Source organism: Gadus macrocephalus, chromosome 2 (genome assembly GCF_031168955.1).
Source record: "Gadus macrocephalus chromosome 2, ASM3116895v1".
NCBI lineage: Eukaryota > Metazoa > Chordata > Actinopteri > Gadiformes > Gadidae > Gadus > Gadus macrocephalus.
The window spans coordinates 12,437,387-12,509,475 of NC_082383.1; the positions used below are offsets into that span (position 1 = coordinate 12,437,387).

Sequence of the window (72,089 nt, forward strand, 5' to 3'; positions counted from 1 at the left end):
AATCTAAACTGAGTTTCATTTTTTAAACTTTTACTGAGGAAAAAAATAGCTTTTTAATGATATTCAAATTGTGGACCACTTGTATTTTATTAGACTGATATCAGCTCTTGCCACATTTTTTAGACAGTCTTGTAATTGTCCTGTTGTGTGCTTTATAGAGTGATGCGTCTTCTCGGGAGCACTACAATCCCAACAATTCCTCTGAGAGTTCTGATGCGGAATCAGAATCCGATGCTGAATCTAAAACTCTGCGGGATGTAGATGAAGATGCTCTTCGGGTTGCTGTGGCTGAAGAAGCGAGCACGTATATCTGTGGCTCCATGACAGTTTCAATGCAGGATGCAAAGGAAATAAATGCAGACTCGGATGAACATGATGGAAGTCATGGAAAACGGCAATTGAAAAGCCAAATCAATTATTGCTTCTTTGCAAGAAACCCCAAACAAAATTTGCTCGGCACTTAAAAAGGCATGCACACCAGAATCCAGATGTCGCCAAGGCGTTATCACTAGCTCCAAGTTCATGTGAGAGAAAGAAAATTTGGTAAATAGCGGAATCTTGGTAATTTCTCACATAATACAGAAGTCAAAGCCACTGGATCCGGGGCTCTAAAAGTTAAAAGAGAATCTAAAACAAGCAATGTCTCTGAGGCATATGATTTCTGCACCCACTGCAAAGGGATGTTTTCCCGTAGAGAACTATGGAAACACATGAAGCGATGCCTGCTCAATTCGGCACTGACAGAGGAAACAAGTGCAGGAAGGAAAAAAGTTTGTCTAAATATGGAGCATCTGAAAGTGCATCTCAAGAGCTCTTGGCATTGATCGAAAAAATGCACAAAAATGAAGTGTATGACACAATCATAAATGACTTCTTTGTTCTTCGGTTTGGGAAAAAAATGTACAACAAACATGGACTTGACAAGTCTAAGTCTAACGACTACATCCGCCAGAAACTAAGAGAATTGGGCAGATTGCTTGTTGCTTTGAGAAATACGTCAACTATAGACTCTGAAAGAAGCGGTCAAACCATCCAAATTCATGACTCTTATTAAGGCCGTGAAGAAGGTCGCTGGCTTTGATGAAGTAACTGGAATCTACAAATCACCCAGTTTGGCCCTTAAAATTGGGCACTCCCTCCGGCGGGTTAGTGAACTGATTATGTGCCAATTTCTTATGGATGAGGATGACGAGGGGGTCGAGTCAATCAGAAGGTTCCACAAATTGTAGACACCCAGTGGTCAGAATTTGTTTCACACTCAGCCTTGACAAATTTGAGCGATGCTAATTACAACAAGAGCACAACCATCCCTCTAGCAGAGGATGTTCAGAGACTTCATCTCCATCTTCAGCAGGAGGCAGATTTGGCTACAGAGAACCTGAACAGTACATCATCCACAGGTACTTATGCAGCCCTGGCTAAAATAACACTATGCAAAGTCATTCTATTCAACAGGAGGTGGTCTGGTGAAGTCTCAAAAATGACTTTTTGGATCGGGATAACTCAAAAATGAACGATGACATAACCACAGGACTGAACGAAATCGAGAAGAGACTTTGTCAGCAGCTCAATAGAGTCGAATTGAAGGGGAAAAGGGAACGCAAAGTCGTGGTCCTCCTCACACCCGACATGACTCTCATTAACTCTCCTTGTCAGCAAAAGGAAAGAGTGTGGAGTCGATGATGGCAATGGACACCTCTTTGCAATTCCCCACTGTCAAGGTGTCTTTAGAGGACAAGACTGCCTCCGTAAAAATGCTCATGCTTGTGGAGCTGTTAACCCGTGCAGTTTGACCTCAACTAATCTGCGCAAGCATATTGCCACAATTAGTCAAGTCATGAATCTAAAAGACAATGAACTGGACCAGCTTGCAAACTTCTTAGGCCATGACACACGGGTGCATCGGGAATACTACCGCTTGCCCCAGTCGACGATTCAGCTTGCAAAAATATCTAAGCTGCTGATTGCCATGCAGGGCGGGAGTGTGAAAGACATCCAAGGGAAGTCACTCGGCCAGATGGGCGGTATGTATTAGTCCTTATTTCATTTTGGTGGTGGGGCGTATGGGATTTCGTGCACAGATGGAAATTGGACAATGGTCAGACTGCTCCCACCAGATTTCACTTAACATGTTTAATTATATATTATTTAGTGTGAGACAGAATGTCCAAAGTCCTCATACCCAGTCTGTTGAAGATGTCTCAAACTTCTGCTGAGACACGTGTAAATGTATGTCAAACTTTGACCTGTTGGTGGCATCAGAATTTGACCCTAAAGCGTGTGTATGTAAAATTACCACTAAAAATGCTTGTATATACCAAACTTACCAAACTTCTTCAGTAGTACAAATAGAGTCCCTACACATAAAACAAGACATTAAAATGTTTGTAACTATACCAGGTGTTTATTTAACAAGATGGATACAACACTTGCCTTCTGGCTTCAAATTTCTGCTGCTAGCGCTGTCTCTACCCAAAGTCACTTCCTTGATCAGTAAAATTCCACTACAGAAAGCAAGTGCTCTCATGTAAACACATGCAATGTATTGCTAAAACCAGCCAATTAGCAATGTATTTCCATGGACTATCCACAAACCTTTTCCATCAACTGAATTTGAGGTGTTTTGTAGAGGCTTTTACTGGCTTTCCCAAATAAAGGAAGTGACGCTGGGCTGGGAAAACACTGGTCAGGTTATCAGTGTAGTTAATAGTATATTTATACAATATCAATAAACATGAAACTGCTGTGGTCCCTACACAGCTTTGCTGCTAGACCCCCAATAACCAATTATAAATATCTGTTACGATGTGCAATTCGATTTTCAGATGACTTAGAAGATTTTGCCCCTACTCCCAATCATCCTGGTCCTCCTCCTGGAACTGGCATCCAAGGTATTGTCATAGTGAATTCCCACGCCTACAATTGTGCTGCTAGGACCCTAAGAAAAAATTCTTAAGTCTATCGTTGTAATCTACAATATGATTTTCAGGTGACGTGGAAGATTTCGCCCCTACTCCCAATCATCCAGGTCCTCCTCCTGAAACTGTCATCCAAGGTATAGTCAGTGAATTCCCATCCCTGTCACTGCCCTCTGCTGTTTTGCTGCCAGGCCCCAAATAAAAACATCTTAATGTCTGTCCTTATAATCTAAACTATTTATAGGTGACATGGAAGATTTGCCTCTGTTGCTGAATAGTAGTGAATATCCATGCTAACACCTGTCCTGTGCTGCTTTGCTGCTAGGCCTCTGGGTACCCGTTCTGAATGTTGGCATTACAATCTATGAATCTACAATATGATTTTCAGGTGACATGGTTGATTTCGCTCCGGTGTCTGTTCAATCTGGTAATTCTGAAGAAACTGGAATCCAAGGTATTTAGTCCACTGCAGTCATATTGTAGACCATGTACTGTACACTTATTCTGATGAGGGGTAATTAAAATATGTTTTTAACTTGTTTTAGAAATTGTTGACCAGAGGGGTATACTATAGGGGTGTGACGAGATCTCGCAAGATTAAACTCGACGATATTACCCGTCGCGTTAAAAATCTGTCTCGCGAGATTTGTGAGCTATCCAAACTTCTATTCATCTACGCAAATGATGTTTAGAAATGTTCAGCGTAGTGTCCGAATTCTCGTTTGTTCGTTCCCTATATAGTGCACTATATCATGAACACTATATAGGGAATAGTGAGTGAGTGTATAGGGAACGATTTCGAACACAGCTAAAGACAGCCAGAATGACGTCGGAAAATACCCGTATTACCGTCGAAGATGCCCCCACCACTTTCAAATCATTTGTTTGGCAGCATTTTGGGTACTTTGATTTGGTTTTGCACATAATATTGTTTGCACTTGAAAAAAAGAGAATTATTTAATTTAATTTATTTTACTTTAACTTTTATAAATTGTAGTTTTAGTTTCAATTTCATGCATGTAAAGAGTTATAATAAAACATTTAAAAATGCATGTGCAACTTGGTTAAATAAAAGTCTGTTGGTCCAGTCATATATTTTGTCATTGTAGTTTTCTTAAAATCTCGTCTCGTTCTCGTGAACCCAATATCGTGTCTCGTGTCTCGAGTGTATCGTCACACCCCTAGTGTACTACAAAGCAAAATCAACAGAGCCTGTTCTTGATCTGGTTCAATATAACACAAACCCTCGCTTAGAGCTTACTGGTATCACGAAGGCGGTTATCAACCTCCTATGTTGAACTAGGGTTTCAGCTTCAGGCTTTGTGCGTGTCCCTATCAAAAGGGGCGTTTGAAAGGGGGCATTTGACCTGTCATTTGACTCTGCTTCCAATCAAAATGGACTGATCCGCTAACTTTACACAAACGGACTGATTGCGAACAGTTGACAAAAAAAGTGTGTCGCTGACTTATTTCAAGAGGAAGATTTTGTCAGTCTGAATTATCACAAAACAGCAGAAAAAAGAGCCAAAAAAGAAACGCTAAAGGAGAGTTGAATGCTTTCAGAAAATTAGGCTACTGAATTGATTTATTTATTTTACCGATCATTCCCGCATTGCATAACATTATGCAATTTAACGGTAAACTCGCATTTAAACACTACACCATTTAGCTTTATTGATGTATAGGCTACTTTGCTATATTTATAGAAATACGCCTAATAGTCCCACACTTAAGAATTTCATTTAAGTCTGACACTGTCCCCAAATGAATAGCCTATGCGGAAAATCACTTTAGTTTTGAGCCACATCAAAATGAAGACAATTTTGATTTAGGCTAAAAGTCTTTTATTTGTGTTTGGTTAGGATCCTAAGACATCATAGAATGTATTTTGGATGACAACTATTGACAGCAGCCAATCTCTTATTTCCCCAACAATGGGTGTTTTGCCCCCTGGGTACTATGGAGATAACCTAAAGATGTAAAACTCAATATTTGAACTTCAACAGACAGGACCTGGAGCTACCATTGTATACAAAGTTAAGATTTGTTGCTCTTTTCAATACAGGTAAACACATTCCATCCGAGAGGAGGCGCTGTGTGAAGAGACCGTGGTCGGAAACTAAAGCAAAGGCACATGAAGCCATACATTCTGAACGGACTTCTGGTCATGAGCGCTCAATGTGCATTGTGCAAAGAAAAAGAACACCCCGCATTAGAAGGACGCACAATTAAAAATATTCGTGATTTTGTAAGAAATAATGGCCTAAAAAAAATAAAAAGTAGTACACACATGGAATTGTCAACACTGCTTTAGTATCCTCCCAATCCTGTCTGCAGTCTGTGTGTCAGCTAGTGTCCTTGAAATAAAGGCCTAAAGAATTTCAATGTCAATCAAGCTAAATTCAAAGTTAAGTGCTCCTTTTTTGGTCGCTGGTGGTTGTGAGTGGTTTGCGTTTGAGATAATGTGTCCGATTTTATCAATCTTGCCTTTGAGAGTTGTCAACACTGCTTTAGTGTCCTCACAATCCTGTCTGCAGTCTAGTGTCCTTGCAGGCCTGTTCTAAAACTTGGTCTGTGTGTCAACTAGTGTCCTTGCAGGCCTGTTCTAAAACTTGGTCTGTGTGTCGACTAGTGTCCTTGCAGGCCTGTTCTAAAACTTGGTCTGTGTGTAAACTAGTGTCCTTGCAGGCCTGTTCTAAACTTTATAACAAATTCCATTAATTAAAACAGAAACTCGTCACATTCTGTTGTTATTCTTTTTATCGGGAAATCAATGTTAAACGCCAATAGGCTAAAGAGACACAACAGAAACACATACACCGCAATCATATAATACATATATTGTCTGTGTTCGATGTCATGCGTGTGTGGTTATTTATACAACAAATGAACAAAACAATAATGATCCGTGATCAAGTCCAAAGTGAACCAGAGTCTCGCAAGGCCGCAGTGTCGGCCTGTTTCCGCGATTGTCTTTACAATGTATCCAACAAAACAGTCTCTGATCGTAATCCAAAGAAGTAAACAGTCCGTCTCCAAATCAAAAACAGCAATTCATTGCGCAGTAAAAACCAGGAACAAAATTACCGCTTCGCTCACCAGATCCCGAGCTGAGTAAATCCTTCCGAATTCTGGTACTCCTATATATGTCTCACTTTGTGGATCGGTCCAGAGAAAGCAGTTGGTGGAATGTATTAAATAAACATACATATAAACAAAAGATCGCTATAACAACTGGCATTTGCTGTCTAAGTCGTATTGATATTCTAACTTAGCTTGCCGCCACTTCTCCATTCAAACTCCCCCGTGAGAATCAACAAACCTCCCCGTGTTGTGCGTTCACCCTCCTCTACAACCCAGGCGCGTACCTATTTAAAGGGATAGGCCTACACATAAGGAGGCTAAGTGATCGCTAAAAATACTGTCCCATACATATTTTAGTCAGTGGGATAATATACAGTAAACATAGCATATGGCCAGACAATGTATTATTTCCAGCTCTCATATGTCAACTGCCTATGAGCCTATATGGCTCTTTTCCAGCATCTATGTTTGATAACAGACACTCATTATTATGTGAACATCACATAGTCCCCACCCCCAGTCTATGCCTAGCGGGAGCTGAAATATGGCTTGAGATTCACAACATTCACTGTGTCTTCCCTCCTAGATTGGTCTTCCCATCTGACTTTGTAGTTAATGGGCCCTAACTTTTTCATCACTACAGCTGGACCAGACCATTTTGGCGCAAGCTTGGATGAAAATTTTGCTGCTGCATTGGAAAGATGATGAGCTTTGACCCAGACCAGGTCTCCATCGGAGAATTGCGCATTTCTCCTGTGGATATTATAATACCTGGCTTGTCTGGCTTTGGCCGCATTCACTCTCCTACTGACCTCTTCTGCTAGCTTCTGCTGTCTTTCCATCACAGAGTAGGCTGGCTGTTCTGGAGATGGCATCGGGGATTTGGTGATGAGCCTTTCCAGTGGTCCTTTCAGGCTCCTCCCAATCGCCAGTTGAGCTGGTGTTGTCCCGGTGGTGTCATGCACGGCCGTGTTTATTGCAAACCTAAACTCGGGCAACCAGCGATCCCACTCTCGGTGATTATTGCCAACATACGAGGCCATCATTGTCTTAAGGGTCCTATTGACCCGCTCTGTTAAATTGGTCTGTGGGTGGTAGCTGGTGGTCAATTTCTGAGTGACACCCCAATTCTTACAGAGATCTGCCAGCAGATTACTGGTGAACTGGGGTCCTCTGTCTGACAGTAAGTATTTGGGTACGCCCCAACGCAGAAACACATCATCTTTGATGATCCGGCACAGCTTGGTAGATGTACTGTCTCTCAAAGGGAACAATTCCACCCACTTGGTATAGTAATCCACTGTTACTAAAAGGAAAGTGTTCCGTTGCTTGGTGATCGGCAAGGGTCCCATGTAATCAATCCCCAGCATGTAGTTTGGCTCTTCTACGACGTGGTTTGAAGAAGTCCTGCTGGCTTTTGGTTGGATTGGATTGACAAGTTTGGCAATTCTTAATGTAGGACCACACATCTTTTCGGATGGAGGGCCACCAAGCAACGTCCATGATTTTCAGCAATGTCTTCATCCGGCCCAAATGCCCTCCTAATGGATTGTCATGGTAATATCCAAGGAAGTCATTCATCATAGATTTAGGCACAGCTAATTGGTATTTGGCTCCACCCTCGGTACTGGGAAGTCGTCGATATAATACACCCTGGTGTTCTTCAAAACCGATCCGATCAGTTCTGTCATCGGAGTCAGTCACTGGCCTGAGGCTTGTGAGGTCATCATCCTTGGCTTGGGCTTGGGAAATCTCCCCCATAGAGCTTGGGATGTCAGCCCAGATCTTCGCCTTGGTGACGGACACACATGGTGCCATTAAGCCTGGTGGAGGTGTTATCGCCCGGGATAAGGCATCTGGGACCATGTTCAAACATCCCTTCCTATAGAAGACGCTGAAATTGAACTGTTGTAACCGCAAGATCCATCTGGTGAGCCGAGAACTTGTTTTCAGGCAATTGAAGGCCCAGGAGAGGGCAGCATGGTCAGTATAGACCTCAAACTTTACTCCCTCCAAGTAATGCCTCCACTTCTCCACAGCCCAGACAACAGCGAGACATTCCTTCTCAGAGGTGGAGTAGTTGCATTCTGCCCCTCTGATACCTCTAGAGGCGTATGCAATCACTTTTTCTCCCTCTGGTCTTCTCTGTGTCAGGACAGCTCCCAATCCTAGGTCACTGGCATCTGTATGCACCTGGAAGGTTATACGGTGGTCTGGCTGAGCAAGTACAGGAGGCCTTCTCAAAGCATTCTTCAGTTGCTCCACGGTTGTTTCGTATTCAGGTGTCCATTTCCATTCCACCCCTTTCCGTTTCAACTTATTTAATGGTGCTGCAAGGTTTGAAATGAACTTATGGTACCATCCTGCAAGGCCAAGGAATCTCTGCAAAGACTTAAGATTAGTTGGTGTGGGGTAATCCGTCACAGCCGATGTCTTTGCTGGATCAATCTCCACTCCTTTTGAAGAGATCACATGGCCCAAGAAGGTAATCTGGTCTTGAAAGAAATGACACTTGGCCATGTTCAAGGAAAGGTTGGCAGCATGGAGCCTTGCAAAGACGGCCTCAAGGTCCCTCAGGTGCTGTTCATGGCTTGGAGAGAATATAATGTCATCAATGTAGACAAAACAATTAGAACCTCTTAAATTGCCTAACACACGCTCCATCAGACGCTGGAAAGTGGCACCAGCATTCCGCAAACCGAAAGGCATGGAGCGAAACTGGAATAGCCCCAAAGGGGTGACGACAGCAGTTTTCGCCTTGTCTTCTTCTGCCATTGCCACTTGCCAGTATCCTGATTGAAGATCAAGTGAGCTAAAGCAGGTGGCGCCATGCAAGGATTCAATGATCTCGTGAATCAGAGGCATTGGGTAGGCATCTTGCAGAGTCTTGGCATTCAGACGCCGATAGTCAACACAGAACCTATACTCTCCTGTTGGTTTAGCCACTAGAACTACTGGTGATGCCCAAGCTGATGAGGATGGTTCAATGATTTGGTCTTTTAACATTTTTTTAATGTGCTCTTGAATGATATCCTTCTTAAAAGGTGAAACCCTGTAAGCCGGACTCCGCACCGGCATTTGGTCTGTGGTTGGAATCCGGTGCTCTTCCAGGGTAGTTCTTCCCAGCTGGCTTGAACACACTGTTGCCCACTTCCTGGCTAGAGGAAGCATCTCAGCCGGTAGATTCCTCTCGTCCCGCTCATGGGAAGATCCTTGAGGCTCAGGCATTACAGGCTTTTGGATTGACACAGCCATGTATAATCCAGTGTTGGCCTTTTTCCAGGTGAGGGTTTCTTTATTGTGGGGTAGGAAGGGAAAGTATTGGTACCTGTTGTAAACCACGTCCCGCACTCCGTACTCATTTTCTCCCAGATGAAGGTGTGTGTGGGTTTTGGTAAGGAAGTCTAGCCCCAAAATCAAGGCAAAAGCTAGGTTTTTGTCATCCATGATATAGGTCTCCAGTGACCAGCAAGTATCATGCCAGACATACGTTAATTTAGCTTTCCCCAGTGGAGCATGCACCTTTCCATCTGCAAGCACAAAGGACTGATTAGAACAGGGTTCAAGCGTCTCTCTTTCCCGCACAATCTGTTTCCAGAGCTGTTGAGTCATTAAAGAGTAAGTGCAGCCAGTGTCAAAAATTGCTTCACCCTTTAAGCCGCGCACCTCAATGGGAACTACCAGTATTGTAAGATCCTCCCCTTTAGTCATCTTAAGCCTAACTTTATTGTCCACTGCTGACACCTGCAGGCTGACCTTGGGTGTAGGACCTTTTCTCTGTGTCCTTTCTGAGGATGGCTGCTCCTGCACCTTCTTCCAGTAGCCTTTGGTCGACGCCCAGTCTTTTTCCACCATAGATCCAACTCTAACTAATTGGTCTACCGTGGTGACTGTACCTCTCAGACTAGTGGCTAGCTTGGGATTGCAGTTGTTAAGTATTCTTCTGACCACTTCACTCTCATCAATGTTTGGCTTCCACTTTAGACATAATGCTCGATAGTCATAGGCAAAATCTCTCAAACATTGTTCTGGGTCTTGGACCATGGTTCTGAGTTTCTCTTCTATTTCCGTTTGGTAATCCCCAGAGAGAAATGCACCAAGAAAGGCTTCCCTGAATTCAGCCCAGTTGGACACTTTCTTTCTTTCCGCCATCCACCAACTATGTGCAGGCCCTTCTAAGATAGTGCCTAGTGTGCCTGTCAGTTCAGCATCGGTCATGGGTCTTAAGGTCAAAAAGTTCTCGCACTTCTCAATAAAGAATAAATCACCGGTGTCCCTTGAATCTTTAAATCTGGGGAAATCAATTTTAACAGGAAGTCTTTGTGCTAAACTGGAGACAGATGATTGATCAAAAGCGGAACGAGTTAGTTGCCGAATGGAGCAGGTTTTTATCTTGCTGAGTTGTGCTTCCCACTGCACATCTCGTCGTTGGAGACAATTCACAATTGCTTTATCAAGTGCAACCATTGACTTTTGTACATTGCTTTCCATCTCAAGCAACCTGGTGTCTACATAGTGCCTGAAACCTTCTTCTCTTGTTAGAGCGCCCTCTACTGATCCTCTAAAATCGGCCTCCAAGGATTTAATCTTTTCCCCAGTTTCAGTTAAGTTCGCTTGCACTCCTTCCAGCAGTGTATCATGCATCTTCTCTGCAACCACTTCTTCCTCATCAATTTCCTCTTCGTCCTCATCCACATAGAGTTCACTTATCAAAGAGGCCACCTCTGCTACAGGATCTCTAAATGTAATAAAATCTCCTTGGGCAGGGGTAGGAGGGTTATACCCATCAAGTATCTCTGCTTCCTCCTGACTCATGTTTACTAAAGTAATTTACTATAGCCTACACACCAACCTAAATAAATGTTAGCTATGTTTTCAATAATTTCCCCAATACAAAAAACTCAAATGAAAAAGATTTCACAAAACAAATATACACGTGCTTGTTCACAACATGGCATTTCATCAATATATAAGATTAAACAAATAACAAAACTTTGAGAGTAACTCTCCATTATTTGGAACAAACCTCACTCTGGGTTTAAACACGCACTCACCTGGCATAACCCAGGAAACAACGAGTGCTTCAAACAAACAAAAAAAACACCAGCAGCCTGGATTTAGAAAACAGATAAATAACCACAATTACTGCAGTTTCTTAGCCTAAATATTTTGCGTTAACACCCGATACCCCCGTACTGGCCACCATACATAACAAATTCCATTAATTAAAACAGAAACTCGTCACATTCTGTTGTTATTCTTTTTATCGGGAAATCAATGTTAAACGCCAATAGGCTAAAGAGACACAACAGAAACACATACACCGCAATCATATAATACATATATTGTCTGTGTTCGATGTCATGCGTGTTGTGGCATCCCGCCACGGAAACCTCGGCCTGGACGGGCCCGGGGTACCGTAAAGGACTGGGTATACCACCCCCACCCACCAGCCGGCGACGGAGAGCAGCCCTTTCGGCTCCCCAATCAGGGTGATTGGGGGACACCTGGCCGAAAGCTGAGGAGCCATTTTAAAAGGAGGCACAGCACAGCACAGCACGGGTCGGGAGCAGGAAGGAAGGGCTCGTGGCAGCGAGAGAGCCTAGAGGCCCACGGAGGCCCTAGAGACCGCGTCTCCTTCATCGTTTGATTGTTTTCAGTTGATTGTTAAATAAATGCCTGCCATGGCTAAAAACCCTATGCCAAGCGAGTTTTGTCCGTGGAACCCGGTCCAACCGAGCACCGGGTTACCACACTTGGTGGAGAATGCAGGCATTGGAAGAACCCACTACGGACCCCTGGTGAAGTACCCCACCCAGTCGGTATGCCGAACCCGGTCGGGACAGACGCCGCCTGGCATTTGCTGTCTAAGTCGTATTGATATTCTAACTTAGCTTGCCGCCACTTCTCCATTCAAACTCCCCCGTGAGAATCAACAAACCTCCCCGTGTTGTGCGTTCACCCTCCTCTACAACCCAGGCGCGTACCTATTTAAAGGGATAGGCCTACACATAAGGAGGCTAAGTGATCGCTAAAAATACTGTCCCATACATATTTTAGTCAGTGGGATAATATACAGTAAACATAGCATATGGCCAGATAATGTATTATTTCCAGCTCTCATATGTCAACTGCCTATGAGCCTATATGGCTCTTTTCCAGCATCTATGTTTGATAACACACTCATTATTATGTGAACATCACAACTTGGTCTGTGTGTCAACTAGTGTCCTTGCAGGCCTGTTCTAAAACCTGGTCTGTGTGTCGACTAGTGTCCTTGCAGGCCTGTTCTAAAACCTATGTCCTCACAAGCCTGTATGGGGAATGAGTCCCTGTATACCACCAAAATGTCTGTGTAAATCTGTGTTTCGCTATCTTTTGAAATATGAGGAAATGTTCCTTTTTAAAGTCAGATATATTTTTGTAAAAAAGAAAGACATTTTTTGATATATTTTTTATAGCTCTAGCACCTCTGGAAAGGGGTGTCCCCGTAAGCCTGTACTGAGCATCATTTGCAGACATTTTTCAAAAGTGTCCTCGAAATCCTCCGTACCTGTGTGTGTGTGTGTGTGTGTGTGTGTGTGTGTGTGTGTGTGTGTGTGTGTGTGTGTGTGTGCTGGTCTTTATCACGTCATGGGGACATCAATCTGTAAACACAGTCACGTCATGGGGACCTCTTGCAGTGTGGGGACAAAAAAGCAGGTCCCCATAAGGATAACCCATTACAATGAATACAGGAACTTTTTCTAAAGGTGCCTGTGTGGTTTTTAGCCATGGCCCATAACACACGTTTACCGGTAGGTGTGTGAGTGTTTGGGAGGGTGCCAAGTTGCGCCCCTAAAGGTTTGCGGCTGTAAGTGCACTCACTGCGCCAAACACGGATTCCAAATATGGTTGGGTACCGCCCACTTCCAGGTAGGTACTCGCTAGCAGTAACTGTGCCTGACTGTTCGCTGGTCTGGTAAATTGCTTGGAGCTCATTAAGGATTGATACGGCGATTTAAGGAGATAATGACAGAAGAGCTTTTTCTAAGGAGCAAAGGGGAAACACACGGTAGGTACTTTGGCATGACAAACCAGTATTACCAGTATTCATCCCTCAAATGAACTCTAATTAGTTAGCCGGACAGCTAGTTAAATAGCATCCAGCTGCAGCCCTGGAGCCGGAGCCGGGGCCTGTGGTGGGGAAACGGGACCTGTTGTGTGGGACTGGGAGGTCGTTTTTTCCGGCGGTTTTTGCGTCACAGTCGGCCCCTTGGTTGCCCCAGTCGAGTTTTTCAACATTCATTTTTGGTGTTTTATGCTAAAAATGGATAAACTCTTAATTCCTCGAGCTGCTACACCACGTGCCCCGGCCCGGATACCTCCGGGTCTACAGCTGGATGCTACTCCGCTAGTTGGCTGGATTACAAACGTTACCTATCAGAACTATTTCACTGTTTTTTCCAACCAGCGAGGGACATTCACATTGTCATGCAATGCATTGTGAAGGAGTTACACATAATACAAACTAAAAACGTTTGAATGTTTAACAGTGTTAAAAGAGTTATCTCTTTGCGTATCTCATTATGCAGTTTAAAGACTGCGTTGGGTTCTCGGGCGTCCCTGGTACTTCCACTTCCACATAAACCCTGAAGCCAGACTGAACTGTACATGGAGGAGAAAGTGATTGTTGCATTTTGCGACTCCCGGATCTCCTGCGGGGGGACTCCGGTGAGTTCAGCTCCGGGGGGCGACGGGAGTCTGCATACGGCAACAATCACTTTCTCCTCCATGTCGCAGTTTCACCTGGACTTCAGGGCGTCAAATCCAAAGTTCCTTTTCCCCAATTCCTTCCCAACCATGGCAGAGAAGCACCACTACGAGTCTTTACTTGTTGTGGAAGTACCAGAGACGTAGGAGTACCCGACCCCGTGATATTATATAGATATCTCCTCCATGCTGGGTTCATTCTGGCATGCAGGGAGTGAAAGATTTCAACTTGAGTGAAGTGCCACGTAGTGTACTGCGAGTAGGGGTATAGAGGATCTCCACTACTAAACAAATTTAAATTAACTTATTTATTTAAATGTTCCTGTAGTTGAAAATGGCTCCACGCATCAGTCCCCTTAAAGATGCCAGGAATCATGTGATTGCAAAGACGGACAAAAAATGCATGTTGGATGTGCAGTAGGCTACATCAATGCATTGAAAGGAAAGATATTAAATGTGGGGATTTCTCAGTTAATAATTGCTATCATATACAATATTTATTGGATTACCATCTAATGCAAATCTTAAAGGTAGATTAAATATTTACTAAACTAAAACTGACCTAGATGGCAGCAGTTTTGACATGCAATCGGTTATGTCAAATCAGCTGCAATCTATTGTCAGTTTTTGTGTTATCAATCCTTTTTAGACAATATTTGCATTTGTAAAACATTACGGTTAACTTATTTTTAAACCAAAATGGACATGCATGCTTTCTTTTTATGGTGCAAATGTTTTTTTTACAGGTCGTGGTGTATTTGCAAAGGGTTCCATTTCTCAAGGAGATTTCGTTCTCGAATACAGGGGAGAATTCCTGTTGTTGAAGCCCAGAGAAGGAGGCTGATATACCACGAATCATGTACTGCATTTCTTTTCATGTTTAGGTGGAGAGGGAAAACATGGTGGTAAGTATTTAAGTTGCGCCTAAACTATACTCTATACTCTATTTTAGGTGAGGCTCTGATTTTGTGGAATACATTGTCTGTTAAATATGACTGACAATGTATTCCAGAAAGTTAAACTGATTGAGCCATGTGATCCTGCATTGTAACTATAACAATTATTTTTCCATGAACTTGTCATGACATTTATGTTCCCCTTTCCTCATGTTTCATCTTTTTAGTATCGATGCCGCCAGAGATGACTGTTCACTTGGGCGCCTCGTTAACGACGAACACAGGCGTCCAAACTGTAAAATGAAAAATATTGATGTCAATGGAAGCCCACATCTTTGTTTGTTTGCCCTTATGGACATAAAACAAGGAGAAGAAATTTCATACGATTATGGAGGTGAAGACTGCCCATGGAGAACAGAAGTATGTGGCGCAATTACAGTTTGTTAAACAGTGACTTCAAATTACTACTTACTAATTTAAGTTCTACTTCTGCTTTCTTGTAAATGATTTTCATTGTTAAATGTATGTCTTACAGACGACCACAGTTGGACCAAATGCACTGCTGGTAGAAGATTTGCATACTGTTGTCCTGGCAAATACCGAAGTGGGTGATGCTACTCATCCAAACATCGCTCAACAGGTACATTCTTGTTTACTTCAAATGTTATTAATCTCTCGATAGCCTTTCTTTTTCAGTTTTTATGTTTAAAGCTAGCCAAAATAGGAAACTTAAAGGTCCCATGACATGAAAATCTCACTATGAGGTTTTCTAACATAAATATGAGTTCCCTTAGCCTGCCTATGGTCCCCCAGTTGCGTTTGGTGTAAAACAAGCACTAGCTGTTCTGCTCGCCTTTGAAAAAACGGAGGCTCAAGCGCGCTGAGGCTCAAGCCGCTTATGTGGTCATAAAGCATCTAAGCTCCTCCCCTTACTCTGCCTGGCCCGCCCAGAGACGTTGGCCCGCCAATGAGACACGACCGTGCGAGCGCCACATGTGCGTGTGTGAATACACACACTGTAACGCAAATGTTTCTTGTCGGTTCTTTGACGTCTCTTGTATTTCCACAACGAGACAGTGGGGGCTATCTGAGCCATGGTTGAGAAGGAATTGGGGGAAAGGATCTTTGGCTTTGACTCGCTGAAGTACATGAACTGCGATATGCCGCCGGTTGCCGCGAGGCACGGTTGCCGCGAGGCACCATCGCCCGGCAGAGGGCAGCAGGCAGCAGGCAGAAAGTGGAAGAACCAGAGACCAGTTTTTGTTTTTTTACAGATGACCACAGTTGGAGACGATGCCCTGCCAGATGGAGGCTCGAAACCTGTCCTTTCAAATACCGAAGGGGATGATGATGCTACTCGTCCAAAAATCACTAAACAGGTACATTCATGTTTATCCCTTCAAATGTAATTATAGTCTCTCTCATAGCCTTGCTTTTTCAGTTTTTGTGTTTTTAAAGCTAGCCAAAATAGGAAAAGAAGTATATTTTGGTTGTGTTCTGGTTTAAATGAATACAGCCAAAAAGTTTGATGTAATGCAACTATAAGATGTATGGTCGTGGGATATTTAAAATATATTTTAACCTTCAGAGGGACTTTCTTTCTAGGTCAATTATCACTCTATTCTGGACACTCACGACGTCCCCACAACACACCTTTTAGTCAGTGTTTGGCTAGAAGCTTTGGGTGAAACATTGGAGACAACTGGTCTCCACGAGGAACATTAACATTGTGTTTGAAATGTCCCCACAAAGCATGTTATTAAAGAGTGATCTCAGAAAGAGCTGGGCTGGGCAGGAACAGATATTTTGACTATGAATGTATAGTTTATTTTATCTACGGCCTGGTGTATATCGGCATGCATGTTATCCAAGAGATTTGTCGGAATCTGTCGTTAATCTTAATCATGTTTTACAGTGGACATCAAATCGACACGTTATGTTTTCAGAATGTAAAATAGTCTTTGTGAAATGTTTTTTGTTTTTGTTATTTTTACAGATGACCACAGTTGGAGACGATGCCCTGCTAGATGGGGGCTCGAAACCTGTCCTTTCAAATACCGAAGGGGATGATGATGCTACTCGTCCAAAAATCACTCAACAGGTACATTCATGTTTATCACTTCAAATGTGTTTGTAGTCTCTCTCATAGCCTTGCTTTTTCAGTTTTTGTGTTTTTAAAGCTAGCCAAAATGGGAAAGGAAGTATATTTGGTTGTGTTCTGGTTTAAATAAATACAGCCAAAAAGTTTAATGTTATGCAACTATAAGATGTATGGTAGTGGGATATTTAAAATATATTTTAACCTTCAGAGGGACTTTCTTTCTAGGTTAATTATCACTCTATTCTGGACACTCACGACGTCCCCACAACACACCTTTTAGTCAGTGTTTGGCTAGAAGCTTTGGGTGAAACATTGGAGACAACTGGTCCCCACAAGGAACATTAACATTGTGTTTGAAATGTCCCCACAAAGCATGTTATGAAAGTGATCTCAGAAAGAGTTCGGCTGGGCAGGAACAGATATTTTGACTATGAATGTATCGTTTATTTTCTCTACGGCCTGGTGTATATCGGCATGCATGTCATACAAGAGATTTTTCGGAATCTGTCGTTAATCTTAATCATGTTTTACAGTGGACATCAAATTGACATGTTTTGTTTTCAGAATGTAAAATAGTCATTGTGAATATATATTTTTTTTTTTTACAGATGACCACAGTTGGAGACGATGCCCTGCTAGATGGGGGCTCGAAACCTGTCCTTTCAAATACCGAAGGGGATGATGATGCTACTCGTCCAAAAATCACTAAACAGGTACATTCATGTTTATCACTTCAAATGTAATTATAGTCTCTCTCATAGCCTTGCTTTTTCAGTTTTTGTGTTTTTAAAGCTAGCCAAAATAGGAAAGGAAGTATATTTTGGTTGTGTTCTGGTTTAAATGAATACAGCCAAAAAGTTTGATGCAATGCAACTATAAGATGTATGGTCGTGGGATATTTAAAATATATTTTAACCTTCAGAGGGACTTTCTTTCTAGGTTAATTATCACTCTATTCTGGACACTCACGACGTCCCCACAACACACCTTTTAGTCAGTGTTTGGCTAGAAGCTTTGGGTGAAACGTTGGAGACAACTGGTCCCCACGAGGAACATTAACATTGTGTTTGAAATGTCCCCACAAAGCATGTTATTAAAGTGTGATCTCAGAAAGAGCTGGGCTGGGCAGGAACAGATATTTGTGTTTTGATATCAATGATTGATAACTGGTATGAATGATAACTTGTATTAATTCCACAGAAAAGGTTCTTGAAAGTGAAGACGTAAGCACACAGGGGGCACACTGTTCATCTACTGTTGATGGTATGTAATGTCAATTGTAAGTGTCATTTGGGGACATATGGAATAACTATTTAGGAATTTAAAGCTAAAATTATGCAAAGAATCTAACATAATCCATGGCATGCTTCAATCAAACTTAAGTCCTTAAAAAAACACTTTACTGTATTGCCTGCTCAGGTAAAGTTGACCTCAAGAGTTGGTTGGCACTTGGTTATTTCTAACCATCAACAACTTTAATGATTGAATACACTTGTTTTCACTAAATACAACAAACATCCCTGCAAAAAATGACATAAATTGGGTTTTGTCTTCAAGCTATAGTACATGTAAAGTATGTGTCTTACTGGTAATGTTGAATTTTGATTATTTTCCATAAAACCATCAGCAGAAGAGACTCTTCCTCACATCGAGAGCCCTGAAATTCCACCAACCAAGAAGCGAAGACAACGGCCGTTGGTTGAAATGCCGGAAGAAGTCGGCGCTATGAGGCCTTCCTCCCAAAGTGAACTCTTTACACATGTCTTTTGTACGTCAGTAAAGATTGTCTGTTCCTCTTTGGAAATGGATTTTATTCAGTGTACCAATTTCAAGTTGTATCAGTTATAACAGCCCTATCAGAATATACAAAGGTTGGGGGATGAATTGTCATTAGTTTATTTTCAATGCATATGCCTATAATGGGGAGATTTATGCAAAATCTGTTTGGAAATTGAAAGCTAAGATGATGCATATTAGCTTTCAATTGGCTCACGTGGCATACTTAATCAAACATGCATCCTTAAAGAGCCCATGCCATTAAAATCTAATTTTTCCTATTGTTTGTTAAATAACAGAGGTCTGAATAAGTTTGTGAGCTGTGGTAAGTTTGAAATCTATGCAGTTTGTCTGCTGAATGCAATAGGCAATGAAAGGAAAAAGGCAGAAGAAATGAGCCGATCTGGATAAGGTGACACTGTGACGTAGCGTTGTCAAACTATTATTCATGGCCCTGCCCACTTGGTTGGTTCGTAACCACCCACAAGAATTCTGAAGGAGTCGTGATTGAGCTAGTGCTAAATGCTAATACGTTTATGGTAGTTGCTTAGTTCGTAGTAACAGGCTAGTTACAGAATTTTGAATGCAATGGCAGAACGACATCGAAGTACATGAACTGCGACATGCTGCCTGCCGCCGGTTGCCGCGAGGCACCACCGCCGCGAAGCACCACCGCCCGGCAGCGGGCAGCCGGGCGGTGGTGCCTCGCGCCGGCAGCGCGCGGTTCTGTCTTCTACAGATTGATGTGGAAGTGGAAGAACCAGAGACGTCGGAGAACCCGACGAAATCCTTTGTGATTCATTATATCGTCTGGACGTGCACACAGCTTTTGGCCGTGATAATATGTATTATTTGATATAGATATCTATGTATTATATGATATTTAGATATAGAGCTCCAGGACTGTAACGGAAGTGTTGTACACTTCCTTGTTATTTGGATAACCGTTCTGCTGTTGGTGTGATGGCGCATAACACGTCGGACTCTCGTCTCTGGTATTTCTACAACGAGACTCGTAGTGGGGGTTATCTCAGCCATGGTTGAGAATGAATTGGGGGAAAGGAACTTTGGCTTTGACTCCCTGAAGTAGGCATGAACCACGACATGGAGGAGAAAGGGATGTGTGTGTGTGTGTGTGTGTGTGTGTGTGTGTGTGTGTGTGTGTGTGTGTGTGTGTGTGTGTGTGTGTGTGTGTGTGTGTGTGTGTGTGTGTGTGTGTGTGTGTGTATATCTCTATCGCTATCTCTCTATCTCTCTATCTCAGTGCTAGTCGCCCCCCTTTTTGAGTTTTTCTTTCTTGACTAAAGTTTTTTTTTTTCTTTTGACAGGTGCCTCTTCAAGATAAATCCAGACAAGGGATCAAAAGTGGACCGGAACACTACCAAAAGAAAACTTGCAGTCAATCCAAAGGTTCTCACATTGATCACCAGAATTGCAGACTACGAGTGGAGGGAATAAGAAGTGCTTATGGATAGTTTGTTTGTACTTTGTCCAAGTTACGGACTGTTATGGATTATTATCCAGTGAGGTCATGTAAGCTATTATGTAGCTTTGTTATCAATATTGTGGATTATTTGGCCAAGTTATGGATGCCTTAGAATAGAGTATGGATTCATTTCAAGTGAGGTTTGACCAAGTTTGTCATCAATGTTTTGTATGTATTGTTACTTGACCCAGGTTATGGAAACCTTGGATAGAGCATGGATTCATTTCCATGTATTTTTGTAATCCATGAATGGTGACTTGACCAAGTTATGGATGCCTTTGATAGAAATATTGCTGTAAATTGGTATCTCAACTTTCTTTTTTTTTTCTCTTTCTTTTTTGTGTTTCAGAACCAGTCATTTTCATTTAATTGTTTTTATTTTTTGAATATTGATGTTAGAATGGTTACATTTAAATAAAAATACAGAATGGGAAATTATAGCTTTTCTTGTTCAGCTTAGTCTGATTCAAGCACAACAGTTAATTTAAGCCTCTTTTCCCACTGGCCAAAAACCGGTTAAACCATTTACAATAATTCTGGTGTTATCAGGCGAGTTTAGTTTGAAGTATAAGTTGAAAGTCTTTGAATTATTCAGGAAATCAATGTAAAAGAAAACAAAAAACTACATTTACAATAAACAGTAAATTGTTGCATTTGTACACCTAAGTTTTTACATGTTTTGAAAGATTAATCAAATTATTGTTGTATGCTTACTATACAGCCTTTTTACATAAAATAATGCAATTTCTGTAAATTTAAGCATTATTATTAATATTACAATGTTAATTTACCATCTTTATGGGTAATTTCATTGTTTTAGAACAAAATATTTAAGTAAATGTTAAAAACAAATGTAAAATAACGAAATATTCATTTGATGTGATCTAAAAATAACAGTAAATTATTGCAATTGTAAAGCAAAGATAATGTTTTTCAATTTTTTTTTTACATGTTTTGAAAGATGAATCACATTATATTGTGTTCATATACTGTTATATTACATCAAATATAAATTATTATACAACCATTGTCCATTAAAAACCAGCTAAGAACAGCACATTTCTGTCAATTTAAGCAGTATTATTCGTAATGCAACATTTATTTACCATATTTTTAGGTAATTTCATTGTTTTAAGATGTGAATGTGTCTTAATTAAACATTAAAAACAACATGAAAATAAGGCAAAATCTTGTTAAATTACAACTACAAACTATTTTAATTATGGAAAATAACCGTATTTTTATGAGAAAGTAATTTTCTGTTATTTCACAGTATCTTTCTGCCACCCCAGCTGCCAGAATATTACCGTTTTTTTACGTTGTTTTTTTTTACAGTGCAGTTGTCTCAGGTTTGAAAGGGTGCCTTCTCCAGATGGCATGTTTCAGCTCCTTCCACAGATGTTCAATGGGATTTAGATCAGGGCTCATAGAAGGCCACTTCAGAATAGTCCAATGTCTTGCTCTTAGCCATTCTTGGGTGTTTTTAGCTGTGTGTTTTGGGTCATTATCTTGTTGGAGGACCCATGACCTGCGACTGAGACCAAGCTTTCTGACACTAGGCAGCACATTTCTCCCCAGAATGCCTTGATAGTCTTGAGATTTCATTGTACCCTGCACAGATTCAAGACACCCTGTGCCAGATGCAGCAAAGCAGCCCCAGAACATAACTGAGCCTCCTCCATGTTTGACAGTAGGGACAGTGTTCTTTTCTTGGTATGCTTCATTTTTGCGTCTGTGAACATAGAGCTGATGTGCCTTGCCAAAAAGCTCCAGTTTTGTCTCATCTGTCCATAGGACATTCTCCCAGAAGCTTTGTGGCTTGTCAATATGCATTTTGGCAAATTCCAGTCTCGCTTTTTTATGATTTGCTTTCAACAGCGGTGTCCTCCTTGGTCGTCTCCCATGAAGTCCACTTTGGCTCAAACAACGACGGATGGTGCGATCTGACACTGATGTACCATGACCTTGGAGTTCACCTTTAATTTCTTTGGAGGTTGTTCTGGGCTCTTTGGTTACCATTCGTATTATCCGTCTTCTTTTTTTGTCATCAATTTTCCTCCTGCGGCCACGTCCAGGGAGGTTGGCTACAGTCCCATGGACCTTAAACTTTTGAATAATATGTGCAACTGTAGTCACATGAACATCAAGCTGCTTGGAGATGGTCTTATAGCCTTTACCTTTTACATGCTTGTCTATAATTTTCTTTCTAATCTCCTGAGACAACTCTCTCCTTCGCTTCCTGTGGTCCATGTTCAGTGTGGTACACACTAGAGCCCGACCGATATATCGGCAGGCCGATATTATCGGCCGATATTAGGCATTTTTCAAACTATTCGGTATCGGCATTATAATGGCCGATAAATGAATATTAAAAAAAAAAAAAGTTTGTCCACCAGAGGGCGCTCTAACGCCCCAAACCCGCTGATTCAGGCAGAGTGAATGACGGAGATCGACGGAGATCATCGGTGTTGTTCATAGCTGTGTTCGAAATCATTCCCTATCACGGATATAGTGCACTATAGGGTGCTCGCCATTTTGCAGTGGTGTTCGAATTCTCAGTGGTTAATTTCATGCATATAAAATTTGAGTGTACATACGATGTTCCCTACTTGTTACTCCGTATACCACAATGCAATGCGGTAGTGTTCTTCCGGAGTAGAAGAAGAAGCTGAATAACCGCGAAAACTAATACATTTAATGATGGAGTCTCCGGCTTTCGTTTAGAGATGTCAACAATTTAATTGGGAGTTAACATAGAAAATGTAATATTCAAAATTAATAAAAAAAACTTGATCAAGGAAATAGATATATCATATAATATATATTATCACGGCCAAAAGCTGTGTGAGCCGATATTATGAATCCCAAACGACCTCGTTGGGTTCTCCAACGTTCCTGGTTCTTCAACGTCCTCATCAAAAGTGAAGTAGACTGAACCATGACAAGGAGGAGAAAGGGATCGTTGCCGGTCTTAGGAACCTCCGCCTCCGGCGGTGGTCCCTCAGCGGGGCTCAAGCGGGAGACATTCGCCGCCAACAATTCCTTTCTCCTCCATGTCGTGGTTCATGTGTTTGAGGGAGTCAAATCCAAAGTTCCTTCCCCCCCAATTCATTCTCAACCTTGGCTGAGATAACCCCCAATACGAGTCTCGTTGTAGAAATACCAGAGACGAGAGTCCGACGAGGAAGTGTACAACACTTGCGTTACAGTCCTGGAGCTCTATATCTAAATAATATCATATAATACATAGAAATCTATATCATTTAATGCATATTATCACGGCCAAAAGGTGTGTGCGCGCCTCCAGACGATATTATGAATCACAAACGATTGTCGGGTTCTGCGACGTCTCTGGTTCTTCCACTTTCACATCAACCTGAAGTCGATTGAACCGCGCTCTGCCTGCTGCCGGCTGCCCGCTGCCGGGCGATGGTGCCTCGCGGCAACCGGCGGCATGTCGCAGTTCATGTACTTCAGCGAGTCAAAGCCAATGTTCCTTTCCCCCAATTCCTTCTCAACCATGGCTCAGATAACCCCCCACAACAGTCTCGTTGTGGAAATGCAAGACACGTCAAAGAACCGGCAAGAAACACTTGCGTTACAGTTTGTGCACACACACACACACACACACACACACACACACACACACACACACACACACACACACACACACACACACACACACACACACACACACGGCGCTCGCACGGTCGAGTCTCATTGGCGGGCCAACGTCTCTGGGCGGGCCAGGCAGAGTAAGGAGAGGAGCTGAGATTATTGGTGACGTCATGAATACAGACATTCCAAATCAGCGCGCTTGAGCCTCCGTTTTTTCAAAGGCGAGCAGAACAGCTAGTGCTCGTTTTACACCAAACGCAAGTTTTAGCCACTGGGGGACCATAGGCAGGCTAGGGGAACTCATATTTATGTTAGAAAACCTCATAAATTGAGATTTTCATGTCATGGGACCTTTAATATCAAGTATCTGTGCACACAATCTGTGCAATTCACAGTATCCGTTTCTTTATTAACAAGACACCACCAGTTTTAATTTCATTAAGAGAACTATACGTCATTACACAGAAGATTTTTTTCTTTGTTAAAGTCTCATTATGTTGAACAACATTATGTTGTATGATTACAGTTTTACACAATAAATGTTCTCAAAACGACATACTAAGTTTCTTTCTTTTGTTTTATACATTTAGCAGTTTGGCTTTCCTTAAGAGTCTATGTAACCTGTTCTGAAATGGTTCTATTATGATTTATATATCGTGATATATATCGTCATCGCAATAGGTTGCAATATCGCAATATGGATTTTAGGCCATATCGCCCATCCCTATATTGAAGCTATTTGGCTGATTCTAGATAAGGTATAATGCATCAAATTAATTGTTCAATTTCAACAGAAACATGAATGCCTTAGAAAAATTGGACCAAGTGGCGAACGAGATTCTAGCAGGTAAGAATGAGGACCTGATACTAGTTTAAAAATGACATTGGGTGTGGAAGTCACATGATCTTAGGTATAACTATAGGTGGCTCATAGCCTGGGTAGGGATTCCATTTTGTCCTGCAGGCTGACCTAGGGCTGGGCAATAAAACGATAACGATATGTATCGCGATAGATACGTACTCAATATCAATAGAAAATGTGTTCGATAGAACGTTTCGATATTATTTTTATTTTTTATTATTTTTATTCCTCGTAAGAAACCGGAGCAAAAAGTCTACTTCTAGCTTCGCTTTGAACCAGAGGTTGCGAAGCAACGTTGGTTGAACTATTCAAGATGGCTGCGCCCAGTGTGACTTGAAGCATGAACTGTTTTCATAGTGCTTGGACCGCTTTGGTGGTTTAAATGGCCATTTCAATCACTCGTATTACTGCAATACCTTACTGCGTCCGTATCTCTGCCTATGGCCTATAGCAGGGGTCTGCAATTACGTTTGGACGCGGGCCAATTTTTTTTCAGATAATGGCATCGCGGGCCATAGCTTTTATTTTTTTTGGGGGGGGGGGGCTACTATTTAAATTATTATTTATTTTATTATATAAAAATAAAATAAACATCATCTAACTTTTATAACGCAATTAATTTAATTCCATTAAAACGTTTATTTGCTTATGTTCGCTGTTTTTATGCCGCCTGCTGCATCTCGTGTTGTCTCTCATGAAACAGGCGCTTGCCTAGCAACCTGCCGTATACAAATATTATTTTAGATGACGTGTAAAAATGATTAGCTGAACATTGCTATGCTAGTTATCGATGCAAAATGTCGTTGTCGAAAGCCTTGAAAAGAAAAATGTATTCATAATGCAGGACCTACAAAGAAGAATGGAAGCAGAGGTATGCGTTTATCCTTCCTGCATTTATTAATGCCAAGCCTACATGTCTCATTTGCAACGAGGCTGTTGCCGTTTGCAAAGAATATAACATCAGAAGACACCATGAGACAAAACATGGCCAGTTCAAAAACGCGTATCCTCCTGGGACAGAGGTGCGAACGAATAAAATTAAAGCATTGGAGGCTGGATATGCACACAGCAACAAAATACTTGTCAGGTCATTCACCGAGCAGCAGAGGGTTACAAGTGCGTCCCTTAAAGCAGCATGGGTTCTTACCCGTCACAACAAACCATTTACGGACGCAGAGGTTTTTAAGGAAGTGATGGTGGCTGTTTTGGAGGAGCTGGCTACAGATAAGTCAATGGATGGAGTGATTGCCTCAGTGAAACAAATGCCGCTCTCAGCGAGGTCAGCTTCCCGACGCATAGAGAGCCTATCTGACGATGTGCGCGGATCAATTATGAGTGGCCTGAGTCAGGCCAACTACTTTTCCGTTGCCATTGACGAGAGTACAGACAACACTGATATCAGTCAGATGTGCATATACGTGCGGTATTTTGATGGGAAGGAGTTCAGGGAGGAGTTGTTGGCTCGAATTCCATTAGAAGGGAACACCACTGGGGATGTTATGTTTGCCAAAGTGGAGGAATTGATTAAACAACATGCACTACCATTTGAGAAAATAAACCTCATCGTGACAGACGGTGCACCTGCCATGGTTGGTTGCCACAGAGGTCTGGTGGCCCGATTGAAGGAGATAGCACCACAAATGCACGCACTACATTGCCTAATTCACCAGAGTGTCCTGTGCGCCAGACTCAGTGGCGAGCTGAAGAGTGTCATGGATAAAGTGATGAGTCATTAATTTTGTCCGGGGTGCATCAAGCACACAGCACCGTCTTTTTCGCCAACTTGTTGCTGAGTCAGAGGCCTGCTACGAAGATCTGCTACTTCACAATGACGTGCGCTGGTTAAGTAAAGGAAAGGCACTGGAGCGCTTCTGTGCACTACTAGATCAAGTGAAAACCTTCCTGCGAATGAGCAAGATGCGTGCTTCAGACGATCACCTGGCCTTTCTAGAAGGTGAAATGTCCATCTCAAACATCGCGTTTTTAACTGATATTTGGCCATCTTAACCAGCTGAACCTGCAACTACAAGGGAGAGGGAAAACCATTGTGGACCTGATCGAGAAGATGGATTCGTTTACAAGGAAGCTGGAGTTGTTCCAGTCTGATCTAGCAAGTGGAAGGCTCTTGCACTTTGCAACATTAAAATCACAGGGAGGGGGGCGAGTGACAGGAATTATGACTGAATTCCTTGACAAGCTACGGGACAACTTTCAGACGCGGTTCCGAGACTACTGTGTCCCAAGGGAAATTGTTGGCCCTGTCCGCGACCCATTGTCCACGCGAAGCGAGGAATTCTCCTCACTGGCCAAAACAACCATGAGCTTGTTGGACGAGGCAACGCTTCAGTTGGAGCTCATCGATTTCCAGTCAAGCTCCCTCCTCCGTGATGCGTTTAGTGCGCATTCCGTGGAGGATTTCTGGATCGGATGCTCAGAAGAGTACATGGGTATCAAGAAACTTGCCCTTTATGTGCTGACGATGTTTCCATCTACCTACACGTGTGAGTCAAGCTTTTCGTCAATGAATGCAATCAAGACACACGAGAGGAACCGTCTGACCAATGCAAGCTTGGAGAACTGCTTGAGGATAAAAGTGACATCCCTGTCGCCCGACATCCACAAAATTGTGACCGAAGGGAGGAGCCACTTTTCCCATTAAGTGAGTAGCCTACTGGCCTTTTTAAATAGTAGGCCTAAAAAAAATGCCCAGTTATATTGTTTGATCTTATTTAAATTGTAAATTCCCTTTTTTCTGTCTTTATTCAGGAGCAGCGCAGATCCTTCTCCCACGCGGACAATGTGCATTCATCTTTCACTTTCTTTAAGTTTTATTTTAATTGGGCCATTTCACATTTGAGCAGACCTTGTTATGTTGTTAATTTAACGAAACGTAGACTCTTTTTTACCTTGCCCACTGGAGGAGGGAGACAGGACACTTTTTTTTTTTTTTTTTTTTTTTCACAAGATTACGCGCACTCGCATGCCAATACCGTTCCGACCTGTGCGTCATGGATAACTGCACAGATGTTCCACCTGTTGTTTTGTCACTTTAGGACTATCATCTATACCTCAATAAATGTTTCGAAATTGATGGGATTGCTGTATGCCTTTTTTTTTTCTTTTTAAAAATATGGGGTTGAAAATTATTATTCTAATTTTTTTTTTTACATCAAATTAACGTCATCTCGTGGGCCAGACAGAATAGATGGCGGGCCAAAATTGGCCCGCGGGCCCCTATTTGCCGACCACTGGCCTATAGCCTACCTATTTTGGAGCGCCTGGTACTCTGCCAATGCTACCGCGACAACAGCTTCGACCGAGCGAATTATTGAGGACTTAGTGGCTGTGTGCACCGCATCTGACATCCCCCTTGAAAAGCTAAAAAAGTTATGCCCATTTCTCGTCAAACACTGTAAACAGGGAGGAGCGCTGCCTCAAAATGCGAGTAGCCTCCGCCAGACTCACCTGCCTCGAGTGTTTGATCAACACATGACTGCCGTTTTAAAGCAGATCAGCGGGAAGAAGTTTGCTGTGGTTGTGGAGGAAACAACGGATGCACGGGATTTTAGCGTCCTAAACATCTTCATTGGTGAGTTAACTTAGCAGCCTGTTAATATATTGTTGCAATAGATTGGTGAAGTCACGCCCCTTCCGGTAGAGCCCATGGGACCTATGAGATCGAAAAATATGAATGGGTTTCAATGGAGAGAAAGTAATTATTTTCTGGTCCCAGTCTTTATATGCCATGGATTTAACCGTTTATTGTGCAATTGTTCAGTTAAAGGCTGTAGAGGCTGTAGAGAAGGTTCCATGGGCTCTACCAGAAGGGGCGTGACTTCGCCACTCTATAGTGTTGTTTTTGTTCTCTGCTATGTTAATTGTCCCCATGTAAAATATGATAAGGACGACCTCTTCTGTTGAAATAATAGCAATGCATAATGTCTGCAGCTGTATTTTGCAGTATTTGCTTTGCTTTAACCTCTTAAGACCCAATCGCCCACCGGTGGGCGATTTGGGTTTGTTGACGATATGTTTCCACTACGGAGCGACATAACCCGCTTCAACTTTCATCATTAGACATTCTATACGTCGTTAGAAAGGGTAGAATCTCCACAATTTATTCATCCGGTTGTTTTTTCTATAAATCATGAGCACAAAACCATCAATCATTGATATTTACCAGCATGGTAAACCGTAAATGCCAAAAAACAGAGCGACTCCCTACCTTTGAAGCAATCTGAGAACCGTAATATGTGTCCATTCCTCAATTATTTATATTCCAATTGTCCGTGAGAATCCACTGATCAAAAGCATCAAAATGGTTTTTCATAAAATTATTCCAGCTTGTGAATATCGTCGTGTAAAGTCCATTTGTTTACCATCTCCAAACTTTGTTCGTCAACTAACATCCAGACGTTCGCACTCGTATCGATATTTTCTCTACCGCCAGTATGGAGTTCTTGGGTATGCTTGTTTTCATCACTTTGCTGGCTACAAAATAAAAGTGTCCCCGTCTTTTTCTGTTCAGTTTTCACCCCGGTACAGCCCGTGAAGTAGATGGAGCGCTCCCAGTTCGAAGGGCCAATGGGCTTTGTTTACTTTGTTACGCGGCTTTAGTATAGGGACACCGTATTGGCTATTGATATATCAATCACTTGGGCTTCTAGCCAATGAGTTTACCTTTCCAACGCTGCCAGGCGTGTCCAGGTGTGATACGTATGAGCCGAGATATAAAGCTGCGTCAACACTGCGTCAAGCTAGCAATACAATCATTCTGTTTATGTACAGTTATTTCCTGTTGATTTGTGTAGTATGTAATATCATACAGGGCTGTACAGTGCGAGCATTTTACTCGCATATGCGCCTAAAAATAGATTGTGCGAGTAGAAAAAATAAAAAGGGCGCACGGGTGCGAGCAGGATTTCAACCCTTTCATTAGCTTTTTGATCCTAAAATAAATTCATACAAAGTGGATCAAAGTAGAGTACAATTTTCTCGCATCTCTAGCCTATACAAATCGACATTTTCACACCTGGAAAACACAGAACTCTCATGATGACACGCGATCACGTCGCCCAGCTCGTTGCGGCGACTTTACATTGAATGTCAATACGCGTCGCCCGGCCATCCCCGAGCGGCTCGGTAGTCCACACCAGGCGGCGCGACACGGCGATTCACCGGCCCATGGAAGTTTATATTTTTTCAACTTTTGCGGTGTGTGTGTACAAGAGGGGAAGTAGTTTCTCCAGCGGTACCGCTTCTGTCTACCGCGGAGTCTGGCGGCAGGTAGATGCAGTAGACGCGGCGCAAGCTGGGCGGGGTGATCTCGGTGTGAACATGCGCATTGTTATCAGTCGTAGTCGGGATACTCGATCGTAGCGGGAACGTTTGAAAAATGAAGAGCATCGAGTCGTATTTTCGAAAAAATCAAAGTGGTGGAACCAAGAAGGGAGAGGACATCGGTGAGAGAAATGTGAGAGAAAATGTGGAATCTGGGACTGACAGTGTCGAGCCAGAGGAGATGGCAACAGCTAGCGTTAGCACCGACAGTGCTAGCAAGGTTTACAAGTTTAAATCTGATTGGATAAAACTCTTCCCTTGGCTAGAGTTTGAGAACAACCTCATGTTCTGTAAGTATTGCAAAGGGCAGAAGCAGGCAGGTAATTCAGCATTTGTGACTGGAAACCCCCATTTAAAAAAAGATGGTGTAACAAAACACAACCACTCCAAGCGGCACATCACCTGCAGAGACAGTTACATGATGCGACAAAACAAACCAGCCTTGACGGTGACCGCAGCCCTGGACAGGCAGGTGATGTTTTCCGAGGTGGAGATGAGGAGGCAGCTAAAGATCAAAATGAACATCGCCTACTTCATCGCCAAGGAGGAAGAGCCATTTGTCAAGTTTGGGCCACTTATCACACTGCACAAGAAGAACGGTGTTGATATCAACCCAACCTATGACAACCATGTCAGGTAATATTTTCCAATAATAATAATAATAGTAACCTTGTATTTATAAATATAGCGTTTTTCGAAAACAAAGCAATGTAATGATATTCTGGCATGTGTATAACTACCATTTATGATAAGTAATGTAATTGCATGTGATGTGATGTCAGTCATGTTATGTAACTGTATGTGTAGCTTAGTACATGTGTATATGGCATGTAGTATGCCAGGCTATTTATGTTATATTAGTATTTCTTGACCCCAGTCCCAGGGAGATCAGCGGTTGTTCTGCAACACTGCTTATGGGGATCTAATAAAACCATAAACTATAAGCGCTTTACAACAGTGTTCTCATTCATACAGGTGTGCAGAAATGATTGGACAAGTTGCCGATCTCTTGAAAGAGAGCCTAGCTGCTAAGCTGAGAACAGCAAAGCACCTTGCAGTTCTCATTGATGGAGACACTGACATATCAAACACTGAGTGTGAGATTGTCTACGTGCGCCTGGTGGAGGGTGGGAAGCCAGTCACTCTCCTCGTTGGACAACAGACCCTCGAACACTCCCATGCCATTGGTAGGTGGTCACTGTCTAGCAGCTAGATAGTAACCTTTATTTTTGTATAGTTTCATAAATGCATAATTGAGTCACTATCTTGTTTGTTTTAAGGCTACAAAAGTCTTATTGTTTTTGTGTTGTCCTTCAAGGTGTTCTGGATGCAACCAAGGCTGCATTCAATGCAGTTTGCCCAGAGGACGATGGAGGGTCATGGATGAAGAAGCTGATCAGCTTCGGGGCAGATGGTGCCGCAGTGAATATGGGCCACCGCGGAGGAGTGATTGCTCTCCTGCAAAGAGAGGCAGGGGAGTATATTATCCCTATCCACTGCATGCCTCACAGGTTTGTAACTGAAAAAATTGGTTATGTGGCAGCAGACATACATGCACATTTGTCACATGCGTGTGTGCACACACACCCTAAATTATTTGTCACAGCTTTTCCCCCCCTATATTTTGGCTTTCACAGACTAGAGCTGGCAATCCTAACCCTCCAGAAGACAGAACCAATGGTGTGCCAGGTGTACGATCTTCTGCATCTCGTGTGGAAGACCTACCACTTCAGCGGAAAGTCCAAGAGAGAGCTCAATCAAATAGGGAAAGAGCTTGGCGTGGATGTCTGCACACCATCTACCGTCAAAGGGACACGCTGGATCCCCCATGTCCACAGGGCTCTCAAAGTGTTCCTGCGACATGGAGCAGAAAAGGACCTCGCCACAGACCATGGCCAGTACTCCATTGTCCTGCAGCACATGGAGCACCTGGCTGTTGCAGGTACAGTGGAGGTTCAAGGACGGGCAAAGAAGGTCAGTTTTACGCAATACATTAAGTAAAAAAAATAGATTTAAGTCAAATGACATTTCAGACTTGAATAGTTGGCAGGTGAGGAGGTGGCTAGGAATACAACACTTATTTTGTGTTGATCTACTCACTACTACACAGGTAAAGAGAGGAATGGAGAATGCACTTTTTTGTGTATTCTGCCATTTTCTCGCTGACATGTTCGAGGAGCTGTCTACACTTAGCCTCACCCTGCAGAGAAATGACCTGATCCTCCCCCAAGCCATGTCAGAGCTGAGGAAGACTGTGACAAGACTAGACGGACTTAAGTCTAGGGCAAAGTCAGGAGGCATGCTGGAGAAGATCCAGACCACGCTTGCTCAGCATGGAGATGATGAGTGCAGATTCCAGGTTAGGATGAGTTTGTTAGGATCTAAGGGAAACAAATGTTTCGAGGAGAAATGTGAGAATCAGTCACTGTATGAAAATTAGTGTAGGTCTATTCAGTTTAAAGATTTGGAGAAATGCAGTCTTTAAAACAATTTTGTGTGTGATTGTGTGTCACAATTGTTAAGTTGTTTATATTTTATTGTTATCATTTATGTTCTGCCATTGACTGTCGCTTATTCATCTGTTTATTTTTATTAATATCATTTTATTGTTATATGCTTTGGCAATATAAGCACTGTCTTGTCATGACAATAAAGCTATTTAAATTAAATTGAAATTGTGTGTCTCTCTCTGAAAGGGAATACCACTGAAGGGGAATCTGACAGGTCTCACAGACCTCACCCATCCCCAGCTGAAGAAGCACATGGAGGCGGCCATCAACATTGGTGTGACTGAGCTAAAAGCCAGGTTTGGTGGGCTCCTGAATGATGAGGCTGAAGTCAAGACCCAGGTTCAGGCCTTCAAAGTCTTCAACCATGACACATGGCCAGATGACCTGGGCAGCCTTCTGACCTTTGGTGATGGTGATGTGGCAGACCTGGTGAGGCATTTCAGAGAGCCTCTTGAGAGGTAAGAATGTATTTGGCACTGCTGTGCCCTGTGATGCGAACAATGATGTCTGGGTATTTGCTAACTCCCTCTGTTAAATCTCTACAGATCAGGGTGTGACCTGGCGGCTGTTCAGGACGAGTGGCAGGGACTGAAGATTTTGGTCAGTCAAAGCTTCAAGGACAAGTCCTACAGTGGCCTGTGGGAGACAATGCTCACCAAGGAGCCATACAGGGAGGATTACAAGGTAAGCAAACACTGCTGAGTGTTTGTATCCTGCATTGCCCTCCTCCTATTATTGGTGGTTATAGATGAGATAAGTAAGGCCTTTCTTGATCCCAATAGAACATACTGGAGTTGGTGCAGCTGATGTTAGCACTGCCCATTTCAGCTGCTCAGTGCGAGAGGGGCTTCTCTGCACAAAACCGTATAAAGAGCTCCAAAAGAAGCAGCCTTGCAGTCTCCACCACCGAAGACCTCATGAGGATCACCCTGGAGGGGCCAAGTCTTGAGGACTATGATCCAAGTCCTGCTGTGGACCGCTGGATGAACTCAGCCAAGCGTGCCAGGCGACCTGACTACAAAAAATTGTGGGACAGAGATATTCTCTGCGTTTAATTGCAGTAGGCCTTATGATGGCACTGTGGTATATGTTTAATGTGTGTTACTGATTTGACTGTTAATAATAAAATTGTGTTATTTAAAAAATTTCATAGTGCTCCTAAATCTTTTCTGTGCTCCTAAATTTTTTCATTTAGGAGCACCTGTGCTCCTAGTGAAAAAGCTAAGCGTACAGCCCTGTCATATATCAGTGTTTATTTGTTTTCTATGTAAATAACACCCCATTGAATTGCATTTATATATTTCTTCATTATATTTGGTGACATTTGTGCATTGCATTGTGTTTGTAGGTCAATTGAGTCCAGTATATTCTGTCATTTTTCTATGATGGTTACTATCCGATAGTGTCTCATCACATGACAATATCTCAATATGGCCATATCAAATGAATGTGTGAAAAAATTATGTTTTGAATCATGGAGAAAGGTTTTATAGTCACCAAAATGCTTCAGTAATGTTTCCAGTGTCACAGAAGTGAGTAAATGCATTTGGCACAATTTGGCCATTTGGAGACATTTTGGAGAGGTTTGTGCCGCCAGTGACAACACACCATAAAAACTCCATTAACTCCCAAAGGTTTAGGCCTAGAACTCCAAAATTTCTTCCAGGTGTAGTTGGCATGATGTAGAAGGTATTTGGCATATTGCCATATGCCTTACATAAAGCACATCCTAGTTATTGTAGTTCAATTATGACCTATTATTTTCGAAGACAAAAAAATTGCTTTAGAGCCATGTCTGAACTGATGTCATTTAGGTTGTGTGTATGATACATGCCAAATAAACATATCTACAGAAACTAGAGCTTGTCAGCTTTCAAATGAAGTATCATACATCCATCTAGGACTTAGGGTTACTGTGTTATAAGCTTTTCCATTTGGGTATGTGTATAGGCGAAAAAATAAATAAAATACTGCCGGGGCTTAACAGGTTAAATAAACACTTTTTTGTCAGAATATTATTTTAGGTTCAAATAAGTTGAGTAGAATATACATTTAGGTTTAAATAACTAATTGTAGTTTTCTTTATGTTATCTTTAATTGCAGGTGTTGAAACCAGTACTTTCTGCTGGATGTTTTCCTGGACAGATGCAGCTTTTCAACAGTTTCCCAAGCTATACCAGCCTCCCTCTACAGCAACAACCTGGACCTGAATGATGCCTGGGCAGTGGTCACAGAAAATGCTGCATACTGTCTGAAGGCATACAGGGAGGTCCTGAAAGGAGTGATGCCCAACAGTGTCCATGTAACCTGTCTCTGCCACGTCATCAATCTGGTGGGTGAGACCTGGCAGCACTACAAGTACTTATCTGAAGCTGCATCACTTGTTACATGCATGAGATTTGTCTTCTTCAAGAAGCCTGCCAGAAAGAGAAGATGGGTGAGCTTCCTCGTTAACAGGGAGTTTGCGCAGACAAAGACTCCTCCTGAATAAGTGAGCAGCAGGTGGAACAGCTGGTTTGAGGCAGTGAAGTACCATGCTGAGCATGTTCATCTGTACAGAGTTTTTTTACTGGCAGAAAAATCCTCATCCATGGCAGTCACAAACATCCTCAGCCAGGTGGATACAGAGGAGAAGGTGCAGGCCCTCACTGTCAAACTAACCTTCATCTCTGAGGGCTGCTCCAAACTGATAACAGCTCTGACGATCCTGGAGGGAACCCACCGTCCCACAGCAGTGTCTGCCTACAACATAATGGAGGATCTAGGCTCTTACCTATTTAATGGCACGGCAAAAACATGTGGCTTTTGTGCGAAGACCGATGAGCTACTGAGGAAGATGGGTGTTAGAGAGAGGAATGTGGTGCTTGAAAGTCTCCATGGTGCTTTCTAATTGGCCTTCACCAAGTTCTCAAAGCACTGGGACATACATCCAGCCAGAGAGGTCTACAGCAGGGTTCACGCTAGACTTTTTCTTGGGCGGACAAATGTCCGACACGATTCCAGAATATCGGACATTTGTAATATCTTCCGGACGTTATTCACTAATTAAATAATCACCGAAAGTCCACATTTAAACGACAAACGATACAAACTAAGTTGCTAGAATAAATGCCATTTATTAAATTAGCCTAGGTAAAAAAACATAATTCTTGCAGGCTACTTTCGGCGCAACTTCATGGCATGGAAGTGCTCCGCTGCTCGCGAAAAGTTGAAGTCTTTCAACCCCGGCCCAAGGCTCGATATGCGCATCAGCCTCGTCACCTTTTCCTCAGCTAGGCGGTTTCTGATAGATGTTTTAATCCTGTTTTGGAGAGAAAAGCGTCGTTCCGCAGGAACACTGGACACGGGGATTGTACCGGCGGTTTGGCCAGCATTTGCCCAGTCGGGAAAGATTTGTGCGTTCACACCAAACGCGACGGGGCGACAAGATCCCATACAAAGTGAACGTAGAGACTCGTATCGGGCGAATTTTTCGCGAGAGAAAACCGGCGACAAGTTTTGATTGGTCGCGCCACACTTTCGCCGTGCACAGGCGAGCGCGTTCAAGAGGATTTGTGCCGCGACAAATCCGCTCGAGTTGAAATATTTCAACTGACGCGAATTTCGTGCGATGAAAGCCAATCAGCGTTCAATAGCGTGGGCACTGAGTGACATGTGTATGCATGTGCGGGTGCACTGCGCGCGTTCATGAATGCACGTTCGTGTTTGCCTCCCTGGTGAGCTCGGCCAGGAACCGCTACTGGTTTTCATATGCTACTGATTAATTCATACATAAATGCGAATTTCTTTTTTTTTTTCTCTGACATGTGGGCCGTTTACATTTTATTATACCGGCCATGCGTGCGTGCAATCGGCCAATGTCCGGCTATAGCCGGCTTACGTGAACGCTGGTCTACAGGCTGGTAAGGGTGTTCGATCCAAGGCAGGCTCCAGCTATGGAAAAGCCGATTGAAGCCTACAACACACTAAAACCAATGGCAAATCCATCAACAGAGCTCAGTGAGCAGTGGATTGCCTTCCAGCACTGTGTGTCCAGGGAGCCCTTGCCAGCTGATATGGAGCTAGCTGCTTACTGGAGGGGCCTCAGGTCAAGATTCCCAAGAGTTGCAGAAGTGGCAGTGCCCTTCTACTTCCCAGTCAGCTCAGTTGACTGTGAGAGGAGTTTCAGCAAGTACAAGACTCTGCTCACAGACACGAAAGAGGCCCTCACTGAGCTCAACACAAAGAGGCTGACAATCATCTACTTCAATGGAGATGTCTGTGACAGATGGAAGACATAGGAGTTAAGCTCAAAAGGACAGTACTGTTAGAAAATCAATGCTGTTGATTTTCCTAGTTCAGGTTTTATTGCAGGTTAAGGTTTAATTTAATTCTGCATTGTTTGTCCCCTGGTTTGATGTATTCTTCAAACAGTGCTTTGACTAAATGATTTATTCAGTTATGATTTGTTAAAATGAAGGACAGCATATAAGCACTTTTTATTGTTACAAAAACCTCAAGTCCTCAGTTATGCATTTTTTACACTTTAAGGACAATGTGAAAAGTTTATAAGCACTTTATTATTTATGTCATGTTGTTTTTATTTGAAGCACTAAAAACTGCAATGTTGTGATGTTTTAAAAAATATATTCGTTCGCACTTATTTGACACTCGTTCTGATGATTTAAATAGCTTGAAGGGTAAAAACGGAATTCATGAAAATTACAACACAATTTGGTTGAACATAGACCGAATATCGGTCTGGCAACTAACACTAACCCATGGGGGCAATCAAACTGAAAGTGAAATTTAAGGGAGGTTGCCCCCATAGATTAGCTTTAGATGCCAGTCCGTTATTCAGTCAATGTTGTGCCATAACTCTGTAACTTCAATCAACAGAGCTATAGGTTGAAAAACGTCCGGAGTTCTCCTTCGAAGGAGAATAGCTGTGTTCGAAATCGTTCCCTATCACGGATATAGTGCACTATATAGGGTGCTCGCCATTTTGTAGTGGTGTTCGAATTCTCAGTGGTTAATTTCATGCACTATATAGTGCACTTAAAATACCCAAAATTTGAGTGAACAAACGATGTACCCTACATGTTACTCCCGTATACCACAATGCAATGCGGTCGTGTTTTTCTGAAGGAGAAGAAGAAGCTGAATGACCGCGAAAACGAATGCATTTAATGATGGAGTCTCCGGCTTCCGTTTAACAATGGTCAACAATTTATTTACAGCTGTGTTGTAATATTTTCTCTCTTTAACCTTTTAGTTGAATGCAGACAGGACAGCCGGATGGCCCAGGCTAGACACTTGACAACTCTGCAGCAGCTATATCGCAAGACCAAACAGAACAGAGACGATGTGGCACAACTTCTCGACCTGGAGTTCGAGGGCAGGAGGGCCTTCATTGATCCGGATACAATAAGGGAACAAGACAGACCGGCAAAAATATGGAGGCATATCCATGCCTAAGAGATATTGACCATGTAAGTATGATCACAATTCACACTTCGGTTCAGTTCAACAGTGAACGTGTTCTTTAGAACATTCTAAGCATACTGCTTTAGCACATGAAATAGCTGATTTAGATCCCATTTACACGTAGGGAAAAACCTATGTATTTTCACGCGGTTTGACATTTCATTTATACGAAAACAGAGGTTTTGTTCCTGAAAACGAAGAATCTGGTTTTATTTCAGCATGTAGACAGGGAAAACAGCATTTATGCATTATGACATGATTTTGCCTAGTTTAGAATAACTGATAGTCCATCTGTTTCGCAACTTATTCGCAACACACCTGTGTCAGTGTTTTATCATCGGTGTGAATGGAATTATTTCCACAAATTGAGGAGGGGGAAAATAGTTTTTCAGAATACCTTGCTGCGTATAGATGTGGTCTTAAAGTGATGCTTGAACTAAACTAAACTATCATGTGTTTGTTATTTCTATAAAATGTCTCTGTGTGTGTCTTCCCCACCAAAGGTTCTTGATGAACTTAGACGAATACTAGACAACAACTCCAACTACGTGGAAGAGCTGAGGGAGCGGTGGCTCGAATTCAAATCTAGAGTAAGCTTCTACGGGGTTTACAAGAAGGCAATGAAACCTCCAATGTCACTTTCAGCTGGCAAGGACAGCAGACATAATACTGAAGTAATATGTATCTTTATGTTTGTGTCTGTATACTGAGAAACAAATCTTTCATTTTCTCTCCTCTTTTTTAGAGGAGCAAGCGATAAACCTCTTGACCGTGCTGCCAGCTCTGTTCCCGTCCAATGTTGCTGTGCCCAAGAAGATGACATCTGCCTCTGAAGCTCTCATCCATGTTCTACTGGTAAGTCATAAACTTATATATAAATACAAAAAATACCTGCTAAATTTCTCCCATATGGTTGCTCCCGCTGCTGGTCCACTATTTGGTCCATACTAAATCATTGTGTGTGGGCGGGGAATGGAGGGATGGGATTGCTGTCCCACTGATGTGTTTTTACGTTCAGCCCACAGAGGACCCTGAGACGTTCCTGAACAGAAGGCCACTCACAACACCACTCCTTTTGGTGGATGAAAACCAAGACGCCTTTCTCTGCCTAGGAGCCGAAGCAATCCCATTCCCCAAAAGGTACTTAGGGGACGCAGCATTATATATAATTGCATACTGTTATGCATTACATATGACCTACCCCAAATGTGTGGCCTGTGTTCTTTCCATTATACACACCGAGGTCCTGGGGGACTATCCGTGAGAAGGATGCCACACCGGCTTTCAAACGAGCAAGGACTGATTGGAAAGCCTTTCTTGCATAACTTTGTAAAATGCTGTCTCCCCTAGGGAACACACACACACACACACACACAGATACTCTCAAACTTTGGTATTATTTGTTATTCCTCGTTCTAAAAAGCTCTTAGGATTACTGAAACAGTATAAATCCCAAACATTCCCACACACAGACACACACAGACAAACAAAACACAGACAAACAAAACTAATGTTCTCCAAAAGTAGACTAAAAGACTGTTCGCAATTTTCTTGTCAAGTTATGGGTGATTCTCCGAATCCGGTGCCTTTTGTGTCCCAGAGGTTTACGTCAAAGATTTAAATACAAAATAAACCACAAAATGCATTTTGAAACAAGATATGGAAAGATCCATGTGTCTTTGCATTGTAACACACAAACATATTTTTTAAATTATGTTTTGAAAAAAATGATGGGTTGCTGAAGTATCGTGGTCAGCCAAATGAGCATGTCCCCACTAACCAAAGTTACTTTTTCATTGAATGTAAAACAAATAAAAATAGCCAGCAACAGCAAGATTTTTCTGCTAATATAATCATTTGCCGGTCTACTTTAACCTAAACAAAAGAAATATGAGAAAAATACATGAATTATTTATAAATTTGCACTATTTAATCATGTCCCCTAGTTTTGTTCAACCCCAACAGCATACCAATCCCCCCCCCCTTTTTAAAATAATGGTTCAGTCCAACTTCCTAAGCACCCAGGAAGTGACATCACACAAGTCTTTTCCCGCTCACAACGTAAAGAGAGGTAAGTGTGTGCATACTTTCTTACCTATATTTGATTGTTTTTATCATCAGACTGACATCGTCAAGCTCAACCTTTCAGCACTGTTACATGCATAACTGATATATACTATTATTTGGGGGAAAGCAAACAATTGTCTTGGGAAAATATATTATTTTTTTGTTTCCCTCATGCCATAGCTGCTCCATAACCTCTAGCTAATGTGGACTTGTGGCTACATTAAGCTAAAATCTTCAACCCCGTAACATTCAACCCCGTAACAAAAAACACTGTTACGGGGTTGAATCATTGTTACAGGGTTGAAGGTTGGACTGTTCTTAGGCCAGCCAGCCAGCCAGCTCTATATCTGTTAATTCATGTTCATTACTTTCAGATGGCTAAATCAAATGCTGAGAGGCAAAGGGAATACAGGGCGAGAAGAAACGCCGATTCAGAGAGAAGGGAAGACTACCTAAGGAAAGAGAGAGAGATGGAAAAGAGATACAGATGCAGGGAAAAAGAAAGCAATCAGTGACCTGAGTGAGAGGTCAAAGACGTAAGCGTAAGGAGTGGCGGAAGGCTAAAGACAGACAGAAAAGGAGAGCTGAGATTGAAAACAGTGGGCCTACCTCTCTAACCCCTCCACAAAGTCCCGACAGTGAGATTCAAGATGCAGTGCAAGCCAGACCAGGGTCCTCACGGCAGTCAAGAGGAGCTTGTAGAGAGGTTCCATACACACCTCACTAAGTTTAAGAGGCATCTCTTCAATATCAGGCAACAGTATGCCTATTACCGTGGACTGCGCAGCTGCATGGCCAATGATGAATGCCTTATCCACATTGACTTCTCTGAGAACTTTTCTTGTAAGTACAGTACTGAAATTCAGTCAGTACACTTTGGATCATCCCACCAACAGGCCACACTGCACACAGGGGTCATCTATGTTGGTGGAACTCAAGAGCCAACCTGCTTTACCTCCATCTCACCATCCAAGCACAAGAGTCCAGCAGCCATATGGGAACATTTGAAACCTGTACTGGACTATGAACAGACCACACATCCAGAGGTTTCTGTTGTGCACATGTTTAGTGATGGACCCTGTACGCAGTACAGACAAAAAGGAAACTTTTTTCTTTTCAGTACAGAGCTTGACAAGAGAGGACTGAGAGGGACCTGGAATTTTTTCGAGTCCAGTCACGGCAAAGGAGCACCAGATGGTGTAGGTGCTGCCTTAAAGAGATCAGCAGACAACCTCATCAGCCATGGCCGGGACATCATCAATGCTTATGAGCTATTCAAGGCCCTCTCCGAGACGGACACCTCAATCAAATTGTATTTTATCGAAAATGAAGCTGTTGAGCAGGCACTGCAAAGGATGCCGTCCACCATTCCACCAGTCCCAGGAACCATGCGCATCCATCAGGTCATCACTCTTGCTCGAGGGGAGATAACATATCGAGATGTCAGCTGCATGTGCTCCACCAATGGAAAGCTTGAATGTGAATGCTGGAATACAAAGCATTTCTGCTTTGTTAGCAAAATCCCAGCTACTGTGTCACCAGCTACTGTGTCCCAAGGGCAGAAACCAATCAATTGGGATGATCCTGGGGTAATAGGGGAGTGGTGTGTGCTCACCTATGACAAGGCATTGTACCCGGGGATAATCCTTGCCACAGATGAAACAAACGTACAAGTCAAATGCATGCACCATGCTGGAAGAACCAAAAACAGGTTATTTTGGCCTCTACAAGAGGATGTGCTGTGGTATGCATTTGACGATGTGCTTGAGCTCATCCCACCTCCTCAGCCCGTGACAGGACGTGATTCACGTCACATGCACATTCAGAAAGAGATCTGGGACAGACTGCTTGACTGAAGGATGAAATGTTAATAAAAATTGTAATTGTATAGTGATTGTAATGTTTATTAAAAAAAAGCTAAATTATTTTAATGTTAACAATACATTTATTTGTAAGAGCGTAACTGTTGAGTATGTTACAAACTGATTCCTGATTAAACTGATACAGCGTTCAGCCCAGTCATTCTTCATTTTTGTCTTCTCATAGGACAGATTATTTTCAAACAATGTAAAATATTACATACTTAATGTTATGTTTCTCTCCTGTTGTTCATTTTAATTAATTAATTAATTAAAGTCCATTTCAGTTTGATTAAATGTTGCGTCATTCATTCAACCCTGTTACAGTGTGTTCAACCCTGTTACTTGATATATTTTCATATATTTTTGGAAAATAATAACAAATATTAGATAAATGTTTGTTGAACTGTATGCAAAGTTTGGAGGACAAGTAGAAAATATAGGAAAGTCGTATCTAATGTTTATGTTAAAGTATATTTTCAGGATTTATGAAGACCGCTTGTACTAAATAATTATCATTATTTAGATATTATAAAATATGCTTACAAAAAGTCATTCTACACAAGGGACAGGTGATTTACCTTGATACTGGAAGAATTAGTTTGAATATGTTTTAAATTATACTCATACAGGAATCAAATTGTCCCGTTACGGGGTTGAATTTATAACAATCTAAGTGCCAAAGAAACTCCTAATAATGTTTGGGATTTCATGCCTAAGGTGGGAAAATGTATTTTCACAGAGGTTCAAATAGTCCATCAGATGCAATGTTCAGAAACCCAATTTTTTGTGGTATATTTGTCAGTAACCAGAGAACCCAATGTGCACCGAATTCAGAGAATCACCCTTATACCAACAGCTTGTTGTGCCATCTTATCTGTTCGTCCATCACATGTGATGAGGACCACTTAGTCAACAGGAATAAGGGGGAGCTGAGATTAGCGGTGGGTGCGCAGGTGACTGATAAGACCAATCTTTGCGCAGAAGGTTCTAGGGCAGGGGATGGGAGACGTGTTGGGTAGGGTTTTTGATCCACAATTTCTTTCCTTTCTTTGCACTTTTATGTTGGTCCCTTTGTGCTGCCCTGTAGGCAACAAAATGTGTGTTACAATGTGTCGAGTCAGTTTGACAGCACACTAAGACCTGTGTATGGGATAATTGTGACTGAATTACAGTTTGCACAGGATGAACGTTTGTCAATAAAATAAACAGGTATTGATCTTACTGATGTGTCATCATTGTGTTTTGTGATGATGCCAAAGGTTGTGGTTTGCCAAGATTTTGCAGTAAATATATTAATGTGTTCATATAATATACCTAAAACTAGACAATTTCTTAAAACAAGACTTCCTAATCTAAGATTTGATTTACTTATTATGAGATATTTAATCCACTTCATACAAACAAATTCCTCTTGTTTTCGACCTATTTCTGACGTGTTAAGAAATATTTACTTATTCCGAGATTTATTTTAAAACAATACAAGATAATTCATCTAGTTTTAATCTTCTTGCTGACTAGTTTTGAGCAAGCATGGGTCTAACCCAGTTGGTTTTTGAGCAATAATTATCCGAAACAAACACAAATATCTTAAAATAAGTAAACCTTGAAAAGAACACTAAATATAAGTATTTCCTGCTTAGGTTTCTTGTTTCTCAGATATATTTTTCTTGTTTCAAGAAAACTTAAAGGCATATTGTACGGGATCCAGTAATATGCACTTTTTAATGCTGTCCTTCATCCTGACAGCAATAAATAACTTATGGGCAATGAAAAAGAAGCGAGAAAAAAAAACGAAATCTGTATCTGCTATAAACCTGTTAAAATGCTTACCAATCGGAGACACTGTGCCCGGATCTAAAGAACCAATCACAAGCCTGCGCGTTCTCTCCCCTCTGTGTACGAGCCTGAGCCGGCCTGAGCGCGTTCACGGAGGGCAAAGAAAGCGTTGTTGTCATAGTAGTTCATGACAGTGGACTACTATGACAACAACGCTTGAATGTGCAGTGCAAGCCAGATTGAAAACAGTGAAACGAACGTACAAGTCAAATGCATGCACCATGCTGGAAGAACCAAAAACAGGTTATTTTGGCCTCTACAAGAGGATGTGCTGTGGTATGCATTTGACGATGTGCTTGAGCTCATCCCACTTGAGCTCATCCCACCTCCTCAGCCCGTGACAGGACGTGATTCACGTCACATGCACATTCAGAAAGAGATCTGGGACAGACTGCTTGACTGAAGGATGAAATGTTAATAAAAATTGTAATTGTATAGTGATTGTAATGTTTATTAAAAAAAAGCAAAATTATTTGAATGTTAACAATACATTTATTGTTAAGAGCGTAACTGTGTTGAGTTACGCTCTGGAACTACACTCCATTTTTTGCAGTGTAGTTCTAGACACAAGTTAATACATGTGTTCTCTGTCTATGTTTAGCCTTCAGGAAGTTCACAACCAGATGGGGAGAACTCATTACCACTAGGAATTACACCTGAAGGAACTACAGCTTCTGAGTATTTGGTAAGTGTCAAATGTAGTCATTTTTAACTCAAGGCCTTCACCTTGTTATAGTTATATAATCACTAAACCTAAATGTAAGTGCCGCAAATCAGGCATTTGACTCCATTGTTAAAAGTAGAATAAATATTCATCTGTCAATAAAAGCAAGTATCTACCCATGATATCTTGTCTGTAAACTGTAAACAAGAAAACACATTGTCCCATGATGCCTCCACACCAAAGGGGCTCAAAATGACAGGCTGTTCTTAAAATACAAGCAAGTAGGGAGTGATTTGGCATTAAAGGAAATAAGACCTCTTTAGACAAATGCTATGACCAAGTATATTTCACATCTCTGTATCCACTGTAGCTAATTAGGTGCTTCATTTTCTTTTCTCCCCTATTGGAAATTAGCCCAGATTTCGGCACAGACTGCATACCCGAGAGTTTGAACTCTGGTGTACCACCCTTAGCAAGAACTGACAGCATAATTTTAAGTTTGCATTAAGGGGACTAGTGGAACACTTAATTTAAAGAACTTAACTTAAATAAACATAAAGATTCATTTACATATTTTTATACATTTCAAATTCATTTGCATCCAAACCAATAATGAACTGACCCTCAGTTATTAAGGTACCTTTCAGAAAGCTCACGATTATTAAATCTCTTCAAAATGCCATCGAATGGTTGTCTGTGATCTACTCTTAGTGACTTAGGGGTCCTCTTGAGGACTCCTAGCTTTTGAAATGAAATGAAATGAGGCATTTATATCCCGCACATATGATTAGCAAGCCAACACAAGGAAGGCAGCTAACCATGTCAGAGCGGCTGGCTGTGAAATGTGCACAAAATGTGGTGTAGACTTTCAAGTTGGTAAGAAACTGATATTACCGTGACATCATTATATTTATAAAGAAAAATGGAAATGGTTTTAGAACTGGTTATATTAATGATTCTTCAACATTCTCTTAAAACAGTTAGTATTATTAATGCATCTTATTTCTAGAGGTAGAGAGTTCCATGCAACTGGTGCGTAATTAGAGAATCTCCTGGCATCTACTTTCGTCTTTGCCGTTCTGGATATCTTCAGCTTGAAGTTGTCACCTGGTATCTTCGATCTGGTGTTGCAAGTGTCTGATGCTACCTCCATCTCAACAAGTTCTTTAAGGTAGCTAGGTGCATTACCATGAACTGTTTTGTGGGTCAGTAGACAGACCTTGAAGAAAATCCTCTGATCTATTGGGAGAATGTGGGATTTCTTGTAGAAGGGAACCAGGTCAGTAGTTCTGTCTTGGATTTTATAGATGAAACGTACCGCCCCATTTAGGATGGACTCTAGCTTCTTTAATCTGGTCTTGGGTAGGTTCATGTAAAGAGAGTTACAGTAATCTATTTTAGATATGACTAATTGCTTCACCATCATGAGCTTGATACTTTCGTCAAGATAGCGACCAATGGTTCTCAGGTTCATCATTGTCCAGCTGCATTTCTTCTTCACACTGTTGATCTGTCTTTCCATGTTGAGGGATTTGTCGAACTTCACTCCAAGGCTCTTCCAGCTATCCCCTTTGCACTCAGTTGGTAGAATTGTCGTGCTTCCAAACTGCAGGCTGACATTGAGTTCACATTGTTTGAGGACATGACTCTTGCCTAGCACCAACAGCTCGGTCTTTGATTCGTTGAGTTTCATGAAGTTGTTGACCATCCACACTTTTATTTCTGCAAGACATCTGTTGGTTCTGTCTTGAACATCTGTAAACTGAGATGCACGATTTGGATGAAACGAAATGTAAAGCTGAGAGTCATCTGCGTATAGTTGGATATCAAGTCCATATTTCCCTGCGATTTTCTGGGGGGCTTTGATGTAAAGGATGAAAAGAATCGGCCCCAGGAGTGATCCTTGGGGGACTCCAAACAACAACTCCAAGAAGGATGAGAGCGTATCATCAATCTTTACACAGAAATATCTCTTCTCAAGGTAGGACTTCATCCACTGCAGGGCGCTTCCGGTGACACCTTAGTCATTCAGTAGCTTTTCCAGCAATACTGTGTGGTCGATGGTGTCAAACGCTGCACTGAGGTCAAGCAGTACAACAATGACAACATTGCCAGCTCTAATCTCCCTGTTGATATCATCACACATTCTAACCAGCAGTGTTTCACAACTGTGATTAGGGCGGTATCCAGATTGGACCTCTGAGTAGAGACTATGTCTTGAGAGATGGACGTTGAGTTGGTTCAGCACAATTTTCTCAAGAATCTTCGAAATAGCAGAAAGGTTGGAGACTGGTCGATAATTGCTAAGGATGTCAACATCAGCATTGTTCTTCTTCAGAGTTGGTTTGATGACTGCTTTCTTCATGTCAGATGGAAAAGTTCCGGTCTTTAACGAGGAGTTGATGATGTGGAGTAGAACAGGCGTCAGCTCTTTTACACAGTCTTTAAGAAGAAATGTTGGGATTGGATCCAGGCAACAAAACTTGTTGGACATCTTAGAGAGTAAGTCTTTGAGTTCATCAGCTGTTATCTCAGAGAAACTGTAGAATCTGCAGTCTTCATCAAGAGTAGGGTCTTTGTTGAGGGGTTGGTCTTTGTCAGTAGCAAAAGAGGGTTCCTCAGCTGCTGTAGGAGTTATACTCTTTTCCTTCTCTATACCATCCCGGATGGTAGTAACTTTATCTGCGAAGAAATCTTTGAAATCTTCAGAAAGTTTAACGGGATCTTTGTAGTTTGGAAGGTCTTGAGCATCATTTCCAAGTAGTCTATTGAGCTTCTTGTAGAGTGTTTTAGAGTCCCCTGAGGGGGATTTGAGAGAGGCATTGTGGTGAGCACATCTCTTGACATACTCAAAACAAGTGAACTCATCCCTAGCTCTAACATACTCCGATCTTGCCACACGCTGTTTCAGTCCTGGCGACTGTATAACATGAGGCAACTCCGATCTTGCAAGGTCTTCTTCTTCTTTGCTCTTCCTCCAAGCACGTTCAGCCACTCTTCTTTTGCGCCTGAGAATGCGGAGTTCCAAGTCCAACCAGGGCATCGGGTTCTTCTTTATCTTCTTCTTGATGAAAGGACAGTGCTTATCCATTAGCTGAGTCAGCACAGTGTTGTAGAGAATGACAGCATCGTCTGCTGGCATGTCTTCAGGGAAGTCCGCTAATTTTGAGTCAATTAGTTCTTCTTTGAATTGTTCTGCATCAATCATTTTGAAATTTCTGTAGGTCATAAACTTGTCTTTAGGGATCTTTGGCTTAATATCAGCATCAAAGAGTACAAGGAAGTGGTCAGATTTGGTCCTTGAGGGGCAGATCTTAAACAAGCTCAGTTTCCTTCTAAGGGCTTTGTTGGTAACTACAAGGTCCAGAGTTCCACCTTGGTCATGGGTTGGCTCAAGTGGAACGTGCTGGTACAGGTCGTGGTCTTCCAAGAGTTGGTAAAACTTCTTGGGGTAGTGTTCTTCGGGTCTTTCCATATGAAAGTTGAAATCCCCAGCGATGATAGGAGAACCAGGTTTCCCTGAGAGGTCTTTGAGATACTCATCAAATTCCTCTAGGAAAGCACACTCAGTGAAACAAGCTTTCTTGGTGTACGGAGGTCGATAGATGTTTACCAGTCTTACAGTATCTTGTTCAGAGTGCAAGAGTGACTCCATGACTTGAAAAGACTCGTACTTCGTGACTTTGCTGTTGGATTTTAACTGAACAGTATCCCGGTAAAGCATGGCTATTCCTCCACCACTCCTGTGTTTCCTCGGGTCCGATATGACATCCCATCCATAGTCTTTGATTTCCATCAGCTTGGCCTTGTTCCCATCTCGAAGGAAGGTCTCTTGCACAAAACAAATGTCACAGTCAACATCTTGAAGATGTTCTAGGACTCCTACTGTCTTGTTGACTAGAGATCGGACATTAAATGTTGCTATCCTTAAACTCGTCCGAGGCGTGCTTTGGCCTCTTTGATCCTCTGTATGTAGGAGTTTTTTGCCTGTTCACATCCGGCTGTCCTAGACATAATGGCTGCTCGCTCTCTTACAAACGAGGGACACAAATTGTCAGAGGCTTTGTGTGTTGCTGCTGAGTTCTTCTCGGAGGGATTTCTGCTCTTGCAACAGTTGGAGCACTTCATCTTCTTGATCTTGCTGTCTTTCTTGTTCATGCAGTCCCTTGAGGTGTGACTCCCCCCACAGTAGAAACATGTAGGGTCTTTGTCTTTGTCTTTACAGTACCTAGAGTTAGCCATGTGACCGAATTCTTGACAGTGATAGCACTGAATGACATGAAAACGGTCTGTAACATAGTGCTCACTGAGGTCAATGTTTACACAGTCTCCATTTCGCCTTATTGACTCCCGGGTTTCTGCACTGACTTGGATTACAGCGTATCTCTGCTTGTCATCAAAGAACACAACCTTGATGGATTTCATATTCTCGTTCTTCTCCAGGAGCTTCTCTTCAAGGGTCTCTTTGCTGATTATGTCAGTTGGAATATCCCGGATAGTTAGTTTGGGATCCAACTTCTTTCTGTCTTCAGATTTCGAGGAAACCTTGTACTTCAAGGAGAGGGCTTCTTTGGCTTCATCCAGGTGAGCTTTTGAAGCGAAGTTGAGGATTGCAGTTCCCCCAGATACTGAGGCCTTCTTCACCGGAACCTTTTTTAGGGTTCCTTTGACGTCCCTTTTCATCGCAATCTAATCTACATCCGTGATAGGCGCTGGATCCTCTTGGTCTCCACTGACCCCATCAACCATCCTTTCAACCGTGAGAGTATGTCTGACAGGGAGCTGTTTGTCTTCTTTGGTCTCTTTAGGGTTGCCCTGTCCTGTAGTAGGCAATGTAGCCATAGCTGCTTTCAATAAATCAGGTATTACATCATAGAGCTGCTTCTTTATTATCTCTTCAAAGTTGGGGAAATCCTGTGGGACAGAACTTGTGACATCTTTAGTATCTGCAATAGTTTTACAAAGGTTCAGAGCTCTCATGGAGAAAGCGAACAAATCCTTGATAGCTGTGAACATGAGAGCTCTGGAACTTGTGTTTTCCAGATCCTCCAGTTTCTCTGCTGTCTCAATAGTTTTCATATCTTTTGTCTTCAGGGATTTCCGGTTGATGTGGTCCAACTCATCTTTCATCTTTTTCCATTCTTCCATGGATACGGGTCGGGACAGTCTGACACAAACCCGGAAGTGTTTACTTCTTTGTGAATCAGACGTCCAGGACGGTCCGTTTTAGTTCTCGTTTTAGTTCTCTTAAGTGTAACTGTTCAATTCAAACAAAATACTAAATCCAAATGCTAAACGCGTTTTGTCCAACTTGTTGTATTTTCATAGATTTAGGGCTGAAATGGTTTGTGAATTACACTTATCTAAATAAGTGTAATTCACAAAAAGTAAATAAGAGGCAGCAGAGAGAGAGGTCATGTTTCCCGAAGCTCCGCTAGGCATTGGAAAAAACAACTTAATTCATCGTTCAGATCTACTTTATTTTATTCCATTTCATGATCATAGTACTTAACAATATATAGTTTAAGTGAATCAACAAGTTCACTCAACGCCAAATGCTAAGTTACCCAAAACTAAAGTTGCATGTATCAGCCGGATTAGCCCGTCACTGAAGTTAACCCTGCCGCTGAAGAACCGGTTCCTGCCACTTCAAAAGTCCACGAACGCATCAGCCACCCATGCACCCCTGAGCCCCGAGATGCGTCCGGACAAACAGTGGGGACTGTTTGTCCCCACTGCGAAGTGCCCCTCTCTGAAGGGGCACTCTCCGAAGTGCCCCTTCGGAGAGGGTTTTCAGTACGGGGGGTAACATTGTAACATGCCAAAGAGCATGCCTCAAGCCAGAGGCAGTAGACAGGCTTGTCTTCCTCGCGAAAAACCTGTAGACAACTTCCCAGAAAGTTAAAGGGATGTTATTTTGTTTGAGAGTATTTTCATCATAAATTGTATTATCATTATTTATTATTTGTTGTATTTCATTTTACAAGTTTTTCAGGAATGGCCTACAAGATCTTTTTTTTTCAGTTCGCTTGGACCCCTGGATAACTCCTTGCAGTTTTGTTGTGTTAATAAAGAAAATATGTATTTACATTTTGCCCTGGTCTATTTGTTTAGAGAAAAACAGAAAAAAAAAATCGAGGTTTAAATCGAAAATCGTCCATTAGTTAGAAAAAATCGAGATTTTATTTTTAGGCCAAATCGCCCAGCCCTAATTTCAAGTAAACAAAACAGGTACATTAGGCCTGCAATTCAAACGAACATAAAAAGTGCATACGGCCTACATGTGAAGTAAGCAGAACAGGAACACTAGGCCTACACTTCAAATAAACACAAAGTGCATTAGGCCTACATTTCATGGAAGCAAAACAGGTACACCCGGGGGGTATACCACGAACCTCGCTGAACATACCCAGGCTTTCTTGGGAAAACCTGGCTCGACAGAGCCGCAACTCGCATCCTGCCTTATTCTATCATTTAGGGAATTCACTTTAAATACACCCTATTTAAGAAATGTATGGCATGTTTTCGACCGCTGAGAGGTAGAGGCTCTAGCGTAATGGATTGGTATAAGACCCGAACGCCAGCGACCGGGGTTAAATTTCGCCGGTCTATCATCATGCATTTTACCCCCATAGATGTGGTGCCAGCACGGCCTTGAAAATATGGGTTCAAGTTCGAAATAAGCACAAAAATATAATTCCATAAGATTTAGTGAATAAGTATTCCATATGCAATAGAATTAGGAATTTTTAAGCTTCACATAAATTTGCATCACTTAGGAGTCGAACCCCCTGCGCAGAAATTCAAGACTGACGCGCTACCTCCACTCTAGCACTCTGTCACGGAGACACAATGCGCAACAGTAATCATTGTCTACATAAGGACGATCAAATAACGAACACCCTCTGATGAGAATCTGTGTCTCTCATGAAGAACCCCAATTTCGTTGTTTGCACAATGACAATAAAGTCTGAAATCTGAATATCGTCAGACAATGCCAAGGGATCGGTTCTGTCCCGTAAAACCCTCTGTCTCCGGAGAGACGCCTGTACGAGAAGTGCGCCGGGGTCCACGGGAACACCCACAAATGGTGACGCTATTGTCAGAGGAGGGGCTAGGAAGCTGCGCACGCCGATTTAAGTAGCCGATCTCCGGCTAGACTAAGCCAAAAAACTGCTCCCGACCAGGTTTGGTTGCGAGCATAAGTCACCATGGTGATACAGCGACGCTAAAAGAGATCGACTTTCGTGGTACAACTAACCCAGGCTTGGAGCTCAACATACCTCGCTAACCCTCTAAGCGAGCTTCGTGGTACAGGGCCCAGACCTACATTTCAAATAAAAACAAAAAGAGCATTAGGCCTTCACTTCAAGTAAGCAAACAGTGTCTCAAGTGGTGTTTGACCCAACAGGTCCTCACAGATCTCTTTCTTGTCTTGATGAAACAATCGCACATCAACCAAAAGCTGGGCATTATCCGTTACATCTGAAGACTCATCAATGGCTAAGGATGGGGCACTCTGAACAGCCGCATGAAGCTGTGACAGTGCGTCATCTGATAACATTTCGGATTTTCTGGTTGTCGTTGCAGCTCACATTTTTCATACAATTCATCCCTTTGTTTACCTTCAAGTAACTTCTCGGCAGCGGCGTTCAAGCACTCCTTCACAACAGTCGTGTCACTGAAAGTTTTTTTATGTTGCCCCAAATTCCATGCAATCTTAAGAGCATTCATTTGCACGTTGCTGGCCTGTAAATGAGTGTGTGAAGACACGCGTAGACCTCTCATACTGAGCTCTCAGCTCGGATATTTTCCACGGTCTTACTTCTGACTTCTGGGGATACTTTTCCTCGAAGGATCTGTGTTTGGATTCGTAATGCCGCTTAATATTCCCGCTTTTTATCAGCGCCACGGTTTCAACACATAAAAGACACAACAATGAACAAGTATTGGTCAGTCCATTCATCTTTAAAATGTCTGTTTTCGGGGTCAACTTTCCTTATTTTCGAGCAAGCCATTTCCTCATTCCAAATCGCTCTTCCGATTGGCTATTTTTTGAGTGACTCTATTACGCACATGCCGTGACAGACGGAGGGAGTTCGGTGAGTGCATGATCTTTGCTCTGTGAAGATCATTGCTTTTTGCTGTTTTTATGCTGTACTACAGACTATTCTGCCTTTCAATTTGTATTTCAGTGAGAAATGATTTTACTAACATAATCATGCTTTGTATAGTGAAATCATAAAAAAAAAAAAAAAAAAATATATTATTTTAAACTGGTCATGGGTCCGGATAGGACCGTCACTTGGTCCGGACCCGGGCCGCGGTCCGCCGTTTGGAGATGCCTGCTCTATGGCTTTTACTTTTTCACTTCCTGCCCGGCTCGATCTGCTCTGTTGACATTGACGAGGTTCAGCAACGGCTTGCGTCAAAAATAGAAATGCTACGGAATGATAGCGCTGCGGCACGGCGAGCCGCTCATGGGAAGCTGCTGAGACGTTCCGCAGCCGTGCCCGGTGGAAATGGTCTCATTGATTAGAGTGGAACCTATCTGCTGCGGTGACCGCGGCCAAGACGTGCCGCAGCCGTAATGCGGCCATAACGGAATCGGGCCGTTAGCCTGGACCAGATCCAAATGGTAAAGGAAATGTATATAATATTTATATTTGTGCTCAAGGTGAATACACTTTTTTATGTGATATGGCTTTGTTATATAACCTACTTTTAAGAGGAAGTGCAGGAAGCTCTGGACAGTGACCTTTCAGAAACTGAGAATGACTCGTCTTTTTGCTCTCCATCAGGTGAGCTACACTTTTTACTTTCCAACACAATTGCATTGCATGGGGGCTGAGTGATTGTTAGGATGAACCATATGACAGTTTATTATCTTTATCGTCCATTTTTCCCTTTTTTTCTTTTACAAAGCATCTTCAAGAAATGAGACAAGGCAGACAAACTTAACTGAGTTTGTTGATGGCAGTGCATCCAAAGGTATCTCACAGACTAGACACCACCCTTTCAATTCTAGAATTATTCTTTTTTCATTTTTGTTTTTTACTTAACAATCGTAAAATGAAAAAATTATGACTCATAATTATTTCAACAGGATCCTCAACACCCAAGAGAAAAACAAGAATAATTCTTGAGAGTGTCAGTGATGACCCTAGCTCCAGAGGCCTGTTGGATGAAGATGTCCCTGATCCTGGTGCAGGACTGGATACAATATTAAGAACCTGCTTTAGATGGGAGGGAAGGGCCTTTTCATTTAATGACATTCATTCTTCTTACAGGACCCCTAAGATCCAAAAGAGGAAGGCAGACCTGTGAGGATCCTGGTAGTGTAGGACCGGCTGCTACAGGTATCTCACAGACTAAGGCCATGGCATTTGATGTCCACTGTCTAGCTCCACTTTTATGAGTGCCACTGTCTATGAGCATATGAGACAGACTGGTTTTGTGTTTCCAATGGGAAGAATGAACATGAATGAGTCCGTCCATTCTGGGTTGAAAGCTCTGTTTTTGCTGTCCACTTTTCTCTTCTTAGAGAGCGCCATATGTTGTTATTTTTCTGTCTCCGGCTCACTCTGTCTGTCTCGCTGTCACTCTTCTCCCGCTGTCTTTCTCACTCTTCTCCCGCTGCATTACTGACTCTTCTCCCGCTGTCTTTCTCACTCTTCTCCCGCTATATTACCCATCTTTCTCCCTCTTTTACCCGTCTTTCTCACTCTTCTCCCCGTCTTTCTCACTCTTTTACCCGTCTTTCTCACTCTTCTCCCCGTCTTTCTCACTCTTCTCCCCGTCTTTCTCACTCTTCTCCCCCCGTCTTTCTCACTCATCTCCCCCCGTCTTTCTCATTCTTCTCCCCATGTCTTTCTCACTCTTCTCCCCCTGTCTTTCTCACTCTTCTCCCGCTGTCTTTCTCACTCTTCTCCTGCTGTCTTATCTGCCTTCTCCCGCTGTATTACTCACTCTTATCCGACTACTTTCTCTGTAATTCTCGCACTTCTGTCATCTCTCGCATGATCGCTCACTGTGAGCCAGGCAGCCTGCGCCGGGAATGCACAGATTTGATTGGCTTGGAGTAGCATCACGTGGGATGGCTTAACTCGAATGCAATTGGTCAGCGGATTTCCTGATTCGCTAAACCAGTACCGTAAAGTCTAGAAACGCTGCGCCGGTCAAAATAGAATCGCCCGTCAATTAAAAATAACTGATTGACTATAGGTCCGGGTCCGTATAGGATGGCGTTTGGGTCCGGACCCGGACCGCGGTCCGCTTGTTAGTGACTAGATCCCGACCGATATATCGGCAGGCCGATATTAGGCATTTTTCAAACTATTCGGTATCGGCATTTATAATGGCCGATAAATGAATATAAAAAAAAAAAAAGTCTGTCCACCAGAGGGCGCTCTAACGCCCAAACCCGGTGATTCAGCCAGAGTTAGGCAGAGTGAATGACGGAGATCGACGGTGATCATCGGTGTTGTTCATGTGTGCAAGTGTGTTCATGGTAAGTTGGCAACTGTCATGAGACATACATTGCTTGAATAACAATTAAAAGAACATCCCCATCAATTCTCTAAAGTCGATAAGCATGACTTAATTCATGACTACCATGTCCAGTTTTGCTGTAACGTGTTAGCTGAGAGTGAAAAGGATTTAAAGGATAACTACAAATAACCAATGTTGGGGAAATTGGTTTGTTTTGTTGCGCGTTTATGGATTTTTTTTTAATATAAATATCGGCCGATATATCGGCATATCGGTTTTTTAAATCACAAAATATTCGTATCGGTATCGGCCTTAAAAATTCTATATCGGTCGGGCTCTATTAGTGACCCCCGCTCTAGACCCTTCAGAAAGGGTTGACCCCACCAGACTGTTCCCAGTCAGTGGGGCTCACCGCGTAGTAAAAACCTGTGTGTGTGTGTGTGTGTGTGTGTGTGTGTGTGTGTGTAGGGTAGTGCTTCTGTATGGGTGTGTGTGTGGAGGGGAGTGCTTCAGTATAGGAGTGTGTGTGTGTGGAGGTGATCTGACCCCTGTCATATGTCTGCAGGTTCAGGCAAGCAGAAAAGTGTGTGTGTTAGTCAAGTCTCATTTTATGACAAGGCCCTATGTTTTTTTGTTTTCTTTCGGAGTGAAACAGTGGTTATACCGCATCCGCATTCGGCGAATAATTGTTGAATAATAGCCTAGATAGATAATAGCCTAGTCAAGTCTTTATTAATACCAAACTACACGTCGGGAATTCATTTAGGTGATTCGGCTCACACAGTATAGCCTACAAGACCACACAGAACAAGGGAGACAACAAGTCTGACTGGACATACACAAAATACATCACATTAAAACTAGACCCATGCGTAGATAGACAGATAGAAAGATAATTAAATATGTTATATTATTTGCCTTGCGGAGCCAGCGAATCCTGTCCACGTATGCAAATTAGCCATGTGCGCCTAACACAAGAAAGAGTAATGTTGAGAAGTCATACTAAAAACGGATAGCAAGTGAAGGCTGAACCAGACTGTATCAATCACATACTTTGGGTCCATTCTAACTTATGGTAAGAGGCTAGTCTTTAAATCTTTGCAGTGACTGAATGTTGATGATGAAACGGATTGTTTTGCATAAGATGAGTGTGGGCGACTGTGTGTGTGTCCTTTTCGGCTTTGCTATACATTATATATATTTATATATATTATACGTATATATTCAGCAGAGTAGGCCTAAGTAACAAATGTCGGGTTGAAATCGGGCTCAGGCTCATAATTACAGGGCCCAAGGAGTAAACCCCCTCGTCACGTGTCAGTCACTACTTGTTGCATGGTCTGTGGGAGGCGGGAGCCCTGGCATTACACGTGCAGTGAGAGCCCCGTGAGAAGGACATGGACGGAGAAGGAGTGCAATCGAACAAGGAGTGCAAGCGAATTTAGAGGAATAAAAAGATGGAGTTGGTGTCTAAGCCGAATGCGTCGGCTGCCTTGTGGGAGCACTTCGGCTTCAAACCCAACGGCCGGGGCGAACCAACTAACCTGAGCGAGCCGACAAGTCGCATTTGTTTGAAAACCATATTAACAAAATGCACCAATACAACCAACCTGAATCTTCACCTCAAACACAATCACCCAATGCAGTTTTCCCAGCTTGGGAAAAAACAAACAGGTGGGTACCCTCCGTCTTCCCGACAGTCCACAATCACTGCGGCGTTTAGTCGGCAAACGAAGTACAAACAGGACAGTGCAAAATGGTGCGCGCTCACTGACTGTGTAGTTCGCTTCATCGCTAGAGAGATGATGCCCTTTAGTATCGTGGAAAAGCCTGCATTTCGACGAATGCTGCAAACATTTGACAGCCAGTACGAATTGCCTGGGAGAACATACTGTACGTGTCACAAACGGCACTTCCACAACTGTACAACAGTGTAAAAGACGACATACTAAAGGAGATGAAAGACATCCAATTTTACTCTGCCACTACAGATATGTGGTCAAGTACAAACATGACCCCCTATATCAGCTTGACCATACACTACATAACTGTGGACTGGACCCTGCACTCCAAGTGTTTAGAGACCAGATATGTCCCAGATAATCATACTGCTGACATCCTTGGAGAAAACCTGAAGTCTGCTTTAGCAGACTGGGGACTGGATGAGCACAAACTAGTCTGCATCACTACAGATAATGGTGCTAACATTGTTGCTGCAATAAGGAATCTTGGCTGGTCCTGGCTCAATTGCTTTGGCCACAACCTCCACCTTGCTGTGTGCCATGGTCTGGACAGCGACAAAGATCTGACAGCGCGTGCAATAGGACTCTGTAAAAAATTTGGTCAACGCATTCAACCTGAACTGGCTTAAGAGGAGAGACCTGAGGAAGGCACAGAGAAGCTAATCTCCCCCAACACAGTCTAATACTGGTGAGTGATGTTTAATTCATTGATAGTTTAATTTAATGCATACAATGGCACTGAGTTGATGGTACAGTGTATGACGACATGAATGTACTGACTGAGTGAATGCGACGATGAGAATGTATTATTTGACTATTTATTCTCTCTTTTTTTAAGTCCAGTAGTGAGTGCAGTGCACTGAATTTTGTTGTATAATGTATTACTGTGCAATAAATCTCTATTCTATAGTTTAATTTGCAACACAAAATATTTAAGGAGTTGATTCTTATTTTATAGTAGCTTGTAGACCTGGAGAATAAGCTGTAGAATCTAATTGAGACTGTAGTCGTATGCACTGGCATATAAAAATAATATAACATACAAATTAATAATGATAAATAATGGAAATGTAAAAAGTAGGATTTGTTTAAGAATGTTGATATAAGTCATGTGGGTACGTCGAGCAAGATGGCAGCTCAGTAAAGATCTCCGCTAGCCCACCAATATATTTACTTAATTATCATATCATAGTCTACTCATTTTTGTAAAAACAACTTCCTAAGTAACTCTGAGTTCACCTGAACCCGAATGGCTACTTCGAAATATTTTAAAGACCAGGCTGCGGGCCGCAGGTCGACCAGGAATAGTCCGTCTCCAAATGACGATGCGGGAACTGCTAGCTTAACGCAACAGAGCGACCAAACTACACCGAACATGGATTGTCTTTATGCCGAGATCGTCAAAATGAGCACCATGCTGCAGGGGATTGCAGGAGATATTTTAACAATCAAGCACCCAACCTCTGAGCTGAAGAACACGGTGGAAGGGATACAGGGTAAGCTGGAAGAAGCAGACGGCCGTATCCACCAGCTGGAGGACACAACCGAGCGGCTAATAAGCAACAGGGAGCACGATGAGAAAAAGATGGACGCTATGTGGAACCGCATGGGCGACTGGTGGGGCTTAAAGAAACCTTCGGAACGAACGGCACTATGGAGAGTTTGTTTAAAGAGAGTTCTGGACTCGGGATTGAAGTTGGCGGTGAATTTGAAATCGAAAGAGCGCATCGCTCGCTCGCTCCCGTGCCCAATGACGGACAACCGCCCAGACCAGTGCTGATCAGATTCCTGCGACAGTCGGCAAGAGATAAAGTAGTGAGAGCGGCCAGAGAAAAGCGTGGGATCGAATGGGAAGGCATGAGACTGTCTGTGTTTCCTGACATGACACAGGAGCTTGCAGAGAAAATAAAAGCTTTTACATCCGTGAAGAGGTCGCTGCAACGGCTCTAGAGCTGTAGCGAGGCGTCGATGATTCGTCAACGTCAAATTTCTCCGTAGACGATTTTCGCCACACGAGAAAAAAAAATTGCAAAATGGACAAAAGTCACAATAAAGTAAAATGTCTGCGCCCGAAATCAAAGGTATGGAAATACTTCAAGTTAAGTCCTAAACGGAAAGTTTAGGAGCCAAATGGAGTTGGCATATCACAAGAGCACGACAGCAATGTTGGAGCATCTGAAACGGAGGCACACCATTGTCACTCGTGATGGAGACAATTGCAAGTAAGTACCAACGTTGGTTAAATTAATTGCATGTTTTGTGTGGTGTGTTGTGTGGCTTGGGCTCTGCGCGGTGCAGTTTGTTCGTGCTGGGTTGGTGGCTAACATTAACGTTGGCTAGCTACTGGCGCCTAGACAGCTGTTTAGCTCGTTTGGTAGCTGGCTTACGGCTGCAGAACACAGCTATCTCAGTTATCGTAGCTAACACGAACAAACTGCACAGAGAGCTAAGATGCGTTGGTTAGCCTAGCTGAAAACATTAAAATAAGCACCACATCCAAGTGTGATAGGGCTCATTTAAGTACCAAACATTGTACAGTGTAGATAGAGTACTCTACGAGCCTCTAGATAAACATGAATGCATGAGCACCAAGAAACAAACTGGTGCTCCTGTGAAAACCAGATCAAAATTGTAATGTGCTTGTGCACCCCTGGCAATTTCCATGTTACAAAACAACACAGACAGAGACACAGCTGCTGCGTTAGGCTAGCCATGATGATCAAATGCATTGTTGGACATAACATTACTTTTAAGTAGCCACGATAGCATTCAAATAAACTAATCATAGCATAGCACTGCAATGAGGTTAAAAGTAGATTTAAAATGCCCCACTGTCATAGCTGTTCTAATATGTATTGCTTTTGTGTTTTCTAGGACAAAGAAGCAAAGAACCTTGCCGTCCTATCTTGGGAAAGAGACACAATGCACTCCACAGTAATTCAGAGTAGGTAGCGTAGAAGAGGATTAAAGAGTGGTGAGGGAGGAGAGAAGTGGAGGAAAGTGGACAGTGCTATATTGCACAAACTTTATTAGCATGTAAGCTAACAGAATAGCAGTTAAGAGAGTCAATTTGATTGTGCATCAGGTTTTATGTTGAGACTGTTAGATTGTGTTAAACACTCGGGAATGTCTGTACTGTGCACTGCACAGTGTGGGTTTTTGCACTGCATTTTTTTGATATTTTGTACAGGAGAGATTTATGTTGGGAATTTTACACTGAAAACAGGAATTTGATATTGTGTTAAACACTCAGGAATGTCTACTGTGCACTGCAGTGTTTTTTTTGCACTGCAACTTTTGAATTTTTTGAACAAGAGTTAGGTTGGTACTGTGAAAGAGTAAACAGAATGGCCTTTCATTTTGTATAACAGTGAAACTATTTTATTTATTTTATTTTGTGTAAAGTAGAAGATTTTTTGCTGTGCAAAACTGTTGTTAAATAAAGTTTGGTATTTATTTGAGATACATTATGGTTTTTATTAATCGAGCAACAGAAAAATAGATAATCGTCCAATTAGTCGTTAGATTAGTCGACTAATCGATTAAATAATCGCCTGATTAATCGTTTAATAAATAATCGTTTACCCCCAGCCTTAAACGGCTAAACGGGAGATACACGCTGGCGCATTCAGCGTCCCTGCGATTCACATGGAAGGGGAGGAAGCAGAGTTTCGCAAGCGCCAAGGAGGCAGAGCAAACTGCAATACAGATGGGTGAGCTGATAGGAGTGTTGAAGGCCTATAAGGAAGACTGTCTTGGACAATATTAAGAAAAAAGAGGCTGATTTAAAAGTGGACAATGTGGACAAAGAGGTGGGTGGACGAGCTTGATATTGTTCTGCCTGAGCAACAAAGCCGGGGAGTGAGTCTCTACTGGTTAGGTGTACATACTAGGGCTGTAATGATACGCGTGTCGAAACCGAAATCACGACACTCAAAGCCACGAACCTGTCTCGCGGTGTGAGAAGGAAGCAGCGCGATACGCCCTTTCTAACTCTCCGGTCAAATTGTCAGATTGAAATTTGCTAATAATTTGTCTAAATAATAGTCTGCTGACACCGTCCCCTTTTATCGATGCCGTAAGTATGCAACGAGATGCCCTCTCTGTGATGACAGCTCTCCGTGGCTACGGAGCAGTGTTAATTTCGTTAACGAAAAATATGACGAAAAATGTTCGTCAACGACCTTTTTTCCGTGACTAAGACGAGACGTTGACGAGCTAAAAATAGATCTGTGATAATAAAAACGATGACGAAATGTCATTTTGTTTTCGTTGACGAGACGAGACAGGACGAAAACGTTATTGGTGTGCTATTTGGACATTCAAAATGCATGATATTTTCCAATCAGTACACTCCCGTAAGGTTCTTATGCAACTGTTCACTCCTCCAGTAAATAGGACGGACCTTAGCTACGACTTGGCAACGGGAGGTATGGTCCACTCAGCTATGAGCTAACGTTATGCATTGTACATGATTCGAAATTCTTCCCAGCTTTTATTCCACAGATACTAGGGTCTATAGCATATAACCGTTGTCTGATTACAGTTTAATTCATTTTTCACAATTTACCGGCTCTCGTTTTGAAGAAAATCACCGCGCCATTCGTTTCAATGGGAATCGCCACGGTCTATACTTCAACATAAGGTGGACTTTGACATTCGTCCCAGCCTTTATACCCAAGATACTATAGGGTTTATAGCATATAACCGCGTTTTCTGATTACAGTTTAATGCATTTTTCACAATTTACCAGCTATCGTTTTGAAGGCTGAACAGACAAGAGTACTAAAGTGTGACGTCACGTTTCGAGAGCAACAGATTTTCGGTTCTACACAAACCAAATTAAAAAGGGGAAATCCTATGCCACACAAACCTTTTATAGAAAAGGAACAATCTTTTTGCGAATTGATTTGTGAATTTGCTTTTCCAATGATGTAAGTAATATTGAGAATAGATTGTCTTCATATTAAAAAAAAAACTAAACTAAACTAACGTTTGCAAACTTTTCCTTTTAATACCCCAGGGGAATACATGAACGCCTCGAAATTTTTCGATTGGTAGTGATTTTCACCTCTTGAAATTGATTTATTTTAATTTTGAAAGAAACAACACATGGAAGCAATGGAGAACGCCATCTCTCGTTCGGTTGTTTAGAACTGAAAATCCGGTTGCCAGGACAACGTAACGTTTTCACTTTAGTACTCTATTTGAGTGGAACAACTTAGCATATAGCCATATTGCCTATATAGGGTTAGCCTAATTGAACTAGTTTAAAAAGAGAAAACATTTTGACTAAAAGTAATGACTAAAAGTTGACTAAAACTAGACTAAAACTACAAAGGAAAACAATGACTAAAATGTGACTAAATATACTAAGCATTTTCGTCAAAAGACTAAGACTAAGACTAAATCTAAAATAGCTGACAAAATTAACACTGCTACGGAGAATTGCATTTCTCCACAGCCGTCGAAGTCCTCATATGCGATATGATCGACATTTATCCAGAGTTGGCCAAGCGCGAAAAAAATTGCCTGTGTGATCCCTTTCTCTATTTTTTGTGTGATTTGCCTGGCAGTTTGTTTGCTCATAGGTTTGAATGAAGCGGCCACCGATTATTGACAGGATGCATACTTTATTCTACCGGACTCGTTCGCTTCTTTACTAAACACACACGCTACCGCTCGCTCTCCTCGCTCGTCCACTCACTTGCTGACGTCACTCACACACACATTCACACATGCCTCGTTATTGCGAAGTTCATGTTAGACGTTCATGTTTTTTTCCATCTATTGAAAGTTAGGCTATTAAACATGTTGCATTCTATACGGCCTGATTATGTCATTATTTAAGCTACATAGCCTAATAAAAGGCACTAATAGGATATTTGACTAAAACAAACAAACTAGTTGAGGGTTTTTGCCTACCTGCAAGCATCCTCCAACTGCAATTTTTGGTTATTTATTTATTAATTTAGCTTTACTTTAATAGTATTCTTTCTGTTCAAATCTGTTCAGTGTTCCAAATTATTTGTTATTAAATGTTACATTAAGTTAATTGTTATATAAGTGTTGTTTAAATAAAATGCTTTTTAAATTAAAATAAATCGTGGGATGTATCGAACCGTGGGTCAAAAATCGTGATACAAACCGAATCGTGAGTTGGTGTATCGTTACAGCCCTAGTACATACCCCACGGACCAAAGGGTTAGGTTTATTTTCTTTTTTGTTTTTATTTTCGGTTTTGTTTTTTATGGCTGGAGAAAAGCCAGAGGCCCCAGGTGTTAGGCGGGCCCTTCCTAAGTTAAGGGTTTTTTAAGTTAAGGTTCTGTATGTTCATGTTCTTAGAGATGTTAAGGTTACCATTTTCACACATAAGATGTTGATTAAGTTGCGCTTGGGGATGACAGATAAAAGTACAAATGAGCCAAACGAGACAACTGCAAGAAGCATGGGGGACACAATTATTGCTGGCCTAAAACTGAGTTTCAACATACTATTCATACGTAAATATGACTAGGCACCACGTTCAATGCATTAGCTGGAATATAAATGGTTGTGGGAATCCCGTTAAGAGAGGGAAGGTATTGACTTATCTGAAGCATAATAAGACAGACATAGCTTTCCTTCAGGAAACACACTTTATAGAAGGAGAAGCACTGAAATTGAAACGGAGCTGGGTTGGACATATTTTTCATAGCTCCATCTCCAGTAAGCAGAATGGAGTAATCATATTGATAAACAAAAATGTAAGTTTTACTTTACTTAAGGAGATCAAGGATAAAGAAGGTAGAATGGTGTGTATACAGGCACTGATTAATGGGTCTAAGTTGATACTGTGCAATATTTACGCACCAAATAAAGGTAATCCAGACTTTTTTCACAATGTGAATAAGACACTGGGGGAGATGGAGGGTAAAATTATATTGGCAGGAGACTTTAACCAAGTCTTGGATGCCTGCGTATATAGAAGCAAATTTAGTGCCCCTGTAATGCTTAAGGATAGAGCTGCAATACATATGATAAACGAGGATTTGGGCTTGGACGATATATGGCGATTAATAAATCCTACTGGAATGGAATATGCTTTCTATTCACACTCGCATAAATCTTACTCTAAAACAAGTTGTCAAGTGTAAAATAAATGCAATGGCCCTCTCTTATCACGCGCCAGTAGAGCTTGGCATTGATATAAATACTGACCAAGAGAAAAAAGGAAGATGGCGCATGAACACGTCATTACTACAAGATGAGAACTTTAAACAACTGTTGAAGGAGGATATTAAATCTTTTTTCGAAATTAATGCTGGCAGTACTAATACAAGAGCAATGGAATGGGAAGCATCTAAGGCTTATGTTAGAGGGAAAATTATAGCACATTCATCTAAAAAGAAAAAGGAGAATATAAAAAAGATAAAGGAATTGGAAATTGCGATAAAAAATCTGTAAATGGAACTATCAAAACAATTTTCGGATAAGTTATATCAAGATATATGTAAGCTTAAGTTCCAGCTGCAGGAAATCTACAATAAAAAAGTTGAATATGCTTTATTTAGGCTTGGGACAACGTTCTATGAAGGAGGAGAGAAAACAGGCAAGTTACTGGCCAGGCAACTAAAGAAACAAGACTCATATAATGTGATACCAGCTATTCAGAAAGGCAATAGTACAGTCTCCTCAACAAAGGAAATAAATGATGTTTTGAACAGTATTGAACAGTATTATAAAGAATTATACACATCGGACATTAATGCCCAACAGGAAGAGCTTACAGACTTCTTAACTAACTTAAATATGCCTAAATTGTCAACTGATCAGATTGAAGGGATGGATAGTCCCATATCAGAGAACGAAATTAGGAAGGCTGTTTCATGCATGAAAGCAGGTAAATCACCTGGCATGGATGGAAGTCCGGTCGAGTACTGTAAGCAATATATAGATATCTTTGCCCCAATATTAAAAGGGGTATATAATGAAGCTTTCACATTAGGTTCTCCGCCTCCAAAATTCTACAACGCCTTGATATCCGTTATACCTAAAAAAAGACAGATCCAACAGACCCTGCTAATTACAGACCTTTGAGTTTGATAAACCTTGATTGTACAATTTTAACCAAGATCTTGGCCTTACGTCTGGAAAGTGCATTACCAAGCATCAAACACCCTGACCAAATTTCTACTGTATTTTCACCATGTTTTCCTTTTTTTCCTCAGGACCACTTGGATTCGCCAGAGATGTGGAATGTGGTGGGAGCATGTTATCACCAACTGGACAGATTATGAGTGGCAGTTAAATTTCCGAATGAGAAAGACAACATTCCAGCAGTTGTGCCACATCCTCAGACCACACCTTGAAAGACAGTCAACCACATTCAGAAAACCAGTGCCCGTGGAGCAACGTGTGGGGATTTGCATCTGGAGACTGGCAACAAATGTGGAGTTCAGGACCATCTCCCATTTATTTGGAATTGGCCATTCCACTGCAATTACCATAGCCAATCATGTTGCTGGTGTCATTGTTACAAAGATACAACCCCTGTACATCAGAATACCCTCTGAAACTGACTTGAAGGACATTATTAAGAGTTTCCGGGACTGGTGGGGTTTCCCACAATGTGGAGGGGCTATCGATGGCACTCATATTGGCATATTAGCCCCAACTCTTCAGACTATTATAACAGCAAAGGTTTCTACTCAATCATCCTGCAGGGTGTGGTAGACCATAGACTTCGGTTCTGGGATGTCAATGTGGGCTGGCCCGGCAAAGTGCATGACGAGTGTTAGGTAATTCCTCATTGTATGAGCGTGGTCAGAGTGGTACACTGTTCCCTAACATCACTAAGAGCTTTCAAGGAGTCAACGTGCCAGTGGTGATGCTAGGAGATGCTGCCTATCCTCTTCTGCCATGGTTGATGAAGCCGTACCCTGAGAACCAGCGAAGTACCCCAGCCCAGCATGCCTTCAACTACCGTCTCAGCAGGGCACGGATGAATGTGGAGAGGGCATTTGGTCGTCTGAAGGGAAGATGGCGGTGCCTGATGAAGCGTTATGATTGTCGTATCGACAACATCAACATGGTCATCTCAGCGTGTTGCGTGCTTCACAATTTCTGTGAAGACAACTGAGGACTACGACGACACCAGTGAACAAGAGGACAGTGTGGGACCTGACTGCAATAACGTTTGTGCTAATGCCACATCGAACACCACAAGAGATGCTTTGTGTTCCTATTTTACCTCTGTAGGACTTGACCCTTGAACTTTGTACTGCTGCTAAATTTTGTTATTCAATTTGTTATTCACAAGAAATGTGTAGAACTGCATGGTATATAACTGAGAAATTGTGCGACTTTAATGTGTTATGGGTTTCTATATATTTTAGTACCTAAAAGAGAAAAATCTAGGGAAAAAGGTGGATGCTGTACCCTTTACCTTATCACCTAGGTCATAAAAAAAATAGGGCAGTTTTACAAATTACTGACCATAGATGAAATTGCAAAAAACTTTATTTACATATACATACAAAAGGTATCACTTTATTTTGATAGCTTGTCGAGTGGACTATCAAAATAAAGTGTTAAATACAAAACTATTGAATAAGAATAAGCAAACAATACAAACTTAAAATAAAAAGGCACTCTTAAAAATGTACAAGGTAAAGAATAAATCCTTCACAAACCTACACCTTAAGTTGTGCTGGTGTGGTAATGAAATTAAAGAGAAAATACAACACTAAATAAAATGCAAACAATAAAATAGAAAATACAACACTAAATAAAATGCAAACAATAAAATAGAAAGGCAGTCTTTGAGGTCTTGAGGGCTAAATGTGCAGGATGGTGGAGGGCTTTAAAGGTTGTGATAGATGGGTGACGGTCTGCATGGCAAAGTGTCATTGTGACTGGAGGCGTGCATCGTGGTTAGATGGGGGTGTGAGGGCCTGATGGCAGCATACAGTTGTTGGAACATGTTCCTGTTCTCCTGCTGTCTGCGCTCTTCCATCGCACCGAACATCTCCATCTCGCGCCTGTGCCGCAGCTCCTCCACCTCCATGTGCTCTGCATGCTGCTGCCCTTGGAGGTCGAGGAAGGCTCCCATGATGTCGCTGGTGGCATCACTGCGTGCAGTGTTCCTCCTCTTCCTCTTCCAGCTAGAGGTTGGAAGGCTCGTCACAGGGGTCACCCTGGTTTCCTCTTCTTGGCAAAGTGAGGAGTCTATCAAACCAAATGGGGGAACATTTGTAAAAATAAATAAACATAATTTGCAGAGGGTTGAACTATACTATTCACCGATTTTAAATGCATAGATGCTAACGCATGAACAGGTACTCAAGTGACCCTCTGGGGGAGTCTAGGGGCATACTCCCCTGGTTGAACAATTGTATCTTTTTAAATGTAGGGTGAGTTGCGCTAATGGCGGATATTTTGTCCTACAACTTATCTAAGATATTTACATATGAAGCCAATACATTTGACCCATACATGATGCCATTCTGAAATCCCCAAGATGCTTGCTAACTAAAGCGAAAATAAATAATTCTAATATCATACTCGGAGAAGAAATTGCATATATATTAGTGGTCCATGCGCAAAATAGCTCAAGAAGTTAACAGTCTGCCGTTACTCACCGCTCAATGGAGTTTCTGGCCTGTTGTCCTCCGTCGGGCATGGCAAGTTGCGAAACACCGGAGCCGACTCCGAAACTGTTGGCTCGCTGCTAGGTTTCAGGCCAATTATCTGGTCGACAGCGTCGTACCAGTGGAAACGGTCCTTTTCCTCAGATGAGGAGCCTGACCTGCGTAGTGCGTCCCGCACTTTCAGGTATTGGAACCGCAGCTTTTTTACTTTGTCCCGACACTGGGCCATTGTTCGGTTGTGACCTCGACTTTGCATATGGTCGCGGATTCTCCCAAATACTTCTGAATTCTTGTGGGTCTTCTCCAACTGTGCCTGAATAGCATCCTCTGCCCAAAAGGCTATCAGACACTCGACTTCTATATGGGACCAACGTGAACCAACAGTTGAACCGCTTGACGCCATGTTTACCGTTTAATGGGAAAGAAGGCTCGTCGCCTTTATTATGTCCATGGTCGTCGCATGGACTATACGTCATCCAGCTCAGGTTGCGTAGCCGTGTGTGTGCGCATTTCGGCTCATTAGCATCTGTACTAGGGGTGCAACGGATCAAAAAACTCACGGTTCGGATCGTTCCTCGGATCAGAGTCACGGATCGGATCATTTTTCGGATCAGCAAAAAAAAAATAGCGTTTGTGATTGCTTTAGCCCGGTCTGATTGTGGAGGAAGGGGCTGCTTAAATGCCGCGGTGATGAGCGGTTGTTGAGCCGCTTTCGGTTTCACTCCTGTCAGTGAAACACCGGGGTGATGTCGCTGTAAATGCGTGGCCATGCTCGATGTGTTTCCACTGTTGTATGGCTTTCTTGTGCCACAGTGCCTACACACCGTCACGGTTTTATCCACCAATCTCTTTCCTTCTGAATTCAATTTGACAGGGAAGCCAAAATGCTCCCAAACAGGGGATTTAAATGTGGGGCGTTCTAGTTCTTCTGTTCCTCCGCTCGCCATGACCACGCTGTGTTGCAGGTTTTTCTTTATGTTAGCAATCGCTATGTCAGCTACGTGTTACGTCTGTGTGGTAACCTAGGCGACAGGTTTGTGTGGCAGCGCGAGTATATGGAAACAGACGTAACACTGGAGGCAGCAGTTATCGTTACAGTAGTCACCGAAGTCTAGCCTACTTTTATTTTCCATGCCCACTGTTCTTCATGTTGTACGCTGAGGACAATAAATCACAACGAGCCATAGGACTGTTTGCTTATTGAAAAGGGAACTGTTGCAGACTTTTACCCAGAGCGTGTTAAGTAGCTCTGTCCCTGGAACTAGCAGGAATGGTTACGGCTGTGTGTGGACTGAACATGCGCACAATTTTTTTTTTTCATAAATCAATCCGCGGATCATGCGTGTGCCGAACCGAAATAGATGATCCGAACGGATCACGGATCAATGATGATCCGTTGCACCCCTAATCTGTACCGTAGCGGCCCGTGCCGTAGCAGCACACCTCTCCCAAGTGGCCGAATTGACCCGGCCTGGCCAGACTGGCCACACTCACACTGGCAGATTTAAGCACGGTTAGGTGTGAAAACGGCCACGGCCACGGCCAGATGGCCTAGTGTGAGTGCACCCTGAGTGACCTTCTTCAAAACGGAAGAGCTCATCTCACAAGTCAGACCCAGGCTTCATTACCGAAAAGCGTGCAGGCTGATACAGAGCTGACCAAATTCCTCCAAGAAGATGAACTTGATGCAGCTTGATGTGGTGGCATAACAATCAAAGAAAATTTACTTTGATGGCCAAGTTGGCCCAAAAATACATGTGCATTTGTGCAACAAGCACCAGCTCAGAGAGAATGTTTAGCACAGCTAGCAACATTGCTACTCCTGAGAGATCCTGCCTTAAGCCACATAAAGTCAACATGTTGGTATTTCTTGCTCGGAATCTGCAAGACTAAAGTAGCTACAGATTTGCCTATGACCTGTTGAGGCATCTGCTTTCAGTCATGTTTTTTGTTGTTCGTTTGCACAAAGGTCCTAACTGACAGTTTTGCCTGTATGTCTGAGCCTAATATTCATTATTTTTTGAAGTGCAATCTTGTTTACATCCTTTTTATTTAGTATTTCAATTATATTTATTGATTTTGGTTCTGTTTGGTTTTTATTGAAGAGCAATTTTTGTTAAAATAGATTTTATTTATTGTTTTTGGTTGTTTTGTTAATTTATTCTGGATATTTTAAATGTTTTCCAGACTCCAGTTCCATTTACCTCGGGTTTACTGTGGAGTGGGTAAGACTGTTTTATTAGCAGGCTAGCCTAGCAAGAGCGAACTAACTAGAAGGACTGATGCATGGGAAATTGCTGGTAATAAAGATTTAAACTGTTATCCATTGTATTTAATGTTGTTAGGTATCTCAAAACGGAATGTAATACATTCCACATTATTTACAATATGTGGAATATGAAATTAGAAATTAAAAGTGTACATTAGAAGGGCATTTTTTCAGACGTGCACCGGCTTCTCACTCACCAGCTTTTCATTCGGAGTCTCTTGGGAGCAGCACCATCGACGTGCAGTGGGGGTTTAAGAGTGGGGACTCTCCGGAAATCGATAACAACCTCCTTGGTCTTGGGTTTGGGATGGATGGTTGATCACAATTGCTCTGCAAAGTATATAGGATGAGAAGGAGGCCCCCAGGTTCGAGTGTTAAAACATTTGGAAATATAAAAGGACAATGTTTTACGGCAGGTGCATGCTCTTAAAATTGGCCTTCCGTCACTTAACATGACAAAAACTTTGAGCAAGGCCTAGCATAGCGCAGTGTTTACCTACGTCATCATAAACTTCGAACCCGTTCACATTGCTAGCTACGCCGGTTGAATGAAAAAATAAACAGTATGAAAAATAGTTGATTTTCCATCTATAATATATATAGACTAGCCTATATATGCTTAGATAGGGCCAGAGGTGTCAAGTAACGAAGTACAAATACTTTGTTACCTTACATAAGTAGAAATCTTGGGTATCTATACTTTAGTGGAGTCATTATTTTTCAGCCTACTTTTTACTTCTACTTCTTACATTTTCATGCACTTATCTGTACTTTCTATAGGGCCCTATGATTTCCGCGATAACGAAAACGCGGACAGAATCACGGAATCTGACAATAAAAACGGAATCTACAGATTAATTTTTTTATTATACAGGAAAGTATTAAAAGTAACAAAGTCACAATTTACAACAGGCCTGTCTCAGTAAAATAACGGATTTCCAGCAGGTTCCTGTTCTGCAGCACATATAACAGGGACAAGGCACATCACACGTCACATTTACAATATGCAGCGAAATGGAGTAATGTTAAAAAAAAATCCCCGGTCCACCACTCCAGCCTAGGTGGCGGGAATGCAAACAATAGATCCCGCTCCCGCTCCTAACAAGAAGCCGAAGAAGAAGTTGAAGCGCCCGCGGCTGACTGCTGAAATGCCCAAATCTTAAAAAAAGCTTTGTAATTCTGTTCTAACCCCCAAATTCAGAGCCGAACAATATCCAAAGCACTTCTATCAATCAGGTGACCAGCTGTTTTGTAAAGTATGTCAACATGCTATTGATTGGAAACGCAAAGATACGTGCGATGACCACTTGAAGTCCAAAATCCATATTAAAAAACAATGAACGCCGTAGCCAGGGCACGCCCCTTCAAACCACAATTTGAGTTTATAAAAAGAGTTTATAAGCACTATTATTTATGTCCTGTTTTTATTTGAAGCACTAAAAACAGTGCAATGTTGTGATGTTTTAATAAATGTAGTCTTCTATCTGATTAAATTGTAAGAATTGTATTAGTTCGCACTCATTTGACGCTCGTTCTGATGATTTTTTTTAAGTTATTTTATGAGCTTTAAAAGAAAAAAAAAGAAAAGAGATTTTTCTTTGACGCAAACTATAATTACGTTTTGGTACAGCACCTCTTCATTCTGTACAAGGATGAGCGATTTTTTTCTAGTTTTTAAATTAAAACAACCTACCTATAATTCGCTGCCGCTGGAAAAAATCAAATAAAAAAATCAAATAAATTCCCTACCTACCCATGACCTCAACTGACAACCAACAGGAACCAAACTTAAATTTTTTTTAGGCCCTATTTCTACGCCTTACTTTTTAAAAATGGCCTCGTTACTCCTATTTAATTTCGGCTTGTTTTTATTCCGCCGGCGTTCAAAAAAACAAACAAAAAAACCTATCCAGATAATTCGCGCCATCGGTTAGAGTGAATTTGATTGGTTGGATGAGAATAGAAATATACCATTCTGACACCCTATTGGTTTATACGCGATCAATGGCACCTGCTCATGACCAGAGCCCGTCTACATTCTCTGACATGACATAAATCGCGCCACATTCCAGCTACGAAATAGCAGACGTAGATGAGCGAAATGTCCCAACCAAGCACCAGTGAGGAGGTTGGTAGCCAAGAAGACCAGCCAACCCTTCTACATCCCTGGAAGAATTTTTTGAAATGTTTGGATGCAAAAACAACTCATTTCGAATGAAATGAGTGTGCACAGAGCTTGCGCTGCAAGCTCTGTGCACCCAAGTACCACGAGGCTTTCAAAAATTCACCATCTAATTTAAAAAAGCATATTGAGGTAAGCAGAAAGTTTATTATCTGTCGATTATTGACAAAATATTGTAGTAACCTAGTAATGTATTAATGGTAAATTTTCAATGTTTGTCAATGCTATGGCTAGGAACATGCCAAGCCATGTCATGGTTTGCTTGCTAGCAGTAGCTAGGCAATGATTCAACGTTGCATGTTCGTTTGGTGGGCTCTGTGAGATTTGTAATTTGACTTTAGCCAAATGTCATCTGAGCATATTATATTATATTATTGCTATATGCAATATTTGTAAGCTAAAGGGGTAGTTCGGAATTTTGGACATAGGGCCTGATTCCCAAGTTAGCCTTGGTGTTCTTTATCATTGGCGATGATAAAGATGTCATCTCCAATGATGTTTCAACTAGGGTTGCCGCGGTTGACATTTTCACACCG

General features: G+C 42.1%; 2 protein-coding genes and 4 long non-coding RNA genes across 7 annotated transcripts; all 6 read left to right on the forward strand.

Annotated features, from left to right (window-relative positions):
- The first annotated feature begins 2,902 nt into the window (after positions 1–2,902).
- Positions 2,903–5,298, forward strand: LOC132449846 (uncharacterized). Its single transcript, XR_009523683.1, has 2 exons — positions 2,903–3,372; positions 4,984–5,298. It is a non-coding gene; the product is annotated as an uncharacterized LOC132449846 (long non-coding RNA).
- A 7,541-nt stretch (positions 5,299–12,839) lies between these two features.
- LOC132449498 (uncharacterized) lies at positions 12,840–17,915 on the forward strand. 2 transcript variants are annotated; one of them, XR_009523592.1, is made up of 6 exons: positions 12,840–13,056; positions 14,501–15,070; positions 15,186–15,290; positions 15,925–16,029; positions 16,647–16,751; positions 17,360–17,915. XR_009523592.1 is itself a non-coding variant. In XM_060041164.1 (5 exons), exons 1-5 carry the CDS (start codon positions 14,861–14,863, stop codon positions 17,492–17,494), a joined length of 660 nt encoding a protein of 219 aa, XP_059897147.1. In that variant the 5' UTR covers positions 14,340–14,860; the 3' UTR covers positions 17,495–17,915. The 2 variants fall into 2 exon arrangements, 1 of the variants encoding a protein (XP_059897147.1); XM_060041164.1 differs by lacking the exon at positions 12,840–13,056 and having other exon boundaries at positions 14,340–15,070.
- Positions 17,916–17,923: 8 nt separating this feature from the next.
- LOC132449503 (uncharacterized) lies at positions 17,924–18,481 on the forward strand. The gene is made up of 2 exons (XR_009523593.1): positions 17,924–18,014; positions 18,379–18,481. It is a non-coding gene; the product is annotated as an uncharacterized LOC132449503 (long non-coding RNA).
- Positions 18,482–26,729: 8,248 nt separating this feature from the next.
- Positions 26,730–27,364, forward strand: LOC132449506 (uncharacterized). The gene is made up of 2 exons (XR_009523594.1): positions 26,730–27,152; positions 27,260–27,364. It is a non-coding gene; the product is annotated as an uncharacterized LOC132449506 (long non-coding RNA).
- Positions 27,365–31,486: 4,122 nt separating this feature from the next.
- On the forward strand, positions 31,487–33,575 carry LOC132474043 (zinc finger protein 862-like). Its single transcript, XM_060074453.1, has 4 exons — positions 31,487–32,192; positions 32,530–32,801; positions 32,889–33,027; positions 33,126–33,575. Exons 1-4 carry the CDS (start codon positions 31,617–31,619, stop codon positions 33,396–33,398), a joined length of 1,260 nt encoding a protein of 419 aa, XP_059930436.1. The 5' UTR covers positions 31,487–31,616; the 3' UTR covers positions 33,399–33,575.
- A 34,044-nt stretch (positions 33,576–67,619) lies between these two features.
- On the forward strand, positions 67,620–68,531 carry LOC132449822 (uncharacterized). The gene is made up of 2 exons (XR_009523666.1): positions 67,620–67,881; positions 68,068–68,531. It is a non-coding gene; the product is annotated as an uncharacterized LOC132449822 (long non-coding RNA).
- The last annotated feature ends 3,558 nt before the right edge of the window (positions 68,532–72,089 follow it).

Bases quoted from the DNA above. Each gene is read 5' to 3' on its own strand.
- LOC132449498 (XM_060041164.1), top strand. From the start codon at position 14,861: ATGTTTCATCTTTTTAGTATCGATGCCGCCAGAGATGACTGTTCACTT. The intron at 15,071-15,185 runs GTATGTGGCGCA...TATGTCTTACAG, and splicing joins ACTGCCCATGGAGAACAGAA to ACGACCACAGTTGGACCAAA. The intron at 16,752-17,359 runs GTACATTCATGT...TTTTTTTTACAG, and splicing joins GTCCAAAAATCACTCAACAG to ATGACCACAGTTGGAGACGA.
- LOC132474043 (XM_060074453.1), top strand. From the start codon at position 31,617: ATGTCTGCACACCATCTACCGTCAAAGGGACACGCTGGATCCCCCATG. The intron at 32,802-32,888 runs GTAAGAATGTAT...AAATCTCTACAG, and splicing joins TTCAGAGAGCCTCTTGAGAG to ATCAGGGTGTGACCTGGCGG. The intron at 33,028-33,125 runs GTAAGCAAACAC...TGATCCCAATAG, and splicing joins CATACAGGGAGGATTACAAG to AACATACTGGAGTTGGTGCA.